Here is a 70,886-nt window from a genome sequence, read left to right as displayed (position 1 = left end):
TACAAAAGCTCACTAATACCTTAGTCACATAAATTATGATTTTTAACTCTCCATAAACCTGCAAAGCTGGTGACAAGTGATGAATGATTAGCCAGATAACTACTCCTAATGGATATGCATGTAAGCATTCTCTGTCGTAAACTGATTTATGATTTGAATTTATGTGTAAACTTGTGATGAGCATTTTACCATGTGATCATGTATTCTCAAAGATGTATAAGTATTGAGGACAAAGAGAAGAGAGCTCATTCTCTCCCCGACCCCTTCTTTTCTTTTCCTGCATTCTCCTTACTCCGCTGTTATAGATTCCGCTTATCCCCTTTTTTCTTAGACCCTTATCCCCCTTTTTCTTACAAGCCCTTTCGCCCTTTTGTTAGAGAGCTTTCATAGGAAATATTTTTAATTTTTTTTGTTTTTTGTTTTGTTGTTTGTTTTTGTTTTTGTTTTTCAAGACAGGGTTCCTCTGTATAGTCTGGGCTATCCTGGAACTCACTCTGTAAACCAGGCTGGCCTCGAACTCAGAAATCCGTCTGCCTCTGCCTCCCAAGTGCTGGGATTAAAGGTGTGCGCCACCACAGCCCGGCTCATAGGAAATTTTTTACAACTTAGAAATAATCACTAAAATCACTTTTCAAACTGTCCCTTTTTCTTCCTGCAACTTCAATTAGCAAGCTGAAAGTTAGAGCCTCACAATTCCTGCAGAGACACATCAAAGGCTCCTGCTGTTTTAGGATGAGGTGCTAAACAGCTTCTCCTGACAGAGGAACTGAGACAGGCAGGTTATATATGATAACCACAGCTAAACGACTGACTTAGATTTAAGATAGGAAACCGGTTTACTGTTATACAGCAATCCTAAATCTTACCCCTGCTGATGCTCTGCCCCCTCCGCTGCCTCAAGAAGAACCAAACAAGAAAAAAAAGACCCGCCAGGGCTGGCCCCCACCACAACTCCACTCTTCCGCACTCTTCATATACAATCTTTCAGTAAATACTTGATTCTAGGTTCAAAATCCACTATCACCACCACGGAATAAACAATTATTTTTTATGTGGACTATTACAAGTCTCCTCCTTCTTTACTGCCTCACCAATTGTCAGGTTGACCTAGCAGGCAAAAGAGGGGCAAAATAAAGAGGTTAGAGATGGACTTCTAGAGTGACAGCATGACCACAGCCTGGAAACTGATGAATCAGGTGTGGGGAAATAACACCTCTAAAAATACTTCTGAAGGCAAAAAGCAAACACAGAAACATCTAATGAAGAAAACTGAAAATTCAGTCAGAAAGGTGAGCAAGTCATTTTCACACAGAGATACACATATTATGAAGGCAAAACATAATTTTTTAAAAATTTAATCTATTAAAAATTTCTCTAATTTTTATTTCTCTACCTATTTATTTTGTGTGCATATAGAGGGTCATAGGAGAAGGTGCAGGAGTCCATTCTTTTCTTCTACCATGTGGGTCCTGGGTATAAAACTCAGGCAGTCAGGCTTGGTGGTAAGTGTCTTAATCCAATAAAACCATCTTTCCAGCCCTCAGATATTATCTTATATAATAAGGCACTCCACAGCCACACTATGTAACAGCATGCATAATCCTTTGTTAGCAACCGAAAATTTACTTCAGGACTCCAGATACCAAGCAAATCTGTGGATGTTTAACTTCCTTATATAAAATGGTTATCATTCCATATACATCCTCTTATATATGTCAAAAGATCTCCAGATTACTTATACTACCTAATATGGTATAAAAGTTATCAAGTAAGCAGTTGTATTATTTAGAGAATAAAAACAATTCTGGGCATATTCTATACAGATGGATGTATTTTGTCCTGAATATTTCCTGTGTACAGATAAGCAGATATGCAGCCCACAGACACAAACTGCCAGCCTCTTTGCTACCCCACCTCATGCACTGTATCCCTCAGTGCCCGTTCTTGGCACTGTTCATCTTCGAAGAACCTATTATTGTTACTATGGTAATAAGTATTATTCTTCCACTTTATAAAGCATACCTAAAGAAGTGCCTGGTTCATAGTAAGCACATGATATCTCTGATGATCACAACTAGGACAATAATAATGTTTCCATTCTGCTCACACAAAAATGAAAAGCAAGATAGCTCCAGTCAGAGACAGCAAGACCAACTAACATGGAAGATAACCAGATGGCGAGAAGCAAGTGCAAGAATGTTACCAACAGAAACCAAGGCTACTTGGCATCATCAGAACCCAGTTCTCCCACCACAGCAAGTCCTGGATACCCCAACACACCAGAAAAGTAAGATTCAGATTTAAAATCACATTTCATAATGACGATAAAGGACTTTAAGAAGGACATAAATAACGCTCTTAAAGAAATTCAGGAGAGGGGGCTGGAGAGATGGCTCAGCCGTTAAGAGCACTAACTGCTCTTCCAGAGGTCCTAAGTTCAATTCCCAGCAACCATATGGTGGCTCACAACCATCTGTAATGGAATCCGATGCCCTCTTCTGGTGTGTCTGAAGATAGTGACAGTGTACCCATATGAATATAATAAATAAATAAATAAATAAATAAATATTTTTAAAAAAGAAACAAATACAGAAGTACACAGGTAAACAGGTAGAAGCCCTTAAAGAGGAAATAAAAAAATCCCTTAAAGAATTACAGGAAAATAGAACCAAACAGATGAAGAAGCTGAACAAAACTATCCAGGATATAAAAATGGAAATAGAAACAATAAAGAAATCACAAAGGGAGAAAATTCTGGAGATAGAAAATCTAGGAAAGAAATCAGGAGTCATAGATGCAAGCATCACCAATAGGATACAAGAGATGAAAGAGAAAATTTCAAGTGCAGAAGATACCATACAAAACCACACAACAGTCAAAAAAAGTGCAAAACGCTCCTAACCCAAAACATCCAGGAAATCCAGGACTCAATGAGAAGACGAAACATAAGGATAATAGGTACAAAAGAGTGCTAAGATTCACAACTTAAAGGGCCAGTAAATATCTTCAACAAAATTATAGAAGAAAACTTCCCTAACCTAAAGAAAAAGATGCCCATGAACATACAGGAAGCCTACAGGACTCCAAATAGACTAGACCAGAAAAGAAATTCCTCCCATCACATAATAGTCAAAACACCAAATGCATAAAACAAAGAAAGAATATTAAAAGCAGTAAGGAAAAAAAGTCAAGTAACATATAAAGGCAGACCTATCAGAATTACACCAGACTTTTCACCAGAGACTATAAAAGCCAGAAGGTCCTGGGCAGATGTCATACAGACCCTAAGAGACACAAATGCCAGCTCAGGCTACTATACCCAGTAAAACTCTCAATTACCATTGATGAAGAAACCAAGATATTCCATGACAAACCCAAATTTACACATATCTTTCCATAAATCCAGCCCTACAAAGGATAATAAACAAAAAACTCCAACACAAGGAGGGAAACTACACTCTAGAAAAAGCAAGAAAATAATCTTCTTTTAACAATCCAAAAAGAAGATAGCCACATAAACATAATTCCACCTCTAACAACAAAAATAACAGGAAGCAACAATCACTTTTCCTTAATATCTCTTAGTATCAGTAGACTCAATTCCCTAATTAAAAGAAAAGACATAGACTAATAGGCTATATACATCAACAGGACCCAACATTTTGCTGCATACAGGAAACACACATCAGTGACAAAGACAGACACTACCTCAGACTAAAAGGCTGGAAAAAATTTTTCCAAACAAATGGTCCCATGAAACAAGCTGGAGTAGCCATTCTTATATCAAATAGAAATCAACTTTCAACCAAAAGTTATCAAAAAAGATAAAGACGGACACTTTATACTCATTGGAGAAAAAAATCCACCAAGATGAACTCTCATTTCTGAACATCTATGCTCCAAATGCAAGGACACCCACATTCATCAAAGAAACTTTACTAAAGCTCAAAGCACACATTGCACCTCACACAATAATAATGGGAGACTTCAACACCTGATTCTCAGCAATGGACAGATCATGGAAACAGAAACTAAACAGAGACACAGTGAAACTAACAGAAGTTATGAACTAAATAAATTTAACAGATATCTACAGAACATTTCATCCTAAAATAAAAGAATATACTTTCTTCTCAGCACCTCATGGTACCTTCTCCAAAATTGACTATATAACTGGTAACAAAACAGGCCTCAACAGATAAAAGAAGACTGAAATAATGCCATGCATCCTATCAGATCAGCATGGACTAAGGCTGGTCTTCAATAACAACAAAAACAATAGAAAGTACACATATACATGAAAGTTGAACAATATTCTACTCAATGATAACTTGGTCAAGGAAGAAATAAGAAAGAAATTAAAGACTTTTTAGAATTTAATGAAAATGAAGGCAAATCATAACAAATCTTATGGGACACAATGAAAGCAGTGCTCAGAGGAAAACTCATAGCTCTGAGTGGAGAAACTGGAGAGAGCATACACTAGCAACTTGACAGCACATCTGAAAGTTCTAGAACAAAAAAGAGCAAATACCAAGAGGAGTAGATGGCAGGAAATAATCAAACTCAGGGCTGAAATCAACCAAGTAGAAACAAAAAGAACTATATAGAGAATCAACAAAACTAGGAGCTGGTTCTTTGAGAAATTCAACAAGATAGATAAACCCTTAGCCAGTCTAACCAGAGGGCACAGAGACAGTATCCAAATTAACAAAATCAGAAATGAAAAGGGAGACATAACAGAAACCGAAGAAATTCAAAAAATCATCAGATCCTACTACAAAAACCTATACTCAACAAAAACTCTAAAATCTGTATAAAATAAACAATTTTCTAGACAGATACCAGGTACCAAAGTTAAATCAGGATCAGATAAACCATCTAAACAGTCCCATAACCCCTAAAGAAACAGCAGCAGTCATTGTCTCCCAACTAAAAAAGCCTACAACCAAATGGGTTTGGTGCAGAATTCTATCAGACCATCAAAGAAGACCTAATACCAATACTCTTCAAACTACTCCACAAAATAGAAACACTACCCAATTTGTTCTATGAAGCCATAATTATGCTTATACCTAAACCACACAAAGACACAACAAAAAAGAGAACTTCAGACCAATTCCCCTTATGAATATCAATGCAAAAATACTCAATAAAATTCTCACAAACCGGGCTGGAGAGATGGCTCAGTGGTTAAGAGCACCAACTGCTCCTCCAGAGGTCCTGAGTTCAATTCCCAGCACCACATGGTGGCTCACAACCATCTGTAATGGGATCCGATGCGCTCTTCTGGTGTGTCTGGGGATAGTGACAGTGTCCTCACATATATGAAATAAATAAATCTTTAAAAAAAAAAAAATTCTCACAAACCGAGTCCAAGAATATATCAAAATGATAATCAATCATGATCAAGTAGGCTTCATCCCAGGGATGCAGGAATGGTTCAATATATGAAAATCCATCAACTATATAAACAAACTCATAGAAAAAAAAAATCACATGATCATTTCATTAGATGCGAGAAAGCATTTGACAAAGTTTAACACCTCTTCATGATAAAAGTCTTGAAAAGATCAGGAATTCAAGGCCCATACCTAAACATAGTAAAAGCAATATACAGTAAACCAGTAGCAAACATCAAATTAAATGGAGAGAAACTTGAAGCAATCTCACTAAGATCAGGGACTAGACAAGGCTGCCCACTCTCTCCCTACCTATTCAATACAGTACTGAAGTCCTAGCCAGACCAATTAGACAACAAAAAGAGGTCAAAGGGATACAAATTGGAAAGGAAGAACTGAAAATATCACTATTTGCAGATGATATGATAGTATACTTAAGAGACCCCAAAAATTCCACCAGAAAATTCCTAAATCTGATAAACAACTTCAGCAAAGTGGCTGGATATAAAATTAACTCAAACAAATCAGTAGCCTTCCTCTACTCAAAGGATAAGCAGGCTGAGAAAGAAATTAGGGAAATGACACCCTTCACAATAGTCACAAATAATAAAAATACTTTGGTATGACTCTAAGTGAAAGATCTGTATGACAAGAACTTCACGTCTCTGAAGAAAGAAACTGAAGATCTCAGAAGATGAAAATATCTTTCATGCTCATGGAATGACAGAATTAATATAGTAAAAATGGCCACCTTGCCGAAAGCAATCTACAGTTTCAATGCAATAACCATCAAAATTCCAACTCAATTCTTCATAGAGTTAGAAAGACCAATTTGCAAATTCATCTGAAATAACAACAACAACAACAAAAACAGGATTGCAAAAACTATTCTCAACAATAAAGAACTTCTAGGGGAATCACCAATCTGACCTCAAGTTGTATTACAGAGCAATAATGATAAAAACTGCATGGTATTGGTACAGGGACAGGCAGATAGATCAATAGAACAGAATTGAAGACCCAGAAATGAACCCACACACCTATGGTCACTTGATCTTTGACAAAGGAGCTAAAACCATCCAGTGGAAAAAGGACTGCATTTTCAACAAATGGTGCTGGTTCAACTGGAGGTCAGCACACAGAAGAACACAAATCGATGCATTCTTATCTCCTTGTACAAAACTCAAATCCAAGTGGATCAAGGAGCTCCACATAAAACCAGATACACTGAAACTAATAGAAAAGAAAGTGGAAAAGAACCTAGAGCACATGGGCACTGGGGAAATTTTCCTGAACAGAATACCAATGGTTTATGCTCTAAGATCAAGAATTGGCAAATGGGACCTCATAAAATTACAAAGCTTCTGTAAGGCAAAGGACACTGTCAATAGGACAAAATGGCAACCAACAGATTGGTAAATGATCTTTACCAATCCTACATCCGACAGAGGGCTAATATCCAATATATATAAAGAACTCAAGAAGTTAGACTCCAGAGAACCCAATGACTCATTTAAAAAATGGGGTACAGAGCTAAACAAAGAATTCTCAACTGAGGAATACTGAATGGCTGAGAATCACCTAAAGAAATGTTCAACATCTTTAGTCATTAGGGAAATGTAAATCAAAACAAATCTGACATTCCACCTCACACCAGTCAGAATGGCTAAGATCAAAAACTCAGGTGACAGCAGATACTGGCGAGAATGTGGAGAAAGAGGGACATTTCTTCATTGTTGGTGGGATTGCAAGCTGGTACAACCACTCTGGAAATCAGTCTGGTGGGTCCTCAGAAAATTGGATACAGTATTACCTGAGGACCCAGCTATACCACTCCTGGGCATATACCTAGAAGATGCTCTAAGATATAACAAGGACATGTGCTCCACTATGTTCATAGCAGCCTTATTTATAATAGCCAGAAGCTGGAAAGAACTCCGATGTCCTTCAACAGAGGAATGGATACAGAAAATGTGGTACATTTACACGATGGAGTACAACTCAGCTATTAAAAACAATGACTTCATGAAATTCTTAGGCAAATGGATGAAACTAGGAAATATCATCTTGAGTGAGGTTACCCAAACACAAAAGAGCACAAATGGTATACAGTCATTGATAAGTAGATATTAGCCCAAAAGCTCAGAATACCCAAGATACAACAAGATACAATTCACATGAAGCTAAGAAGAAAGAAGACCAAAGTGTGGACACTTCAGTCTTTCTTAGAAAAGGAACAAAATACCCATGGGAGGAAATACAGAGACAAAGTGTGGAGTAGAGACTGAAGGAAAGGCCATCCAGAGACTGCCCCATCTGGGGATCCATCCTATATACAGTTACCAAACCCAGACACTATTGTGGATGCCAAGAAGTGCATGCTGAAAGGAGCCTGATATAGCTGTCTCCTGAGAGGCTCTGCCAGAGCCTGACAGATAAAAAGGTGGATGCTCGCAGCCAGCCATTGGACTGAGCACAGGGGTCCCCAGTGGAGGAGTTAGAGAAAGGACTGAAGGAGCTGAAGGGGTTCGCAGCCCCATAGGAAGAACAATAATATGAACTAACCAAACCCCCCTAGAGCTCCCAGGGACTAAACCACCAACCAAAGAGCACACATGGAGGGACCCATGGCTCCAGCAGCATATGTAGCAGAGGATGGCCTTGTGGGACATCAGTGGGAGGAGAGGCCCTTGGTCCTGTGAAGGCTAGATGCCCCAGTGTAGGGGAATGCCAGGATGGGGAAGCTGGAGTGGGTGGATGGGTGGGGAAGCTGGAGTGGGTGGATGATGGGGAAGCTGGAGTAGGTGGATGGGTGGGGAAGCACCCTCATAGAAGCAGGAGGAGGGGGGATGGGATAGGAGATTTTCAGAGGGGAAACCAGAAAAGGGGATGACATTTGAAATGTAAATAAAGAAAATACCTAATAAAAATTTCAAAAAAAAAAAAAAAAAAGCGAGAAAAAATAAAAGCAAAATGTCATCACAGAACTTGATTTCTGGAGGTTATATTTCCACCTATATTTTAAATCAACACCTGTGAAGCAGAAAACAGACAAGCCTACCAACACCCCCCCACACACAGCCCTACAGCACCTTTCACAGTCCTCTCAAATGTTGATGATAAAGATATATATATATATAAAACAGTTTTGTGTTATGTAACCTGAAACCTGAGCTCATGCTTTTGCTTGTCCTTATGAACAGAAGGAGTTCAATCAATTTCAATTTGGTTTCAATCATCAGTCAGCCATGATGGAATAGCAAGGGCTGGATTTATTTATTTATCTTAAGTAACTAGGAAACTAGACCAAAAGTACGCAACAAGTTCTCAACACTGGACAACAGACGACAAAGTAAAGTGATTCTGAAAGAAGGAAACAAAGGCCGTGAGCCCTTGATCACAAGCCACAGTAAAGGTAGAAGAGTCCACAGAAGAGATTACTTACCTGGCTGAGCTGAGGAGAAATGGTTCAGAGGCAGAGGAAGGAGGATCTCAGAGTTAGAGGCCAGCCTGGTTCATAAATCAAGTACCAGGACGTTGAGGACTACACAGAGAGATCTTGTCTCAACAAACAAACAAACAAATTTCGAAGAAAAGTAGAAAGTTCTGGTATAATTCCTAACTGAAACCTGAAAAGATGTATTGAGAAATGCTAGGACTTGAAGGCAGGCATTCTGGATTCATCTTTCCTGCCATCTCCATTATACTACCTGTTGACCCAAGGTTAAAGTACAAAGTCTTATTATGTGGCTATCATAAAATTGTGACATTACAAGGAAATCCTCTGTATACATTCACTGTAAATTGTTTTCAACTTTGAGGTCATTTTTGTGACTGCCTAAAAACATGTTAAACACTATTTGTAGATGTTTTGTTCATGATAATTCAACTTAGAAACCCAAGTTCAAAAAGAGAGAGAGAACTAAATGACAATCAAAAGGAGAACTGCACGGTACTTACCTACAACACTAACAGCCATGATGGCTGCTGCTGCCTATATGGATGCCCACAGGCACAAAGCTTCACCACAGTCACCACAAGAAAAAGAATGTAAGTGCCATGTGCATGAGCTTCAAGGACAGATAAAGCTAATCAGTGATGCTAGAAATCAGAGCACTAGCTGAGGGGCAGGATCACTGATCACACGAATACAACTGTCCCTAGCACTCGGGAGGAGAAATCAAGAGGATCAGAAGTCCTGTCTGGCTTCAAAGAAATCTTAAAACCAGCCTGGATTATGTGAGACCCTGGTTTTAAAAAGAATTATAGTACTGTGATTCAAAAACCAGGATGGGCCGGGCGGTGGTAGTGCACGCCTTTAATCCCAGCACTTGGGAGGCAGAGGCAGGCAGATTTCTGAGTTCGAGGACAGCCTGGTCTGCAGAGTGAGTTCCAGGATAGCCAGGACTACACAGAGAAACCCTGTCTCGGAGAAAAACAAAAAAACAAAAAAAAAAACCAAAACAACAACAACAACAACAAAAAAAACCCAGGATGGGCATTGAAGTTCCATAATGTACTAGTTTTATGCTTAAATTCTCTTACTACTGAAGTGGTAGAGGGAAAAGGCTACTTTAAATAGAGAAAAAGATCACACAGTTGTTCAAATAATGGTGTAATAGACTAAAAGGGTTAATAAAACAACTCATCAGGAAACAATTACAATTGACAAAGAGCTACAAACACGAACACTATTGTAAAACCCAAATGTATGATTTCACAATTTTCTCAAGCATCTCACTGTATTCTCAAATCTTATCATCAGTCTAGAAACAAACAAAGAAACAAACAAACAAACAACAGATGCCAGCACCCATACTCAAAGGCTCACAATCACCCATAATGCCAGCTCTACGGTGTCCAATCACTCCAAGGGCATCTTCACTTATGTGTGTACACCTACACAAGCAACACCGGCACCCACGCACACATATACACACACACATGTGCATGTGTGCTCACACGCACACCAATAATTAAAAACAATTTAAGAATGATAACTTATAGTATTAGGCAATATAAGAGGTGGCACTCATACACTGGAGGTGGGGGGATTAAATCAGTCTCCGGGATGAAAACAGATTAAGAATATATATGTGTGTGTGTGTGTGTGTGTGTGTGTGTGTATACACATATATGTATATATATGTGTGTGTGGCTACTCATAATCTGCACTTCTTTTTTCTGTTTTTCCCTCAGCCATCAGCCACAGTCTAAAAACAAGTAAATAGAAAATTCAGAATGCAACAATTTCTAAGTTATGTTTTTTGTTTTGTTTTTGTTTTTTTTTTTTCAAACAAAGTCTCAGTATAAAGGCTGGCCTCAAGCAGCCTTCTATTCTCAGAAGCATGATGAAGCCTCACACTACACAACTCTCTTTAGCCAGGTCCTTATACACACTATAAGTACTACTTTCCTAACAGTCTCAGCCTTTTGTTATCAGATCAAGTGGCTATATCACAAAGCTTGTGTTCATGTGTCTTTTGGATACTAACTCTGTCACACTGTCGACAGCATTTCTCTCAGCAGGTGGACACCGTAGCATCTCATAGGATAAAAGTAAAGACAGTACAATAAGGCACTATGTCAAAGACCACTTTCAAATAACTACTACAGTATATTACTATAACTTCCGTATTTTAGTATTAGCTAATCTTAGTATACTTAATTGACAAAGCAAAGTTATCTATAGGGTCCTGTACTAAGATACAATTCTGTTTTCAGGAATTCGTGAAGTCTTGGATGAAGAATGGGAACTATTGTACAGAGACCATTGCAATTCGCTTTAAAGTTCCCTCCTCTGAGGGTAAGGCCACCGAAGGGAACGCAAATCCCTTCCCTTCCAGAAAGTCAGAAATGTGTAATCAAACAGCAAGTGCAGAGCGCAAGGGCCGCCCTCGGGACACTAGAAGCCAGCAGGGAAACAGCAGGGTCCACGGCACAGAGAAGAGCGCGCGGGGGTAGGGCCGTGGCGGGGCGCCCGCGCTCCGTGAGGAGCTCAGGTTCCCACCGCGCGCGCCGCCACTGCCCTAAGAGGTGATGCCCCATAGCACCGGCATCTGCCAGCGGCGATGAGCTCACCAGGCAGGATCGTAACTTACATTTGGAGCCAGGGGCCATAGCGACCACGGTCCAGATCCGCTTAGTCCTCGACCCACGCAGGCCTCCCGCCAAGATGGCCGCAGATTTGAATTTGGCGCCGCCCACGTGCCACGCCTCCTGGGCGTGGTCGGGTGACGCCACGAGCACGGTGACGTCAAAAGTCGGCGCGGGCGACTGACACATTGAACTCTGCCAAGTCTGGGGAGTGCTATTGTTGGTCAGAACCACCATGAGCAAGCGGAACCAAGTGTCCTATGTACGGCCAGCAGAGCCCGCCTTCCTGTCCCGCTTCAAAGAGCGAGTCGGCTACAGGGAGGGGCCCACCGTAGAGACCAAGGTGAGCCCGCGGGAGTCGCCCCGTGTCAGACCCTCGGTCTACACGCCACTTCCGACTCCCTGGTGCCGGTGTAACTGGCAGGTCCGTCACTCGCGACCAGCCGGACCCCAGGTCTCGCCTCTCGCGCTCAGGGAGTTCTTACTCGCAGAGTGTTGTTCTTGAAAACGATTTGGGCTTTTTCTTCTCTCTCTTTTTCTCTCCCTGCCCACCTCTGCCCCTTTTTCCCATGGCAGCTGCACTGACCTCAACAAGGCCAGTGAACTCACCTGACCTGAGAGCAGTTTCCCAATAAACCTGCCTTTAATATAATCTAAAAAAAAGGAAAAGAAAGAGAGAGAGAGAGAGAGAGAGAGAGAGAGAGAGAGAGAGAGAAAAGAAAACGATTTGGCCCTTGGTAGCTAGTCAAGACAGCTTCTCTGTCCTTTCTCACTTGCGGATCTGACTTTACCCGAGGAAGGTGATTGACCGCGTCGTCCCCTTTTTAAAATAAGGAAATTGAAGCCCCTTGATTAAATGACTCGAATCTGGAGTCTGGGAAAATTATCCCGGACTAGTAGAATCTCTGCTGTTTTCCAGACTGTATGTCACAAGATAGGGAAATGAAACTGTACTTCTTAAAGGAGTTTGTCTAATAAAGATAACATTGAAAACAAAGTCGTTCTTGTTTCCTAGAAGCTATGCACATGTCACACAAGAGGACATGCAGTTATCTTCAAAAGCTAGTCTAGGGACTCTTTAGGTTTCAGGGCGAGCTTGAGTAAGAGATGGCCTGGCGCTTTCTAGGCACAGTTTGAGAAACAAGACAATGGAGTGGATAAGGTCGTAGTGGACTGTTAAGTACTCAAAGTTTAGGTAAGAGTCTAGACTCTAGAAGGTGTGAAAGTGATATGGGGTAAAATATAGCAGTGGGCAAAGGCCAAGTAATGCAGGGTATTTCACATATGACTGCCCAAAATTAAATATTAGACAGTAGCTTGAGAAATGAGGTAAGCTGGGTGGTGGTGGCACACGCCTTTAATCCCAGCACTTGGGGAGGCAGAGGCAGGTGGATTTCTGAGTTCGAGGCCAGCCTGGTCTACAGAGTAAGTTCCAGGACAGCCAGGACTACACAGAGAAACCCTATCTCGGAAAAAAAAAAAAAAAAAAAAAAAAAAAGGTAATTTTGTATTTATCTCAAAGTACTTATGCAAAACCCTTTTTTAGTTAAAAAGTAGGAATTTTTTTATTTAGCTGACAGAATATAATTGTTACATTTGTACAGTGAGTACAGGGTTTCTGTTTGATAAATTTCAAAAGTTAGACAATTATGTACAGTATTGTTTCTGTACAAAACCTTTTGCATAACTAGTTATGTGTCCTTGAAAAGCAGCTGATAAGGTATCTGCTGGGCAGTGGTGACACATGCCTTTGGATCCTAGAACTCAGGATGCAGAAGCAGGCAGATCTCTGGCTTCCAGACCAGCCTGGTCTACAGATGGAGTTGCAGGTCAGTCAAAGCTAAACAGAGAAACCCTGTCTTGAAAACAAAGATGTGTACAAAAGTACAGCTGTTAGTATATTAAATGAGCAGAGGTAGGGATATAATTTGTTAGTATATTAAATGAGCAGAGGTAGGGATATAATTTGTTAGTATATTAAATGAGCAGAGGTAGGGAATATAATTTGCCTGTTGTTTTCTGTAGTTTGGTGGCTTGAATAATGAGGTGGGGTTTTTGTTTGTTTGTTTTTTTTGTTTTGTTTTGTTTTGTTTTATCAAATCCAGACAAGACAGGAATGAAAAATATTGATTAGAAACAAGGAAGCAAGATGGTGTGGCACTGCCCTGAATAGGCTAGATAGAAATGAATCCCACTAGAGAAGTTTCCTGCAGTAATTGGCAGGTAGATCTGTTTTCTGTTGTAGTGAAAATAAGCTCTTTGGAGTTAATTTAAAATTGTATTTTCTATTCATTTCAAGGATAGTTACCCATTTTGCTTTTGTTCTTGTTTGTTTTGTTTTCAAGACAGGGTTTCTCTTTGCAGTCTTGGCTGGCCTGGAACTCACTCTGTAGACCAGGTTGACCTCAAGCTCACAGAGATCCACCTGCCTCTCCCAAGTGCTGGGATTAAAGGCCTGCACCACCACTGCCCTGCCCATTTCACTTTAATAATAACAGTTGCTCACAGTGGCAGTGTTTGGTTAAAGATTATTAACCTAAACATTTTCTGTAGAAAATCCAGCCTCAGCTCCCAGATGAAGATGGCAATCACAGTGACAAAGAAGATGAACAGCCTCAAGTAGTGGTTTTAAAAAAGGGAGACCTAACAGCCGAAGAGGTCATGAAAATTAAAGCAGAAATAAAGGCTGCCAAAGCAGGTGTGTCCTAAAATAATCTGACTTTTTTTTAATTGAGTAGAATGGTTTGAAGAAAGCCTTTGGTTCAAGCATTGGCTTTTGTACCAGATGTGTAACCTTGAGCAAGTGATTTCACCTCTGTGCCTCGTGTCCCTTCAGTGAAATAGAAGATAAGTAGACCAACCTTAGTGCACTGTATATATAAAGTATCCTATTACTAAAATAGGCTAAGCCGTCAACAGAGATCTGTGAATTAATTAGTGCCTGAAGTATACTGTTCTATGTATTGTACTTGTATTATTCCTGAATAATACATCTATTACATTGTTTTCTGCAGAGATACTGTGGTTCCAAACACAACTCATAAATACAGCCTGATGAGCTGGGAATACAGCCCAAGAGTAGAGCAGACATGAGGCCTAAGTTCAGGCCTCTCCATCTTCACTGTAATCAGATGGGGACTAACAGTGTTATGGAAACCTGTAGTGAGTTTTTATTGAGTGACTGTATGTGCTGGGTGGGATATAACTAGAAGCAATAGAGACAACCAGACTGAACTGATTCAAGGACATCATTAAGTGCAGACTAAGATTTTCTTGCCATTTGATTCTTTGTTAACAGCAAAATAGAGAGGAAAAAAATTGCTTCAATTTATCTTTTTTTGTCACAGATGAAGAACCACCTCCAGCTGATGGAAGAATCGTGTATCGAAAACCAGTTAAGCGATCTTCAGATGAAAAGTGTTCAGGTTTAACTGCAAGCTCCAAAAAGAAGAAAACAAATGAAGATGATATAAATAAGCAAAGTTCAGTTAGAAAGAACTCACAAAAACAAATAAAAAACAGCAGTCTCCTTTCTTTTGACAGTGAAGACGAAAATGAGTAACTATAAACACTGTGGACTTGGTTTCCATGGAAAGTAATACGGTGTTTTTAAAAATACTACTTTTTCTATATCTTCAAGTGATACTTTACACTAGTATTACAGATTCAATACAGAAAAATTCAGAACTACAGGAAACGATTTCATGGAATAAACCCATCCGTCACTGCCCTTTGTTTGGAAATGCCAGACATTCACTACTGTTAACATTTTATTATCGTTCACCTATGGGTATGTATATATGTATATTGGATTCTTAAACAAAACTGAGATTGTTATATATGTTCTTTGTCCTGCTTCTTACTTAGAATCATATTTGTAGAATTTTCTGATGTTGTTTATTTCAAAATCTCACATTAAAGGCTTACAGAGGATTTTATAAATAGATCTGTCTTAGCCACTGTTCTATTGCTGAGAAGAGACACCATGACACGCCAGCTCTTATTAAAAAGGCATTTAATTGGGGGCTTGCTCACAGTTTCAGCTTGGTCCATTGTCGTAAGGGCAGGAAGCATGGCAGCAAGACAGGCCTGGTGCTGAAGAAGGATATACCTCAGAGCTATATCCTGAGCCACAAGCAGGGGCGGGGTGTGCAGGGGGGAAGGAGGGGCATTGGAGGAAGGGAGGGAGAGAGAGACTGACTGGGCTTCTGAAACCTCAAAGCACACTCCCTGTAACACACTTCCTCCAATAAAGCCACATCTAATCCTTGTAATCTTTTCAATCAGTTCTACTTCCTTAGCCTCTGCTATATCTCCCTCATTAGCAAAACCCTACATTGGATGACACCAAAAAAAAAAAAAAAAAAAAAAAAAAAACCAACAACAACAACCAAAACAAAACATAGAACACAACAAAGATGGGAATTGCCCTGGTCAAGGAGCCTTACTTAGGAAGGAAAGGTTAAAATGCAAACTCTCATTTTTAGCTAGATGTGATGATGCAGGCCTGAAATTCAAGCACTTCAGTAGCTGAGCAGAGAGACTCATCAGAGGTAAGGCCCAGCCTAGACTAGTGATTACCAGGTCACCCTGAGCTACACAGGAATAGGCCATCTCAAAATAAACAAAGCCCACATCCATCATTGTCTTGAAATGCTGAGGGCAGAAATCTTGATGTTAAGAAGTTGAGTCTTTTTATCTAGGGATAAGGTATGAATAGAGCCCTAAGGGCTTAACTCCATAAAGAGAAAAGTAACAGTTATTTGGAACAGAGGTGAGAAGTGAATTACCAATGAAAACTGAAGACACTGTAGTTTGAATAGTAGATACTGCATATGTGGCCTATTGTGTACTTTTGAGGATCTAATGCCTCTGTCAACCGTATCCTTAAACTTCAGAGCAGGGAGAATAAACAAGACTTGTTAGCTATTACTCCAGATTAGGGAGCCATGCACTCAGGTAGTGGTTCCACTTTATTACTTTTAATTTTTTAATAAGTGATCTTCTGTTGGGCTGCCATTACTTTTTGGTACCTATCTTTTTTTTTTTTTTTTTTTTTTTTTTTGAGACAGGGTTTCTCTGTGTAGCCCTGGCTGTCCTGGAACTCACTCTGTAGACCAGGCTGTCCTCGAACTCAGAAATCTGCCTGCCTCTGCCTCCCAAGTGCTGGGATTAAAGGCGTGCGCCACCACCGCCCCTATCTTTTTATTTTATGGGTTGACATAGGTGTGACTCTGCAACAACATTTATTTTCATCTAATGTGAAACGTTCCCTAATTTTTTACAAACACCTTGGAGAAAGGTTGAAAATTCTTGCTTCTAGCAATACTTTACATAATCCACTATAGCTACTTTCTGGGGGCCTAAGTCACAATCTTCATGATAGCATGTCCGAATGCCTAATTAGGAGCCTGGAGAGATGGCTAAGATGATAAGCATACTGGCTGCTCTTCCAGAGGACTCTGGTTCAATTCCTAGCACCAACATGGTAGTGCACAACTGTGTGTAACTCGTGTTGCAAGGGGTCTGACACCCTCACACAGACATACATTCAGGCAAAACACCAATGCACATAAAATGAAATTATTTTTTTAAATGTCTAATTAAACATTTCAGTTCAGTTTAATAGATATTTGGGTACCTTTTAAGTGCCAGATACTATGGATACAATGATGAGTGTCAATATTCCTGCCTAAAGGAGCTGACAGGTAAGTATGTAACAATTTTGTTGAGGTACCATTTTTGTACCTTGTGTGAAAGCTGTCTTTGTATTATTCAGTTGTTGATTGCTATACCGCAGAGTACTGGCCAGATTTTGGTTTTGTTATTCTTATGGTTCACCATCTACCTCAGTATTTTTTAAACATATAACTTTCTAACTCACTGATAGGCTTAATAAAGATCTGACAGCCAATAGCTAGACAGGAAAGGGAAAGCAGGACTTCCAGGATGAGAGAGGGTCTCTAGGAAAAGAAGCTGACTTGGGAGGATTGGCCAGCATGAAACAAGAAGGAACAGATGCTGGGTCTGAAAAAGTGAGAGAGGTAAGGGGCCACGTGGAGGGACATAGGCCAGGAATAGCTGGGGTTAATTTGTATGATCTAACAGAGTCTGCCCAGATACAGTGCCTAAACTTTTGTAAATAATTGTGTGTCTTTATTCATCTGCTGGCAGGTCCAAGAAATCCCATTATATGGTTTTTAAACTCTCATGATATACCATAATTAGTGAAAAGCAACACTGGAGAAAAAAAATGTGAGCTTAGGGGAAACTTTAACGATATTGGCTGAACATTTTACCACGTGGTACAAGCGGGGAGCCTAGAAAAGAACCTGGGAACTTAGACAAAATTAACAGTTTGTGCAAATATACCAAAGTAGTTTGCAGTAGTGATATTGCAGAATCCTAAGAATCTACAGCTGGGCAGCCCAGGATGTGTGATACAGACGTGGGTCAGATGAAAGGACTTGCCCTTCTTTAGAAGGGTCGGGCATTACCACATTCATGGCACTTGCAGGGTGTTCATCAGTCGGTATCATAACTGAAGGTTGACAATTTGGCAAGTTGTGTATCAAGGTGATGCACCTAAAGGGAAATTCTGCTCTGAGGTTTACACGAATTAGGAAAGCTTTATCTGAAAACATAGACTGTCCTTTTTTTATCTCCTATCAACTCACATTCACGCAGAATAAGCTCTTTATTCTCCATTCCTGGGATACTTCCAGAGTATAGCACACCAGGCTCCTTCCCTACCATCCCTGTCCTTCCTACAACAGTCTTTCCCTAGTTATCTACTAGGGAAAGTGCCATGAACTAATGGTTAGGCTTAGTTGGCCATGTGTAGTTTCTCATGTCTAAAAAGGACTGAATGTGTCTTAAGAACTTCCCACATGCAACACATTCATAAGGCTTCTCACTCTCCTTGTGAATTCTGCAGTGATCACTAAGGAGTGCATATTACCAGGTTTTCTCATGTTCTCTACATGTACAGAGCTTCCCACCAGTGTGAGTCCTATGGTGTTCAGTAAGAGATAAGCTATGAGCAAAGGGCTTTCGCCATTCCTTACATTAATAAGGCTTTTCTCCAGTATGTATTCTCATATTCGTAGTGAGACAACTACCCTGTTTACAACCGTTACCACATGCATTGCATTTATACAGTTTTTCTCCAGTGTGATGTCTCTGATGTTGAGTAAGTGTGATGTCTCTGATGTTGAGTAAGTGTGATGTCTGATGTTGAGTAAGTGTGATGTCTCTGATGTTGGGTAAGTGTGATGTCTCTGATGTTGGGTAAGTGTGGTGTCTCTGATGTTGAGTAAGTGTGATGTCTCTGATATTGGGTAAGTGTGATGTCTCTGATGTTGAGTAAGTGTGGTATCTCTGATGTTGAGTAAGTGTGGTGTCTCTGATGTTGAGTAAGTGTGGTGTCTCTGATGTTGAGTAAGTGTGGTGTCTCTGATGTTGAGTAAGTGTGGTGTCTCTGATGTTGAGTAAGTGTGATGTCTCTGATGTTGAGTAAGTGTGGTACCTTCAGTAAGGGCTTTGTCACATTCTTGACATTTATACAGCTTTTCTCCAGAATGAATTCATTGATGTTTAATTAGAAATGGGTTCTGATAAAAGACTGTGCCACAGTCCTTACATCGATAGCATTTTTCTCCTTTATAAAGTCTCCAATGTTGTAAGATGTTTGTCGCTGCTTGGAAGGCTTTCCCACATTTATGAGGTTTGAATTCTCTGATCTTGTATGAGATTTGACTGTCGATGAAAAGTATGAATTCTCATACTCTCTCTGAGAGAGTCTTCCTTTATGTCTTCATATGTCTATTTATCGTCAAATATAAAATCCTGATTAATTTTCATGTCATTTCTTCACTGTTATTTCTGGTGAATCAATCTGAGGAATACCTCCTCTGGACTAGCATGTTTCTTCTACACTGAAACAGAAGTAATCAGTGAGTAGCTCGTATGCAGGGAAAACACTGGCACTGAAGCTGCAGGACACACTGTCATGGGGCTCCGTGTCCGAAACAGGTCTTCAAGGGAACACACTTACTATTCCTCAGTGAGCCACCTCCACTGAATGGGCAGAGTGGATTCCCAGGAAGTATGAGAATCATAGTTAATGGAGAGAAATGGTAAACTACCTCACAAGCTAAAATTGATGTAAAACAGTTCATGTGGATGGTTTGAATTGAAAGAATGGATAGTAAAAAAAAAAAAAGAAAAAGAAGAAAAAGAAAAAATAGAATGGAAAATGCCACAGATGAGAGGGAAAAAATGAGTTTGAGGTGAGGGTGGGGCCCGTCTCCAACATCCCAAAAGAAAGACTGCAATTACTCCCCAAGTTTCACTGAGTTGCTTTAAATTTTCCCCATAGCCTTCTTGTTAGCTTTTTTTTTTTTTTTTTTTTTACAGACTGTTCACTCACCTGGACAAGATTCCCTTCCATTCTCTTCCACCTTCGTTTCTTGCACCTGCACCATCACAAATCTCTTTGTTTTGATTAGAAAAAAACATCAGGTTTGGAAACCAGAGAGCCCTGCTTGTAAGAGGGAAAAAGTGGAAAATGGAATCAGAAAAAATAAGTAAGTGCTGCTGCCTGTAAAAAGCATGTAACAACTCTTACAATATGTCTCAAGACAACAGTAAAAAGCCGGGTTGGCATGTAGCCTTCTAAATTCATAAATTACATTACCCAACTATCTATAAGAGTAGTAGGGTCAAATAAATATTATGTTCAACAGTCATACAAATATTTGAAGGTGCAAGTCAGAGCAGTCCCTTTATTTATTTATTTATTTATTTATTTATTTATTTATTTATTTGCTTCATCCTGATAAAGATTAAGGGAAGTGGAGTGTTAAAATCAATGAGTGCACACCATGCAATAGTGTTCAAAACAATGTCAGTTAATATAATCAAAACCCTCACAAGACAACAGTCTCATGGTAAGGCTAGTGCATTTTCTTATTCACCCACATTCACAGTCTCCAAACTAGGGAATTCCACTTGATACAGTATGAATTCAATGTTATCATAGTTTTTCTATAGGCCCATCTTAACACAGCATAGGCTGCTGTTTAAAATTAAAAATCAGTGAAATAATGTTTAAACTGTTCTCTCCAAGAGATGGTGGAGCTTGTCTTTAATCCGAGCACTTGGGAGGCAAAGACAGGTGAATCTCTGAATTTGAGGCCAGCCTGGTCTACAGAACAAGTTCCAAGATGGCCAGGGTTTCATAAAGAAGCCTTGTCTCATAAAAACAAAAATAAATATATACTAAATAGAATTAAATAGCTGTTGTCATCATCGTCATCATGTGTGTATGCATCAATACCACAGCAGATGTGGAAGTCAAGGGGCAAGTACCTGGCACTGACCCTCTCCATTCACTGCTATGAGGGTACCAGTGATCAAATACAAGCGCCTCGATCCAACCGTCAACTTACAAAAAGTTGCAAAACTAATGCAAAATATTTTTGTATATAATACTGATCGAAATATTCATCAACAAAATATCTGCTTAACCATAAAGTGAGAAGCAGACACAGCAACAGTATTGTGAGGGAAAGATGAGACACAGGTAATTTATCAAAGTCAAGTGCTTTACTGACTGAAGAACATGATGAGCCTGCCACAATACATGGTCAACCAAGAGCTGTGTCTCACTGAGGTTTTTAAGATTAAGAAAAGTCTACCAGGGTCCTACAGATCCTCTCTCACAAGACCTAAAGAGGGACCTGCTATATGATCTTATACTCACGCAGCAGACTAACCTTTGAGTTCAACCAGTGGTAGATAATGAGGCAGAAGATATTCTGTGGGGATTAGTGTTGCAGGGTATTTGATCACAATGTGAAGTCCGAGATTGTAAACTGGAAAAACCTGTCTCGAGTTGTGGTGTCTCAGTCCTGGCACACATCTTTAATCCAAGAACTTTCTGTTTATTGTAACCAAGATGAAATAAAATCAACCATAAACCGAGAGGCAGAGCAAGCATCCAGTTGACAGGGAGTGATCATAGGAAAATACCACAGAGAGTGAGAGGAAGTCAGGAGGACAGATAAAGGGATGCACAGGAAGTAGAGATGAGAAACATTCAGTTTGAAAGGCATCTTAAGACATGTGGAGAAGGGTTTTGTTTTGTTTTTTCCTTCTGAGACATGGGTTGATGAGGATGCTTAGCTGGGTGCTTTCTTGACCTAAGCTAACAGGCTTTCACCACAGAAGCTTGCTCCTAAGTCTTCATTTTGTAAGTCAAACATTTGTGATTTTGTTTGAAAAAAAAAAACCAACAAAGCAGGTTTTTTTACATGTTACAACATGAAGCATGCTACAGGTATAACACGCAATCCTACAGGACAAGCAGGTATAGAAAGATCTAATCGTACTTTGAAAGTTATGATTAATAGACAAAAACGGGTAAGAAAGAATCCCAGAGATAGGTTATATAGTGCTTTCCTAACTTTAAGCCCTGCACTTTCCCATCACACAGAGACTGGACAACAAAACGATACAGCTAGCTCTCCCAGGACTTGGCCATCATCACAATTTTCTTAGAGCCCCCAAGATGCCATTGCCCCCAGAAAGTAGAAAGCAATTCTAAGAGAAGGACGACACTTCCTCACTTCCAAGAACTGGGATAGGTAATTATTTGGTCATTCAATGGGTGATGGATTTTAGGGGAGGGGAGAGGCTTGGTCACAAGTTGATAATGGTCTTGGTCAGGAAAACAAAGTAAAGGAGTTTATATTCACGGCCTCCCTCTCCTATCCTTTTCTGACTAGTGTTGAGGGAAAGGAGGAGAAGAGATAAAGTGAAAGGGGGGATACAGGAATAACAGGTTAAAAGGAAGATTATTGAAGCTACTGTTAAACTAAAGAGCAGCAACAAGCCAAATGTTTTATTTTAATCTTGGATTGTTGTATATTGATAGAAATTTAAGATTATATTTTGCTACAACTTACTGTATATATGTTTCAACTCACTTAAAAATATAATAAAAAGTTCTAGTTCTTGAAAGCTATTACAAGCTGGGCGGTGGTGGCACACGCCTTTAATCCCAGCACTTGGGAGACAGAGGCAGGCGGATTTCTGAATTCAAGGCCAGCCTGGTCTACAGAGTGAGTTCCAGGACAGCCAGGGCTACACAGAGAAACCCTGTCTCGAAAAACCAAGGAAAAAAAAAAAAAAAAAAGCTATTACAAACTGTTTAGGATAATTTGGAAATGCAAATTAGTGGTCAGTCAATCAAACTTGTAGTCTTGCTAGGTACTAGTTTAGCTTATTACAAAAATAAGCTTTATTTTGCTTCCTATAGATGTTTTCAAATTTAATCAGATAGTAAATAGCTAGAAACAAGCAACATTTGCCTATTCATATATACCTTAGATAGATATATGGTCTTTAAATACTTCAGAGATCTACAGAATGTGGCATTTAAGATGTTTTAATAATAAAAAGGTTTTTTGTGACTGTGAAACACATCAGCTCCTGGAAGCACCCCCACTCAACTTCAAAGATGATGGGCATTGAAGAACATCCATATGGAGTTTGATCAAAATGTAGCAAGCTAGCCTCTGGGCAAAAAAAACTGCCCCTGCCTCAACTGCTGACATCATGCTGGCTAAACCATGGATAAACAGGATATGAAGGAAGTCCAAATGCCAAATTTTACAACAAGGTAAGCAAGCGCTTCAATATTCCTGCTTCACAGATAAACCTGTCAGGGATTCTGGGCCAGTAGGCTGAAGATGCTCCAACAATGCAGAAGAATCTTGGGTGATTATCCAGGCAGCCAGCAGGTTCTGTCATTTCTATAGTTTTGGAAGCTGCTTGCTTCCTGTTTACTCAGGTTAATCTTTATCTTTTTCAGGGAAGGAGTCTAAGGTGTAGTCTGGAATCGGGGAGGATTCGTCTCCTCAAGGAATTAATATTAGTTTTAAATTACATTTATTTACTTTGTGGGAGGGCTGTTACTTGGGAAACTGAGGTTCCCTTTGGGAGTTTCAGTCACATTAATAAAAGAATTTGGAAACAGACTCAGAAAGAAACTTGAGAACAATGTTATGAGAGCATAGAAGAAAACAAAAACAATGGACCAGTAAACTATAAATCTCAACAGCTGCCCGGAGAAAGTAAATGAACAAGAGGAAATGAGAAAGCCATGCTGTTTGGAATGGAGGTCTACAGGCAGCCACACTGAAAAAAAAAAAAAAAAAAAAAAAAAAGTCCATCCCACAGGGAGCGCATGCTCAGGGCCTGGCCAACATCTGAAAGGAAAACAGATAAAAAGAAAAAAGGAAGCCTGGCATGGTGGTGCACACTTTGAATGCACACCTTTAATCCCAGCACTCTGAAAGAAGAAGCAGGCAGAACCCAGTGAGTTCAAGGCCAGAGATAAGGCTCTGTTGCATGGAGAAACCCTTTCTCATGGAGGAAAGGAAGGGAGTGGGGAGGAAGGGGAGCTGGAGGATGGCTTAGCAGTTAAGAGCACTGGTTGCTCTTCCAGAAGCCCTGGGTTCAATTCCCAGCACTCATGCAGCAGCTCACAACTGTCTGCAGCTCCAATTCCAGGGGATCTGACACCTTCACAGATACACACACAATGAACATAAATAAATAAATCTTAAAAAATACAAACAGGGGCTGGAGAGATGGCTCAGTGGTTAAGAGCACCGACTGCTCTTCCAGAGGTCCTGAGTTCAATTCTCAGCAGCCACATGGCAGCTCACAACCATCTGTAATGGGATCCAATGCCCTCTTCTGGTGTGGCTGAAGACAGCTACAGTATTCTCATGTACATAAAATACATCTTTAAAAAAAAAAAAAAGTTACACGTTTCCAATGGTCATATTTGGAAGGGGCCTCAGTCTATTTTTTAGATCTTAAAAAGCAAAGGAGAAATTAGAATTATTAACAGTATACAAACATTTTGCTTACAATTAGGAGGGGCACTGGGCAGTTTTTAAATCTGATTATAACGGGTAAGCCTGTGAATACTTACCTAGTGTGTCAGTGACTAATGCAAAGGCCTATAAAGCTGGACTAATTGCAGATCCCTTTTTAAAAGGTTAGGATTTTGTTACTAGTTTTCAATTTGCTCGTGCTTTCTTGCTAGGTGTTTAAGACTATGTAGGTGGTCAGAATTAACCATCTGTTGTTATTAAGGCCAGTTTCAAATACAGCCCTCAGATTCCTGGAGCTGGGACAGACACTGGCTTCCTTTAGCATTTTACCAGCTGTGCCACCTGCTGGGGTGAGTTGTGGTCTTTGCTGACCATGTGGCATCTTTTGGAAGTACTAAGAGCATTTCCTCCTGTTTTGTCTTTCTCCTTTGCGGTATGTACACTGATTAGACTTCAACCTTGGGCACTGGCTTCTCATGGCTTCTCTGACCAAGAGGACAGATAACTTACCAAAGCTGTAGGGACTTTTGAGTGTTCATAGTCCCTGGGACTGAGACGACCTGGGGGTAGTGGCCAAATACTGGTTCTCTGACCATTTGTCCATATCAGCATAGACTTCCAAGTATGGTTAGGAAAAACTAACACCCAGGTCAGTTTTAACTGCACTAACCATCTAACTGTGCATTAAAACGTAACTGCTGTATAACACTTGGATAAAGCCTGACACAGATTTATAAGTAAACTTTAAGTCAGGTTTCTTGTTTGTTTTGTTTTTCAAGACGGTCTCACTGTGTAGCTCTGGCTGTCTTGGGACTCACTATGTAGGCCAAGGTGGCCTCAATCCACCTGCCTCTGAGCCACCAGTGTTGGGATTAATAGTGCATGCCACTGCCGGGCGGTGGTGGCGCACGCCTTTAGTCCCAGCACTTGGGCGGCAGAGGCAGGCAGATTTCTGAGTTCAAGGCCAGCCTGGTCTACAGAGTGAGTTCCAGGACAGCCAGGACTATACAGAGAAACCCTGTCTCGAAATATCAAAAAAAAAAAAAAAAAAAAAAAATAGTGCGTGCCACCACATCCAGCTGATTCAGGTTTCTTAATCAGAAGTCTGACACTTGACTTAAGGAATGCTGAAAGCAAAGTTATTGTTCTTTCTTTATTTATTTTGGTTCTTGAGACAGGGTTTCTCTGTGTAGCCCTGGCTGTCCTGGAACTCACTCTGTAGACCAGGTTGGCCTTGAACTCAGAAATCTGCCCGCCTCTGCCTCCCAAGTGCTGAGATTAAAGGCATACACCACCACTGCTCAATTAGATTGTTCTAATCTTTAGATTTTAGGGATAGTAGAATGTAGAAGATTGTTTACCTCATGAGAGCAATTGTCTATGTCTTCAGAACTAGGGTTTTTGTTGTTGTTTATTTTTTGTTTTCCAAGCAATAGGAATATTCTTAGACCACTTACTGAATCAGAGCTGAGACGAGGACTAGCCAAACATCTTAGGAAGAGATGAAATGGCACCATTTGACAAGGGAGGCAATCTAAAGAAGCAAGATCTAAAGGTCATGTATCTGGGTCAGACTCCTAAGAGACTGAAAACTTGCCTCCACTATAAAAAAAAATGTCATGAGCACCAGCTGCTTTTCCAGGGGACCAGAGTTAAATTCCCAGCACTACATGGCAGCCTTAAGAAAATCAGATAAGGCCGGGCGTGGTGGCGCACGCCTTTAATCCCAGCATTTGGGAGGCAGAGACGGGATTTCTGAGTTCGAGGCCAGCCTGGTCTAGAGAGTGAGTTCCAGGACAGCCAGGGCTACACAGAGAAACCCTGTCTCGAAAAACCAAAAAAAAAAAAAAAAAAAAAAAAAAAAAAAAAAAAAAAAAAAAAGAAAGAAAGAAAGAAAGAAAGAAAGAAAAAGAAAATCAGATAGGGCTGGTGAGATGGCTCAGCAGTTAAGAGCGCTGACTGCTCTTCCGGAGGTCATGAGTTCCAATCCCAGCAACCGTGTAATGGCTCACAACCATCTGTAATAAGATCTGATGCCCTCTTATGGGGTGTCTGAAGACAGCTACAGTGTACCTACATATAATAAACAAATAAAAACCTTGGGGCCGGTGCGAGTGGGGCCGGAGCAAGGGGGGAAGGGAAGGGGGGGAAAATCAGATAGCTAGTATGACCTACCAATGAGCTACAATATGCAGTCCTCAGAAAGAACTTTCATAACTTCTAAGTTTCCCAAAGGAGTTACGATCACAGGAAGCTTAGAGAAGGGAGAAACTAGGGGCTAGTGGGATGGACAAGTCACCAAGGAAGGAACAAATGCCCAAGGATACCTCTTCCTTGGGAGTAAAATGGTGTGCTGCCAGAATATCTGTGTATGACTTCATGCTATTACCCTCATTTGAGAGTGGGATGATTTTTCTACTCTTTGTACACTTGAGTATGTGTAGGGCCAGAGGTCAACTTTAAGAGATTGCATTGATTGCTCTCTACCTCTCTGGAGACAGGGCTCACACTGAACCGGCTGACTGATTAGACTAGTCAGGCGGCTAATGATCTTCAGGGATCCAGCTATCTCTCCCACCCAATTCTCCACTCTCCCCACTCTGTGTTGGGGTTACAGATGTGTATCACTATGTCCACCTTTTTGTTTTAAGATTTTCTAGTTTTATTCTGTTTGGTCTGCATGTATGAATGAGTACCATGTCTGTGCCCAGAGCATGAGGAAGCAAGAAGAGGATGTCAGATCTGTTGAAACTGGAGTTAAAGTGGTTGAGCCAAATGTGGGTGCTGGGAGCTAAACCTGGGTCCTCCACAACAGCGTTGTGCTCTTAACAGCTGAGCTCTCCAGTCTCATACCATGTCTACCTTTTACTTGAATGCTAAGGTCTTCAGGCTTGTGCACATAGCACTTACCAACTAAGTCATTTCGGCAGCATCCTGGTTTTATTCTTAGTGCTTATCAACAGGCCTAGCAAAAAGTTCTTTCACATTCCAGCAACTCTGAAAGTGGGGCGTTGGCATTTTCAACCAGCTTTTGCAGGACCAGCCTAGGAAGAGGGGGCAGGAATACCTATGACAGCTTTGACAAGGGCAGGCCCTTCTCCCCTACTAAAAACGTTAGGAAAACAGTTACAGACCTGAGGGTTATAACTGAATTGGGAAGAGTTGTTATTAGCTGGGTAATAAACAGATGTATCAGTATAGAAATTCACTAGCTTGTGTGATTTGGATAGGATCAAAGGTCAATCAACTCATAATTTTAAAGAAGTAAATACTGAGCAAAAAACTTTCTCCAAATAAGCTCAATTCATACATGTATACGAATAAATAAATAAACTTATAGGACCCTTATTGTTTTATAGGAAACTTATTGTTTCCTATAAAAGTAACAATCCATCTGCTCCCACACCACTCACAATGCGTGGTTTCATCTGATCCTAGAAACTTAGCAGGATTAAGACCAGTACATATACGCATGGGAGGAAAAAACCCTCATTCTGTTTAGAAAACATGACTACTTAGGATACATAGTTAAAACAAAGTCCTTGATTCTTGGGTGTTTAAGTTTTATTTTCTTTAAATTAGCCTCTGAAATGTGTATTTAATTACCTTCCAGAAAACAACTTTACAGGGTACAGTCCTCACTTTGGCAAAGGAAGAATAAAGAACAGAGGTGCCTACTATTAGGAGCAGTGAGTTATGGCCATGAGCAGGGCATCGTCCTCTTCCTTGCTATTCAACAAGATGGGTTCTGTGATGTCGCATGAGGTGCGAGTTAGAAATAAAAGCTGCACCACACTTTGCACACTCATAGGGCTTCTCTCCTGTGTGGGTTCGCTGGTGGACAGTGAGGCTTGACCTCTGTCTGAAGGCCTTCCCACATTCATTACATGAATAAGGTTTTTCCCCATTATGGATTCTTTGATGAATGAGTAAGTATGAGCTACAAGTGAAGGCCTTCCCACACTCGTTACACACATAAGGGAGATCTCCACTATGAATTCTCTGGTGGACAATAAGGCAAGACAGCTGACTGAAGGCTTTTCCACATTCGCTGCAGTCGTAAGGTTTCTCTGCAGTGTGAATTCTCTGGTGCACAATAAGGTGAGAAAAACAACTGAAGGCTTTCCCACAGTCTTTACACTCATACGGCTTCTCACCAGTGTGGCTTCGCTGATGTACAATAAGATTTGCACTCTGGGTAAAGGCTTTGCCACAGTCACTGCAGGCGAAAGGCTTCTCCCCAGTGTGGATCCTCTGATGGACGATGAGGTTGGAGCTTCGAGTGAACGTTTTTCCACATTCATTGCATTCATAGCATTTCTCAGTTATGTGGACTTTCTGGTGCCGAGCAAGTTGCGAGCTGTAACTGAAGGCTTTCTCACATTCACCACACTTAAAGGTTTTTTCTAAGGAGTGGATTTTCTGATGAACAGTCAGATTTGAACTCTGAGTGAAAGCCTTCCCACATTTTGCACAGACATAGGGCTTCTGTCCAGTGTGGATCCTCTGATGCACAACGAGGTTGGCACTCTGAATGAAGGCCTTCCCACACTCGTGACAGGCAAAGGGCTTCTCCCCAGTGTGGATCCGCTGATGCACAACAAGGTTTGCACTCTGACTGAAGCCTTTCCCACACTCGCTGCATGTGAATGGCTTCTGCCCAGGCTGTGTCTTCTGGTTTTTATCAGGAGCAGAGCTAAGGCTGTATTTCCCCCTAGACTTCTTAGATTTCTCTTCTTCCTCGTCTCGGAAGCTTTCAGACAATGGACAGTCTTTCACTGTTATTTTTCTCAAATCTCCTTTTTCCCGCCTTATTCTCGGCCTTTTTAACACATTTCCCTTTTCACAAGATTCTCCTAACTCAGGTCCTTGAAGGTCACCTTTCTGGATTCGTCCTACAATCATGGGGGGCCTCTCCGAGTCATCACATCTCTCTGTTTTAGGAATCAGTAACTCTAGGTTCTTGGTTTTGGTACCTGTACCGAGAAACAGAAATATAAATGTTAGTTTCCTCTGGCCTATAAAAAGAACAGGCTTATCAAGGTCAGGAAAATAAAAGACTTCATCAAAGAGAGGAAAACCACAGAAGGGTCTGCGTTCTGCCACACACCTGCCCTCACCAGAATCTATCATGGTTCTGGCCTGAGCGTCACATTTTAAGGCCTAGTGCTGAATGTTACCCCTAGGGGGAAGTTCTGGAAACTTGAGATCCTGACCCTGTTTTTCCTGAAGTGAATAGCCTCATCTTCCACATAATCCTGCTATCATTTTATATGCAAAATATTCTGAACTAAAACTGCTGTTCCTGTAAACTAAAAGAGAAATTTCCCTGCTTATTTCTATCAGCAATACCAGACACTTAACCAGAGTAACAGAACAAAACTGTAGACGATACTCTGGTTACCTGAAGACAAGTCTCACAATTATGAAGGATACCAACCCCTTGCCTTTTTTCTTGAGCAGCTAGTATGGATAAAGCACATAACTGATCAGTTAATTATAGAAAATCCCTATCCATAAACAAAAGACCTTCCAACTTAGGCTTTTGTGTGTGTGAAAATGATAGCAAAAGAAGGATAAAATCTGGATATGGTCACACACACACACACACACACACACACACACACACACACACACACACACACACGTACGTGTGATCCCAGCACATGGTTAGCTGAGAAAGGAGGATGGCTCTGAGTCTGAGAACAGCCTGGTCTACGGCAAGTTCCAGGACAGCGAGGATTAGAGAGAGAGACTGTCTGAAAAACCAAGACAAACCAAACTAAAAAAGGAAAACCCATCAAGGCTCAGCAGTTAAGAACACTGGCTGCTCTTCCAAAGGACTTGGGACTTACAACGTCATACAAATATCCTATTACCAAACCACAGCCAGAGCATCAGTAAGTTCTCACGTTAGTATCTGACTTCCTTCCTTTTACTATTTTTTTCCTGGTGCAGAGGACTGAGCAAAAGGCAGCAAATATGTTAAATATGTATTCTGCAATTTGAACTATAAACTCACACCTTTCATTATTTTAAAAAAACATAGAATCTATATAATGCTTAGCCAGTACAAGTTCTTGCTACCCAACTCTGGGGCCATTTAAAAGTGAAAGGGCAAAACCAACTCCACAGAAGTGTCTCCTGACCTCTGTATGTGCACTGTGGTGTGGGTACACATACATACACTAAATAAATAAAGCTTAATCATAAAAGATATCAGGTGGGCATGGTTGTAAACATCTATGATCTCAACATCTGGGAAGTGTAGGCAGGACATTCAAAGCTTCAAAGTCGTCTAGACTACAGGAGACACTGGCATAAAAAAAAAAAAAAACAAAAAAAGATTCGAAATTTGCATGAAGTCAGCCCTCTTAGCTACTTTATGTCTTCTTTAGTTATGACGCATACCCCCCCCCAGAGACATTTCTGACCCATGTAAACACATTCTCTACCCTCATTCACAGGCAGAATTCTGCCACAGCCAATCAAGACTGATTTCATGGGCCATGTGTTGTGGTATAAACCTTTAATTCCAGCATTTGAAAGGCATTTGGCAGGTTGGTATCTGTGAGTTCAAGGCTAACCTGATCTTCTACATAATGAGTTCCAGGACAGCCAGAGCTATGGTAGAGAGACCTGTCTCAACACAAAAAACCAAGATGATAACAACAAAAACAACATTAATAAAGATTGATTTAATTAAGTGAGGCCATCTTACTGTTTTTAGTCTGTGTTGTCTTTTAATCTCTGCATATTTGAATAAACTGGTCATGCCACACCCCAACATTTGTGTTTTGTGTATGTGTGTACATGCCACAGTGCGCGTGTCAGAGGAGCTGATTCTCTCTACCATGTGGTCCCATGAAATTGACCTCAGGTCAAAAAGCGTGGCAACAACTGCCTTTATCACTAAACTATCTCATAGCCCTGAACTATTTTTTAATTTTTTAAGACAGGGTTTCTCTGTGTAGCCCTCGCTGCTCACTCTGAAGACCAGGCTGGCCTAGAACCCAGGGATCTAACTTGACTCTGCCTCCTAAGTGCTGCGATTAAAGGAGTGAGCCACCATAACCAGTGCCTGAATTAACTTTTAAAATCATTTTCGTGCTAATGGTTTGTAATAACTCTTTCCATGCTGAAGGTACTTTTTGTTTTATTATGAAGGTATTTTAGGTCTTACTATGTAGCCCTGGCTGATCTGGACCAGCTATGTAGACCAGGCTGGCTTCAAACTCAGAGAGATTCAACTGCCACTGTCTCCAGAGTGCTGGGATTAAAGGTGATGATACCAAGCTACAGGTATCTTCTCTCCCCACCCCCCCAGACAGGGTTTCTCTGTGTAGCCCTGGCTGTCCTGGAATTCACTCTTGTAGACCAGGATGGCCTAGAACTCAGAAATCTGCCTGCCTCTGCCTTCCAAGTGCTGGGATTAAAGGCATGCACCACCACTGCCTGGTTCTAAAGGTACCTTTTAAGAGTTTTAAAATTGTATTTATTAGAAGATGGAGGCAGCTTGTCAAAGTACATGTGTGGCTGTCAGAGATTGACTTTGAAGAGTCAATGTATTGCTTTTCTTCCACTACAAGGGTCTCAGGATCAAACTTATGTTGTCAGTTTTAAACACAGTACATGTGTTTAGCTGTCTCACTAGCCCTAAAATTACTAGCTTTTAAAAGATTAGTTATTTGCCAGGCAGTGATGGCACACGCCTTTAATCCCAGCACTTGGGAAGCAGAGGCAGGTGGAGTTCGAGGCCAGCCTGGTCTTCAGAGTGAGTTCCAGGACAGCCAGGGCTACACAGAGAAACACTGCCTCGAAAAACAAAAAACAAAACAACAACAACCAAAAATTTAGTTATTTCTTTTTATTTTATGTGCATTGGTGTTTTGTCTACATGTATGTCTGAGGGAGTCAGATCCACTGGAACTGGACTTATAGACAGGTGTGAACTGCCATGTGGGTGCTTAGAATTAAACCCAGGTCCTCCGAGAGAACACCCAGTGCTCTTACCAGCCGAGCCATCTCTCAAAATATTTAAGACTGAGGATATAACTTGAGTGGTGAATTGTGTATGAAGCCTCGGGTGTAATCCCCAGCACACATGGGGGCACTTGGGAGGTAAAGACCAAAAACTGGTCCAACACTCAAGGTCAGTCTTGGCTATTCAGTGAATTCCAGGCTAGTCTGGGCCATGAAACCATCTCAGGAAAGAAAATGAAAACAAATATACAGAGCACTATCCTTTGTCTGCAACTTATAAGTAGCCATAAAACACATGAAGACATGGGCTTACATGTGACACATGAAGACATGGGCTTACATGTGTGCAGACCTGAAAAGTGCTGAAAACTAAGCATGATGATAAAGTAAGTTTACAATTTCCCTCTGTGGTCTTTAGCCTGTATGAAATAAGCCACTTACTGTGGCAACCGTACATGCAGCTCTGAGGGGTTGACAGGGTCAACACCTTCACACCATGTGATTCAAAAAGAAACCAGACACCCACCCACATGTTTTTAATGCGACTGAGATCAGGGAGCTCAACTTTACCTAGTGGGGTTGGGTTCCCATGAGGCTCCAGGATTTCACTCTTGGCCAGAGTACCTGCCAATGAGTAGCTACCACGGGGTGAAGCAGCAGCAGCCTCCTGTGTTGCTTTTAGTACCACCGCCATGTCCCAGAACATTTTCTGACCCTAGAAAAAAGTGAGTATTGTTTGTTTACAAAGGGAATGAAGACCGGAGCACTGTGATTTCAGCTTTGAGGATAAAAACACATTTCTGGAGATCACAGATACTGGGTAGGAGCCTTCTCCAACTCCCCAAAAGACCTGGGTGGAGAAGCAAGGCTACCACTTTGATTTGTAACTCACTCAGCACTACAACACACACCTTATTCTGTTGGTGAGTCCTAGCTTGGACCAGCAGGGAGTGTGGCTTTAAGAAGCTCAGATGGCAGAGTGCTCACCTCACACTACAGAAATGAGGTGTGCTGGCACAGATCTGTATGCCCAGCACATGGGGAGTGGCTGCAGGTGGATCAGAGCTTTGAGGTCACCCCTGGTTAATGTTTTTCAGCAGGATTTTCTGCTCCCCAAAGATCAAATCAACCATGGTTCTGATCAGATACTCTCATAAAGAGCCCTGGGAAAACCTTTGAACGAACCTGGGGTGTGCTTGAAACCATTAAAGGCAAGCCAAAGTGTAGCAATGGATGCTCTTAATCCAAGTACATGATAGTGAAGGCAGGAATTCAAGCCAGGCTGAACTGAGCTATTCGGTTATAGATGAGCAGTATCTGTAGCAACATCCCCGACCTCCTAAACCCAAACTATACTTCAACAACACCTCAGGTGGCAGGCATTAACCATGATACAGAACTGGAGTCACTTGATGTATTTGTAAAATCACAGAAACCCAGGTCTTATTCCCAGAATCTGATTTGATTAGAACAGAGTGAAACGTGGGCAACAAGATACTGTAACCCTCAAGTTCTATGTAGCAATGGCTGGAAGCTGTAGACTTACAAAACACACCGGCACATCATTCAGAAAAAAAAAAAAATTCACTATATTCCAGAGGAATAAAGGTCAGAGCCCTAATCAGGAAAAAGGAGTCTGGATTTGGCAGCAGAGTGCCGGTGAAACATCTGAGGTCTGCGCTTCTCCTCCCGAGACCACCCTTTACCTTTTCCTCCTTTCCTGACACACCGATGCTGACATACGGACCCTCCCCTGGGGCCCAGGCCTTGACGGTCTCACAGTACACTTGTTGGCTGGATGTCTGACCTACGACACTTTCCTCATCTTCTTCCTTTTTCACCTTCACTGGGCCCCAAGAGGCTCTGCCCATGGTCTCTTTCAATTCTGCAGTCATCTTCTCCATTCAATGCAGGGTCCTCGAAAGCTGAGCGACACCCAACATCGGTCAAGCTCCATCTAACCTTCAAGTCTCCAGAGCCAAGATTCGATATTCACTGCATAACCAGAAAACAGAGTTAACAGCAAATATAGCACAGATAACACCCAGCCACTGGTTGATGTTACCAGTGGTAGTATACACCTTTAATCCCAGCACCTGGGAAGCCTACATACGCCAACCAGGGCTGGACATTGAGACTCAGAAAGGAAAAAAAAAAGAAAAGAAAGGAGGAAAAACTAACATTTTAACTGTAAAAACTTTTATATAGAAAAAGATTAAGGAAACATTCCAATCCAATGATAATTATTATTTTACTTATAGTTTGTTTTTATTATGGGGACACATATTTTCAGAATTCAACTGATTTTGTTTTGTTTTCTTGTTTCTCTGTGTAGCCTTGGCTTTCCTGGAACTCACTCTATAGACCAGGCTGGCCTTGAACTCAATAGATCTGCCAGCCTCTGCCTCCCAAGTGCTGAGGTGTGCTACCACTGCCCAGCTAGACTGATTTTTTTAAAAAAGGGATATTACAAAGATTCATTACCAAGGAGAAAAGAATGATTATCTCAGAATATAATTACAGGTATTTAGGTGGTTCTTTTTGTCTGTTTGATTTTTATAGTTCCCACATCTGCCAAATGTTTGATAAGACCAAATACTGGCGGTAAAACAAAATTATTCACGTTGACCTTGTTTATCCTTATTTTTAATTGTTACACAATATCCATAATTGTCAGTCTCACTGAAGAAGTTGAATAAACACATAAAAGTGACCTATACATACACTCGAATAAACATTTACATACACAGACTGGGTGATTCCCTAGTCCCCTGTGTGTGCATCTTCAGACTGCACTTGCACAGAGTTCACCACTCTTTACTGGTTGGTGGTTTTGCTTGTTGTTTCTGCCATGCTGGGAATCCATACAAAAGCCTAATGTATACTAGACAAATGCTCGACCACTGAGGTATAACCAGTTCTTGACCCAGTGTTTCACAAGTCTTAATAGCCTTTCAATATACAGAAGATACAGAACATGTGTGTGTGTGTGTGTGTGTGCACGTGTGCGTACACACACATCCCCACCTCATTCTGGCAGAGCATTCTAAATTTACTTAACCATACCCTGTTCACAATCTTTTCTTTAGTAAACGTGGGCTTCGCTGCTTAGTTTGGTAATAGTTTCCTGTACAAAGGCATTACTCCTTTAGAAGGAACAGAGAGGTCAGGTCACTAGCCTAAGGGTTTATATCTATTGTCAAAATGCTTTCTAAAACAGCATCTAAAGTCAGGCACACACAACTACTAATTAACAGGACCTCTTTAGCTCTGACAAGCAGACAGGGGTTTTGTTTTACTTTAAACAAAGCCAAATAATCCATTTTAGCTGTATATAAGGAGTTTGAAGTTTTCGCTTCTATCCCTCTTTGGTTCTTTTACTAGAAACCGGTGCTCATGTTTTACTAGATCGCTTTATTCTGCTGCTGCTTCAGGGGTAAATCACACTCATGTTCCAACATCAACTTTACTGTACACACTGAAATTCGTAAGTAATGCCACGCTTTTCACCACGGCCTCAAAGAGTAATTCTGGCGGGTCATTCTACTGTGACGGGGTTAAGGCTCCCTGGCTGGAGATCCTCTGAGACTCGTTCCACCATGTGCTTGGGTCTTCTGGCCAGACTCCCGCGGGCCCCTCGCCCCAGCAGACCGGAGCCATCTGCACAGGCCGCCCTCCTCCATCCCCACCAGCCGACCCGCCGTCCCGAGCTACCTCCCGGCCCCGCGACGCTCAATGATGGTCGGTGGAGGGCGGTCCCGCGCCTCTCGCCGTCCGCCGCGACCGGCTCGCCACAGAGGCCCAGCCCGGCCGGCGCCAGCTTCGTGGACTAAGACTTCTGAGTGTCTCGGCTGCAACCGGGCCGAGAACAATGACCGGACAGGAAGTGCCTCGCGCGGGCTTCCGGCTCCCCAGGCAGGCCGGCCTCTCTAGGAATCCACGGGGGTCGTCCGCCTCGGTGGCGAGGGCGGGCAGGGCATTAGCCAGGAGGCAGCCGCATTCTCCCAAGCCGAGCGTGTACCAGAGCTGACCATTGTAGAAAATTCCCTCAGCGTTTTCTTCTTCAAAATATTAAATGGTACAGAAAGGTTGACGGAATGGTACAGAGGATACCCCTATCCTTCATCTCGACAATATTTGCCTTCTCATGTATAATTAAGGTCACTTTTGGAAATTATAAACATTAAAACGCTTTATTCCAAGTACATACACCACCATTATTGCCAATAAGAAAAATTGACAACCATTCATATTCAGATGTATTCAACTGTCTTAAAAGATTTCAAAACCGTTAGGAGTGGTGGCGCACTCCAGCACACAAGAGGCAGAATCTAGTGGAGGCCAGCTTGATCTACATAGCGAGTCCCAGCGCAGCCAGGGCACATAGAGAGAGCGGGTCCCCAAACAAAAATCAAATCTAACAATAACAAAACTCACAAACATTTCAAAATTGCTCTCTGCCCCCAAATGAGTTCCGTAACACTCCAGTTATAGCTATTTAGTTTTGTGTGTTTGAAATGCTAAGTCTAGAGGAAGCCAGCACCCTTCCCTCAGGTCCCTCAGCGGGTAAATCTTAAATGATTACACGGCATCAAGCCAAGGACTAGTGGCTCACATCTGTGATCCCAGCTCTCTAGAGGCCGTGGATGGTCACCATAAGTTTGAGGCCATCAACGACATCACATAGTATAGGGGAAATCCAGACTCCAAACCCATGTCTTCTGATTTTAAATCTAGTGCTCTTCCCAGGTTGTTCTCAGACAGCAGACTCTTTCCTCTCACTTCTGTATCTCATAACTCTGGATTACACTTTTATATAGGTTTTCTGTAGCACCTACACCATCTTTAAAAAATGTATGATGTACATGTTTAGAAATAATGGCCAGTTTTTAAGTTAAAAACTTATTTTTTCTATCATTTACAACTTCACCATTAGCTTTTTATGAGACAAACTCAGTTTCTTCGGTCTTAAAGTGCTCCAAAGCCTCTTTCCAGAGTCACAATAAATGATTTGGTACAGACTATCTTCTAATTAGAATTGAGTTTTTTTTTTCCTAGACTTTGAAAATCTAGGTGAAGTTTCTTCAACTTCTCTGTAAGAGAGGTCATGAGTTTTTCCCCATTAAGACCTAGGGATGATAGTTCAACAGTTACTTCACTATGATTGTGTGCCATTTCATATATGACTGTATTTTTCTTTTTTTACGGTTCTGGGTTCATACCCAGTGTCTTAGGGTTTTACTGCTGTGAACAGACACTATGACCAAAGCAACTCTTATAAGGAAACATTTAACTGGGGCTGGCTTACAGGTTCAAAGGTTCAGTCCATTATCATCAATGTGGGAACATGGCAGCATCCAGGCAGGCATGGTAGAGGAGGAGCTGAGACTTCTACATCTTCTTCTGAAGGCTGCTAGCAGAATACTGGCTTCCAGGCAGCTAGGATGAGGGTCTTAAAGCCCACACCCACAGTGATGCACCTACTCCAACAGGGCCACACCTTCTAATAATAGTGCCAAGCATATATAACCATCACACCCAGGATCTTATGTATGCTGGTAAGCATTCTTATATTCATGCATATGTTTAGCCCTGCCTAGATTTTCTAATCTCTGAGACTCACTGGACTCATATTTGCAGCCAAAATAATTCTTCCACAGCATAAACTTTTGTTATTGGTGAAGTCTTGAAGTCTGTAAAAATTCCTTTGTGGACCTCACACGCTTAGAGATTTTCATCTGTGTCAACTTTCTGGTGTACAGTGAGGTTTTATTTTTATGCCTAAATCTTTATTAAAATCATTACACCCATAAGATTTCTCTCCTATGTGGATTCTCTGGTGGCCAATTAAATTTCTCTTAAAGGCAAAAGCTTTCCTGCATTTCTCACACTCAGGGTTTTCCTCTAGTGTTTATTCTCTGATGTACCATCAAGTTTTTCTTCTAACTAAAATCTTTTCCACACTCTCCACATTTACAAGTCTTTTTTCCCTCCAGTGTGAATTTTTTAATGGAACATAAGATTTCTACCAGAAGTAAGAATTTTTCTGCATATAGGACATTTATAAGATTTTTCCCCACTGTGAATTCTTTGGTGTTTGATAAGGTTTCTGTTGTGGGTAGAGCCTTTCCACGCTCATTACACTCATAGGGCTTCTCACTGTCATAGATTCTCTGACAGCCTATCAGGTTTGAGTGGTAACTGAAGACTTCCCCACAATCATTGCACTTAAAGGATTTCACCTTGTGTGAACCATCTGATGCCCAGTGAGGCTTTTCCTCCCAGACTGAAGCATGTTCCACATTCATTACATTAATAGGGGGCTGGAGGGATGGCTCAGTGGTTAAGAGCACTGACTGCTCTTCCAGAGGTTCTGAGTTCAATTTCCAGCAACCACATGGTGGCTCACAACCATCTGTAATGGGCTCTGATGCCCTCTTCTGTTGTGTCTGAAGACAGCTACAGTGTACTCATATACATTAAATAAATAATATAGTTTTTTAAAAAGCCTCACATTCATAGGGTTTCTTACCACTGTGGATTATTTTATGCTCAATGAGGTTCCTATTTGAACTGAAAGCTCTCCTACACTCACTACATTCAAAGGGCTTTTCTCCAGTACAAGCAGGCTTGAGTGACAACTGAACACCTTCCCACAGTCCTCACACTTGAATGCTTTCTCCTGGGTATGGAGCTTCTGATGGACCATGAAGCTTTTGGTCATAGCAAAGGCTTTCCCACACTCTCCATCTTTACATGGCTTCTCCCCGTTATGGAGTCTCTCATGGTCATAAAGGCTTCTGTTGAAAACACAGTGTTTGTGCTCATGGACAGTCTCCAGTGTGGAAGCTCTGACGTAAAGTGAGGCTCTCCCACAGTCCATAGGGTCTCTCTCTCTCTCTCTCTCTCTCTCTCTCTCTCTCTCTCTCTCTCTCTCTCTCATTTTTAGAGACCGGGTTTTTCTGTGTAGCCCTGGCTGTCCTGGAACTCACTCTGTAGACCAGGCTGGACTCGAACTCAGAAATCCGCCTGCCTCTGCCTCCCAAGTGCTGGGATTAAAGGTGTGCGCCACCACTTATATGAGTACACACTGCAACTATCTTCAGACACACATTAGAATCGTACATCAAATCACATTACTGATAGTTGTGAGCCACTATGTAGCTCCTGGGAATTGAACTCAGGACCTCTGGCAGAGCAGTCAGTGCTTTTAACCACTGAGTCATCCCTCCAGCCCCATTGTGGAGTCTCTAATGGTCACACAGATAAGCACTCTGGCTAAAGCTTCTCACACACACTGGGTGCATTAGTAGGGTTCCTCTCTGCTTTATGGTCAGTGAAGTTTGATTGGAACTAAAAATCTTCCTACTTTTTTACAGCCAAAGTTTTTCTTCTCTGTTTGGACTCACTGGTGTAAGAGGAGGCTTTTACTTTGAATGAGAACTTTTCCACGTTCTGCACTGTGAAGTCGGTGATGGTCAACAAGGTAGGTGACCTGAGCAAACGTCTTCCCACACTCAGCACATCCATAGGTGTTGAGGCTCACCTCCCTAGCAAAGCTGTGCCCCCAGCTATTCCATATTGTTGCTGTAACATGCCTGCCAGTCATCGGTACAGAAAAATAACCTGACTCAGAGCAGGGTCATGCTGACCACAAACCCTGTTGTGTTCTATATGTCATGAGATTTGTTAATCTTAAGAAATTCCACAACTATAAGCTTCATGTAGGACCCATCAAATTAAAGATGAACTGTTATATGTCTAAAATAGCATGAGTCAGGGCTGACCACTGGGCAGTACTTCCTGCAACTATGTATGAGCTCAGTGTGCTTTTTGCGGTTTTAGCCTTTATAAGCTGGCTCTGGGAAATGCTCAAGGTTGCAGCTCCCAGCTCCTGAGTCTGAAGCTGCAACCCTGATTGATCAGTCTTAGGGTGTACATTCAATAAACTATCCCTGTCTGACTGAGATTGGTGTTTGTGTGGTTTGTGGGATAACTCCTGAACCCCAACAACTTTCCCAGACTGGATTCTCTGCTGCAGGATAAGGGTCTTTTTCAGAATGAAAGCTTTGTGAGGCTTGTTGCTTTAATAAGGCTCATTTCTTTCCTCAAGAAGAATGCACTTTAAAAAACATGTTTGTAGATTTATTTGTCTATTTATTTATTTCATGTGAATGAGTGTTTTGCCTGCCTGCATGTCTGTGCACCGCATGCATGCCTGGTGCCCACAGAGGCTAGAAGAGGAGGGCATCCAATCCTCTGGAACTGGAGTTACAGACGGGTGTTAGCCACCATGTGGGTGCTGGGAATCAAACCCTGTTCCTCTGAAAGAGTCGTTACCACTGAGCCATCTCATCCCTCCCCTCCCTTAAAATAAATAAATGAATGTAATAATATTTGAAAAAACTTACTTATTTTTATTCTATGCATATTGCCTGCACGTATGTCTGTGTACCAGATGCTTGCTTGGTGCCTAGAGAGGACAAAAAAAAAAAAAAAAAAAAAAAAAAGGGAAGGCACTGGGTACCCTGCACCTGGAAGTATGAATGGTTATAAGTTGTCATATGGGTTCTGGGAGTGAAACCTGGGTCTGCCACCAAACAAACAAAAAAACCCACAAGTGCTCTTAACCACTGAGCCATCTCTCAAGCCTCAAATGTGCTAAATAATTTTCTAAGGCTTAAAAAAATTAACAATTCATAAACAACACTGAAAAGTGAACAGACAGACAAAACGTGGCATAACATTTTACAATGGAAAAGTATATCAAAGAAAAATGTAGGAGAGATATAGCTAGATATTTTACAATAAACTCAGTAATATGGGAGGAGTGAAGTAGAGGAAGAAGGAGAAAGAAGAGGAGGAGCTAGGAGGAGGGAGATGTAGGAGCCGTGGAGAACCACACATGTATGGAGAGCAGTCCTGGGTAACAACTTATATCTAGGTTAGTTATTTGGGTAACACCTCCAATTGTGTGGGCATCCTGTTAATTGAGCATTACCAAACATATAAAGCCTTTGGATAATCTAAGCATTAGAGTCTCATTTCTACCAGTTACCTCATGGATGGCAGGATGGACTGGGCTCAGCCAAGCATGGTGGAGAGAGCGTGGTAGATTGGCAGAGCCATCTCCCACGCTGGCGTCTTGTGGGTGGCAGGGCTGGTGCTTCCGACTGGCCTGAGTCACAGCAGCAGTGAGAACACATGGCCCTAGGCCTTGCCTAGTCGAGAACATGGTGGCCCCGTAACAACAAGACAGGTCGGGTGCTGTGGGTGCTGCAGCTTTAAATATTACCCTTAACAGAGAGACGTGAATAGGAATCAAATGGTTCATACACCTCTGAAGAGAAAGAAAATGAAAGCTTCCACTGTTAATTTACCTAATGAAGGCTGGGGAAGCACCAGTAACATCATAAGCATGTGCAGGAAGTAGACCTTCTTGTCCATTTGGGGGGGGGGGGAGAAGGTACCTTGGTAATATGCTTCAAAGTTTAAATTTTATAGATATTTGAGCTACCACTACTGCTGAGATGATGAAAAAACACAGTCTCATAAGTGTAAAACTCCATGGTGCAAATCGCTATAGACAATGAAACTATAAGGTTGCCAGAGTGTGGAGAACGCTGCCTGGAAGACCTCAGGCAAACATTCAAACTAGCATTGTCGTTTGCTTTCTGATGCTGTGATTAAACACGGCACCCAAAAGCAGCTCAGGGGAAGAAAGGGGTTACTTAGCTTATACTTCCAGTTACAATCCATTGTGGGGAGTCAGGACCAGAACTCATACAGAAACCACAGAAGAATGCTGCTTGCATGCTTGCTTACTCTCAGGCCCAGATACACCTGCCTAGGGATTGGTTTGCACCTCTGCCGAAGAATTATCAGTCAAGACACAATCTCTCCATAAGCCAATCTGATTAAGGTAATTAATTCTTCAGTTGAGGTCCCTCTTCCCAACTGACTCAAGACTGTATAGTGTTGAGGATAGATAAAAAGTATGACAGTTACCCTGGAGCAAAAGCCAGGACTTCTAGAGCCCAATCAGCTCCAGGAATAGACTCTTCCAGGGTGTAAGATTCTAGAGAGTGCCTCCTTTGTCAAAAGTCCCTTGCCATGCAGGACAGATATGTCTGAGACCAAATACATGGAATGGTTTTGGTCTATAAACCCAAACGTCCATCTACCTACTCACAATAAAGTGTAGCAAATGCTGACCGAGAGGCTTCCTGGCTGCTGCTGTGCCAGGGCAGGTTATCTCATGTCTAAGCTTGGTTTCTTAGCTTGTGACTGGGACCACAGTGGTGTGTACGGAGTTGTGAGACTGTGGTGTCTGAATACTTCAAGGCGTTTGTTTCGGTTTGTGTGCGGCACTGGGGGCACACATCAGGTGTCTGTTCTGCCACTGAGCTGCACATCCTTAACTCATCCAAGTTTCTGTACAGTGCTTGATCCTTGGGATTAGCGTTCCTTACCTGTAGGTCACTAACTTCCTTTTGAAGTTCAGCGAACATTAATGCTGACATGTATATAGAGTGATCAGTTAACAATGGGAGGCTGGATGAAGCTGTGTAGTTGGGTTGGACCTACAGGTTTTCTCTGAGAAGTATTCATTATGTTAACTGAAATATTTTGATAACCTTGAATAAGATCCTGGGCTGTGGCTCTCCAAAAATCATGTGATCATCAGAAACAGCATTGTTTGGATACAAAATGAAAAAAAAATTCTGTAAAACTAGTAAACACACACAAAACAGAACCTAATTGTTATTATTAAATGTTTAGTTATATCTCTTGTTCATTTCCCCAGGATATACTTCTAGAAGAAAAATGGATGGGCCAAAGGGTGCAAACATCTTATAAGTTTTAAGGTTTAGCAGTTACATTACTGAGTTATAAGCCTCCTCATCGATTTAATACAGTCAGACCCTTACAAGCTTGCTGATAACCAATCAGGGGTGGCAGAAACCCAAACAAGAGTTCAATGTGTGAACACACCTAACAGAACCCATAAGCACACAAGCACAGACGGCATTCGTGAGAGGTAACCCTGAATTGCAGTTAAAAGGACGAACATACAAAGCCCACTCAGGAAAGCTATTTCAGGAAGATGTATTTTCAAAGGAAGAGGGTGACAGCTGAGTCTTGTTAACTCATATGCTCCCAATATCAAAGGAATGTCAGTGCTTTGCTGACTGTAAGGAGCACGCCACCAGAGCCCAGCCTTCTCAAAAGCAATTCTCCCACTTTGCTCCCCCATTTTGTTAACAGGGTCAAATGGGATTCATATTTCCAGGCTCGGGGATCTGCTGTCACCCTGCCCCTCCAAATATTTTCTTAATTGCCTGATAAACTGGTAAAACTTGCTGTTACTTTAACAAAGGTTTCTGAATTATAATAATAATAACCAATTGCCTGCCAAGCCCTCATCAACTGCATGCAGCTATCCTGCTCCTTTGTTCCCTTGAGCTCCAGATCAAACACCTAGGAGGATGAGTTAAGGGCCTTAAAGCCCAGGTGTCCTGGAAAAGGCCCAGTCTCCAACAGATACTCCCTCACTTAACCCTTAATGTCAAAGCAAGATTGGGTGACCCTAAGCCCCTAAGCTCACCTAAGCCTCCTTCATTTTCCTCTAAATAAGTAATACAGCTTCCCCTCGGGGATAAGGTTCAGATCCCAAACTGACTGCCTCCCCAAGTGTTCAGAAAGTAAAGCCTCCATTTTTAAGCATCCGTCTTTGGAGTGAGTTTTCTTGGCTTCCATCCCAAACCCAACTCTGACAATTGGAACTACATGTCTTTCCCAGTTTATTTCTTTGAGACAGGGTCTGGAACTGGCTAGGTAGACCAGGCTAGCCTCGTACTCACAGAGATCCACTTCCTGAGAGCTTGGAGGAAGGCATGCACTGTGACAGCCAACCCCAGTTCGTAATGTATCTGTGACTTTGTGGTTATAATGGTTGGTGACATGTAATAGACCTTTCCTTCATGGCTTCTGGGTCTGGGGCATTGACTAGAAAGGGCTTTCAGACTCTGACTGAACATGATGGAAGTTTAATAGACACAGAAAAATAATGGAGTGGGAAGGACCAGATTATCAGGAAGGTCAGCTCAGGTTTTCCAAGGCTAATCAAATAATCATATTCTAAATAAAGAGGTGACGGGTAGAAGACAAATAAGACCCCTGGCATTCTTGGTAACCCATCTATGAGTGATGGAAAGGAATTATTTGTTTTATTTTTTGAGACAGTGTTTGTGTAGTCCTGACTGTCCCTTCTTCTGTAGATTATGTTGGCCTCAAAGTCAAGAGATGCACCTGCTTCTGCCTCCCCAGTGCTGTGCCACCACATCTGGCTTGATGGAATGATATTTTAATAAATTATTCAAAATAACCTTCTACAGCTGATAAGTTCCATAGTGTAAAAAAAAAATGTATTGTTATTTTATATGTGTAGCAGATGTGGGCCTGTGTGTGAGAGAGTGTGCAGGCACTCTCATGCCACGGCACACGTGTGGAGGTCGGAAGACGACTTTGTGGAGTCAGCTCTCTCCTTCCACCTTTATGTGGGTTCTGGGATGACACTCAGGTTCGTCAGGCAAGTGCCTTTGCACACTAGGCCATGTGACCTGCCCCCTTGAGTTTCATACTTTGCACACAAAACCAAATCTCATATTTTTCTTGCTTCTCACAAAAGGTTTGTGAAGCAGCAGTCAAAAGTAGACTCAGAAGCTGAGTGGCTCACACCTGAACCTCAGGGGCTACAGCATGGGAGCAAACTCTGAATCCAAGAACTCTAAGCTCCAACGTCCAAAACTCGCCGTCTAAGAGGAGGCTCCAGACACCAGACCAGCTGTTATAAGACAATGTGTCCAATCACTAGGTAGAGATAAAGCTTTAAGCTATTAGACTAAAAATACAGAAACAAGTAGTTATTGCCAGTTGGTCAAAGACTTTTTTTTTTCAGAGCACTGCATTTTTCTCGAGTTTACAGCCTTCTTACTTCAGTGATCCTTATTCTTCTGTAGAGACGATGGTTTGCTTTTTTCAGGTTATAGAACAATGACAATAGAGCCAACCCTAAACACAAAAACAAATCCATCTCGAGAAGACTGGAAACTATTGCCCTAGAGACATCTCAGATGATGTTTAGGGTATTTATTGTCAGCCTGCAAGAAAGCTAGAAAGGCAGAGAAAGTTGATGTGGAGAACCAGCCTACTGAGCTCCATCTAGAATGCGGTTTAAAAAACATCTCTAAGCACCGGGAGAATACCTTCTAGCTTTGTCTTACAGATTTCCCTTTAATCAAAGCCATATAAAATGATATTTTGGAGGCTGGAGAGATGGCTCAGGGGGTAAGAGCACTGGCTGTTCTTACAGAGGACCCAGGTTCAATTCCCAGCAACTGTATGACAGCTCACAACTGTCTGTAATTCTAGTTTCAGGAGATTTAACACCTCCACCTCCAACGCATATGCAGGAAAAACATGAATAAAATAAAAATAAATATATCATTAAAAAAATTAAAATGATAGTTCGTTACCCATTTTCCTCTCAACTCAGACAAGTTTTGTTTGTTTTTCAAGACAGGATTCCTGTGTAGTCCTGGCTGTCCTGGAGCCCACTGTATAGATCAGAGTGGGCTTGAACTCAAGAGATCTGCCTGCCTCTGATTCCCAAATGCTGGGATTAAAGGCCTGTGCTCTGTTCAGCCACGTGCCAGGTGTGGCATCATCACTAACATCATCTTACTTAATATTGCGACCACTCGACCAGCAAGGAAGACTGAACAACCAGATCCTTCTCAACAGCCTTTATTGTAGAAGCGCTTCATCATCTTGCAGGGAACCCCCGAGTGTCCAGGGCGAGCTGCTTGTATACCCTCAACCCTGGGCGGGGAAAGCGCGTGGAGGTGCGCAATTGGTCAGAATTGCAGTGCTTCATTAGCATACCCCGATCGGGAGGGGGCGATTGGTCAGGATTGCAGTGCCTCATTAGCATATCCTACTCGGGAGGGGTTGGCGCCAAAACTGAATTGGCCCAAAGATGATCGCATGCACAGTGCACTTGTTTACCAGTAGATCATACCATAAGCTGGCGTCATCTTGACCAGCCGAGTCGGGTCGGCGGCCTACAACTTAATCCGCCATACACATACCTCTGAGGTGAACAACCTTCCCCTCCTCACACAAGTCCAAGCAATGGCATCATTCATCCAGAGTAGTTAAGCTGGTGCTCAGCCAGTGGATCATCCTCTAACTACACAATAGGTACATCCTCCCATCCTAACTACACAATAGGTACATCCTCCCATCCTCTAACTACACAATAGGTACATCCTCCCATCCTAACTACATTCCACTCAACCACCTCACATAGCAAGTTGAAGGCAAAATTCTCCACTTCCTACTTTTTGAGTCTATAGTCTCATTAAGAGAAACACTTTCTCCTCTAACTGTCTAGACATCTCTGCCGGAAGGGTGGAGCTCAGGTGGTCATCCATCATAGCACGGTTACTGTGTGCTAACAGTAGTCCTGCTGTGCTAACAGCAGCCTAACAATGACCACAGAGTCTGACCCTGCAGAGAACAAAAGGCAGCGCTGTTGATCACAGAGTGACTCTGCAAAGAACAAAGAACAAAGGCAGAGCCAGTGATCACAGAGTCTGACACTGGAGGGAACAAAGGCAGTCCCGGTTTCAGTAGCAGGAAGTGGATTCTAAAAGAAATGGACTCACTCATAATTCCACTTCCGCCAGTGCCAGTATTTGGGTGAGACCCAAGATTTTAAAGACTACACAATAGGTACTTTCCTACCACTGAATAAAAACAAGCATGTGCTCGTATTTAAAATAGATTATACCTTTTCGTAACTATAAAAGTAACACTCTCATTGTAGAAAATCTAGAAAGCCTAGAAAAGTATACAGAAGAAAATAGACATCATCTACAACCTATCACCTGGAGGTAACCATGGCAATCATCTACAACCTCTCACCTAGAGATAACCAAGGTGAAAATTTAGGTTTGGTTTTCCTCCCTTTTCCCTCTTTTTCCTAGGCGAAAATATTTTATCTGGATATTTCATTCCTTCACTTTCCATGGTATCCAGAAATTTCTCCCATGGCATACATTAAAAGTTCTTTTAAAAACAAAATGGTTTCAGAAGCATAATATGAATAGACTATCATTCCTTTCGCCCTGCACATGTAAAACTCTACAGTCTGGGTGGTCTCTGGTTGGTTGGTTTGGTATTTTGATTCTTTGTTTGTTTTCCCTTTCCATTACATATAATGCTGGCACGACTGTCTCTTTTATTAGACTTTAGCTACTTACTATTTTCCGTGTATGGATTCACAGAAGCAGAATTGAGTTTAATGTTACTAAAAATCTAATTTTCAGAAAAGTAGTAATTAATATTACTGCCAATTTTGTTTTCCTAAGATAGGGTCTCATTTTGTGGCCTTGCCTAGTCTAGAATTCACTATGTAGACCAGACTGGCCTAAAAGTCACTTAGACCTCCCTGTCACTACCTTCTAAATACCAGGATTCATGGCGCGTGCCATCACACATTGCTGGTAAACAGTAAGGTTTCTTTCTCTTCATTATGCTTTCTTTGATGCTGAATGAGCTGTGAGCTGTAACGATAAGCTTTCCCACACTCGCTACACTTATAAGGTTTTTCTTTAGTATGAGTTCTCAAATGTAGGATAACCTGAGACGTCTGCCTAAAGGTTTTCCCACATTCATTACATTTATAAGGCTTCTCTCCAGTGTGGACTCTCTGATGATCTATAAGGTTCCGGTTAGAAGTAAAAGCTTTCCCACATTCGTTACATTTGTAAGGTTTCTCTCTGCGGTGGAGTCTCTGGTGTTCATTAAGAGCCTTCCTGAAGATGAAGGCTTTTCCACACTCATCACACTCGAAGGGCTTCTCCCCAGTGTGAATTCTCTGATGGTCCATAATCTTTGTATTAGAACGACATGTCTTCCCACACTCTTTACATTTGTAAATCTTTTTCCCTCTGTGCATTCTCTGATGTTGAGTGAGGTTTGAACTCCTGCTAAACGCTTTCCCACACTCAATACAAGTGTAGGGCTTCTCCCCAGTGTGAACTCTGTGATGAGAGATAAGTCCCGAGCTCCGGCTGAAGGCTTTCCCACACTCTTTACATTTGTATGCTTTCTCCCCAATGTGGACTTCCCGGTGCCGGATGAGGTGTGACTTACCACTGAATGACTTCCCACAGTCACTACAGGTGTACGGCTTCAGTCCAGTGTGAATTCTTCGATGAACCACAAGGTTGGAGCTGTGACTGAAGGCTTTCCCACATTCCTTGCATTTATAAGGCTTCTCTCCTGTGTGGATTCTCTCGTGCACAGTAAGGTTGGCACTCTGGCTGAAGGCTTTTCCACACTCAGTGCACACAAACTGTCTCCTTTCACCATGACCTCTCTTCCCTGTTGTGGAGGCACAGAATTGATGACCACTGTTTTCATGATTGTGGTCACTACCTTCGGTGGGCGACTTGTTATCTTCCAATGTCTTATGTTTGAACTTTCCTGTCTTTCTCCGAATCCTCTCCAGCTGGGGGCATCCCCGTGGCCCTTCTCGTCTTATCTTTTCCTTTTAAATCTTTTACCTCCTCTGCAACACTTATGTGGAATTCTCTTGGGAGTAAGACATGACTCTGATTTTCAGGAATGATGCCTTAGAATTAATAACCCCCTCAGTCTATTTCACACCTGACAGGAAAGAGAACGTGTGTATACCCCACCTTCTCTGGAGTAGGGTGAGAATTATTCAAGGAAGACAAGATGGAGTAGGTTGCAGAGTCTCACGTAGAAGGGCAAGTGTTCAAAAGCAGAGAACTGTTCAAAATAATGAGAAAAGTGAGGTCAGATAAAAGGTAGACAAAGAGAAGAGCCCAGCATGTCCAGTCTCAGGAAAAGCAACGCACAGTATAAAATCTATTCTGTTCTCGTCTTGTTCAACTGTCTAAAATGGGAGCAAAATAACTGAAAGGCAGGGTCAGGTATACTCTTGTACTGAGAGAAAGTATACCCAGAGGTCCTTAGTACCTGAAATGCCTAATGTTCAGACTGGTCTGGCTTTTACTTCTTGCCGAAGTATTTCCTTAAGCAACAGTGATGCAGCGGGCGGCATTGAGCAAACAGAACTACAGAGTAGCAACTAAGACTGTATTAAGGTACAGCCAAGGTTTTATGTTTTTCTCGAGGTCTGGGCACCAGGCCCCAGCCTGCACCTCTGTGTGTAAGCTGCCTGGTGGCTGTTCACACTGTCCCTCTAACACTGACGTGAGTCCAGCAAAGCACAGCTTGCAGGGCTTATCTGAGGCTAGAGTCAGCTTTCTGTGCTAGTTTTAGGTGTCTGTTTTGCAATTGGAGGGACTTGAGGATCAGGGTCTACCAGGACTGTGTACAGTGTAACAGTAATGTGGGCAGAGGGAGCAGGGGACAGCACCACAAGAGGGGCTCTGACATAAAAGCATGTATCAGGAACAAACAGGGATTTCCTGACCAAGTGGATGCAAAACTCTGCATGTATGTAACCTCTGCCACCCTCAAACCCGGAAGTGCTGAAGTCACTGACAGTCAGGTGACTGTGCAGTCAGGTGACTGCACCACACCAGTGCGCACGTCCTCACACTGTGCTTCCTTCAGACAATGAACATACTATTAAATAGTTAAACATACAGAAGATACAATCCTGCACCCTACAACCTGACCCTTTTTAGCAAACATTGTACTGCATAAGCTTCTGCCTCAAAAAAAAAAAAAGCTAAAAATAAAAATTCTGTGTATTCATAGTGTGTTCGCTGATGGTTAAGTGAAGCTACTATAACCATTTAATTGTTTGTATGTAGTGAGAGGAACTTAAGGATACAACATGCTGTTAATAACTGTGATCAATACATTTCCTGAACTTATTCTTCTGTAGAAATGAAATTTGCCCTCCTCTCACTAACATCTCTTTAACACTTGGTAAGTCATTGTGATGAAGCTCACAGTATTTGTATAGAACTCAAGGAGGAAGATGGGTATCAGATCACATCTGATGAAGGAGGGCTACTTTGGAACTGGAGAATGGTTCATCAGTCTCTCCCTGCTGTTCTTACAGAGGACCTGGGTTCAATTCCTAGCACGCCCATAGCAGATCATATCTGTCTGTAACTTAGTTCTACAGACTTAGACACCCTCTTTTGAACTTCACGGGCATCAGGCATGTACATGATGCACACATGTACATGGAGGTAAAACACCCACAAACATATATATATGTAATGCAGCTCTGGCTTTCTGTTAAGTAGATCTGGCTGGCTTTGAACTCACAGAGATCTGCCTGCCTCTGCCTCCCAAGTGCTAGTATCAAAGGCATGTACCACCATGCCAGGCTGCAATAATTATTTTAAAAAGACTCCATATTCTAAGTAAATATGACAATGTATTTGTAGTCCTAGCAACTATATCTCAGTATAAACCATCCGAGAGTCTACATTCACTAGGAAACTGGTCAAACTTTTCAGAGACTGTCAGGATTTTGGAAGCTAGAATGGACATATCAGCATACTAGACTTTTTTGGTTTTTATTTTTCAGACAAGGTCTCACTAGGTAGCCCAGGCTGACCTGGAACTCACAGCAGCTTGAGTGATGGAAACTGGGTCATCATATTTCATGTAATGACCCAGCTCTAAGTCTTACATCCAATGGATTGATAGGGAGACTAGACTTTATAGGATTCAAATTTAAGTCTCATGACACCCAAGTCTGAGTTCCTTCATGTCACTCTTTCCCATCACCCCAACCTCTCTCCTCAAGGTCCAGAGGTTTCCCACCTCTCATCTCTGTGTTCTCTATTACTTGATAATATCCTCAAGAAATTCTGCCTTTCTGCCAGACATAGTGGTGTAGGTATATAATCTTGGAAGGTGGAGACAGGAGGATCAGGAGTTCAAGGCCAGTCTTTGACTATATACCATAGCAGTTTAGAGGGTGGCATAGGGTACTGAGGCCTTATCTCAAGACAGAGAGAGAGAGAGAGAGAGAGAGAGAGAGAGAGAGAGAGAGAGAGAATGGAGGGGAACTGCAGGGAGGAGAAAGGATCATTTTCACTCCTGATCCCATTCCCTTTAATAGGCAAGATTCCCATCTCCAGACTAACTTCACAGGCAGACTGGCTGTCGCTCACTCAGGAGAGAAGAGAACAACTCACCCTCATTCTCAGGCATAATAAATGCTTTGCTCCAAAGGATCTGTCCAGCAGACTTTGCCTGATCGCATTCTTGAGTTAAGTGCGGAAGTTCCTAATGGGTTCTTGAATAGCTGTAAACAGATACACATAAGAGATTTACACCCGGGGCAGTGTTGCGTCTTCTGTTAACGTCCTGACCTGCAGAACTGTGAACCATCCTCCTCCTCTTAAAGATGAAGATATAAGGTTTCCAGATAGCGGGTGAGTTGCTCTAGATCATGTAACTAGGGACAAGCCTTGTGTCGGAAAGAAATCCTCATTCTAACATGGCAAGCCCATTCCTGCCCAGCACTTGTTTGTATAGCTAAGATTCTCCATATTCTTTTCTTGCAAAATACACTCCAACTGAGAATTCCCCTGAAGTCTTGCATTTGCACCGGAAGAGCAAGTACCTTGGCTGTAAAGTGTCTTTAAGAAGACTAGGATAGAGGCCTAGAGAAGTGGCCCAGTGGTTAAGAGTTTATCCCGTTTTCCCAGAAGACCCAAGTTCAGTTTCCAACACCCATTTCAGGTGAACTCCAACCCTCTTCTAGACTCTACTTCTAGACTTACATGCAAATGCCACTCCCACATGATGTATACACATAAATAGAACTTTAAAAAGGGGCGGGGGAAGACAAGGATACAGGGTTTGGCAAGATGGCCCAGTGTGTAAAAGTGCTTGCCAAGCAAGCCTGAAAATCTTCACAAAGTTGTCCTCTAAATTCTACATGTGCACACACACACACACCACACAGTAATCAATTAATTTTTTTTCCAAAAAGACTAGTATGTGGCCGAATATATTTTTAATCCCAGCACTCCAGAAGCAGAGGCAGGCGGAGTTGAAGGCCAACCTGGTCTACAGAGCAAGTTTTAAGTCAGCCAGGGTTACACAATGAGACCCTATCTCAAATTACAACAATAGTAATAATAACAGTAACAAGAATAATAAGTATTAAACATAAAGCCTTTGATGGAAACTAAATGTTTTCCTGATTACTGATTTCTTAAAATTGTTCGGCCTCGGAATATGCTGTCTCCCCTTTTGATAAGCAGGGTCAGCCTATAAGCTTTTTCCATATCTTTTCTTTCAGCGAAGGGTGGTGTTGGTTGAGGGCATAAATGAGTAACTATTCCTGAGCAAGCCTACCCCCTCCTCCAGACCCCAGTGCCTTCGCTGGCGACACAGCTGGGCTTCGACACAGCTCCGCGGTTGGGTCGTCCTGGGAGAGCCTGGTCCCCGACAGCCTTGGCAGGTCCTGTCATTCCCTCACACGCACAGGAGATGCTGGACAAAGGCAGGCACCCCTGAGACCCAGGGCAGCACCATCCGCGGGAGCTCCGCGCTACTGGAGCCCAGAGCACTGCTTTGTACCCCTCACTGAACCACACCCATCCTCAGAACAAAGCCGGCTAGTGGCAGCAGAGACTTGCACGCCTTCCTTGTGCCTGCGGACCTTCTAGGCACCGGGAGGTCTCCGCATCTCTGTACCCTTGACTGAGTCGTCCAGCTGACCCGCCCCTCAATCCCTCAGGCCTTTCTAGGCAGCCGGAGGTCTTGGCATCTCTGTGCCCCAGAGCTGAGCTGTCCAGGTTTTTTAGAAGCTCCGAAAATCTGCAGATGCCCTGGCCTCCAGACATCACTATTATTAAATGGGTGGGCAGTCTTGGAGAGTTCCGCCAAGGCCTCAGGTAGCACGGGAAGAGAAACCAATTACCTGGTCAGTCTGGTCTCTTCCTGATACTGAGGCTCTCAGAGACAACCCCAAGCCTCACAGTTAGGGTTATTTGGTTGTCTGGAGTATGATTTCTTGAGTTATTTGTATATCTTGGAAATTAGCCCTCTATCGGATGTAGGATTGGTAAAGATCTTTTCCCAATCTGTTGATGGCCGTTTTGTCTTATTGACAGTGTCCTTTGCCTTACAGAAGCTTTGCAATTTTATGAGGTCCCATTTGTCAATTCTTGATATTAGAGCATAAGCCATTGGTGTTCTGTTCAGGAACTTTTCCCCTGTGCCTAGGTATTCGAGTGTTTTCCCACCTTTCTCTTCTATTAGTTTCAGTGTATCTGGTTTTATATGAAGATCTTTTATCCACTTGGATTTGAGCTTTGTACAAGGAGATAAGAATTGATTGATTTGCATCCTTCTACATGCTGACATCCAGTTGAACCAGCACCATTTGCTGAAAATGCTGTCCTTTTTCCACTGGATGGTTTTAGCTCCTTTGTCAAAGATCAAGTGATCATAGGTGTGTGGGTTCATTTCTGGATCTTCAATTCTATTCTATTGATCTTCCTGCATGTCACTGTACCAATACCATGCAGGTTTTTATTACTATTGCCCTGTAGTACAGTTTGAGGTCAGGGTCGGTGATTCCCCCAGAAGTTCTTTTATTGTTGAGAATAGTTCTCGATATCCTGTTTTTTTTGTTTTTTTGTTTTTTGTTATTCCAAATGAATTTGCAAATTGGTCTTTCTATCTCTATGAAGAATTGATTTGAATTTTTGATGGGGATTGCATTGAATCTATAGATTGCTTTTGGCAAGATGGCCATTTTTACTAGATTAATCCTGCCGATCCAGACGCATGGGAGATCCTTCCATCTTCTGAGATCTTAAGCCTCACAGTTAGAACTGGCTATTTATTGCATCAGGTGAAAATACATAATGGTGGGTTACGTCTCTGCCACTGTTTGAAGAACTGCACACACAGTGGTAAAGAAAATGAGGGCCAGGCAGTGGTGGCGCACGCCTTTAATCCCAGCACTTGGAAAGCAGAGGCAGGTGGATTTCTGAGTTTGAGGCCAGCCTGGTCTACAGAGTGAGTTCCAGGACAGCCAAGGGCTACACAGATAAACCTTGTCTTGAAGAAAAACAACCACAACCACAACCACAACCACAACCACAACCACAACAACAACAACAACAAAAACAAAGAAAGAAAGAAAGAAAGAAAGAAAGAAAAGAAAGAAAGAAAGAAAGAAAGAAAGAAAGAAAGAAAGAAAGAAAGCGAGGCTACCTGCTTCGTAGGCTGGATTAAAGTAAAGGGAGGTGAAAAGAAGTACCTGGTAGCTATTAGGTAGCGAATCAAAAGAGGGAGGGGTGGCAGACTGTTTGCATACGGAGCGTATTCAGGAAGTTATGGAAATGTAGACATCTGGGAAAAGTGTGTTCCTGATGGATGGAACATTAGGAGCAAAACTCTTGGGTCAGGAATTATGTGAGGCAGGTAAGGATATTGGAGGCAGTGGTAAGAGCTTTGGATCTCTCTGGATGCTGCAGGAAGCAAGCTGTTAAGAACGTGGAACCAAGGAGAGACAGAAGCTTTGTTGTTGTTGTTGTTGTTGTTAGTTTTGGTTTTTGTCACACATCCCAGTGTGTGTTGCCCATGTGATATGAAATGAGGCAAGAAACCAGTTTCTGTAAATTCTGTGAATTCTCTGCTCTGTGTTTGGAGGTATTCTAAAATGACCTTGTGTGAAAGCTTAGCCATTTGTCTTAGCCTTTTAAAGTTAGTAGTGCCTACTACCCTTTGGAGAACAGACTGACAGACAGAAAGGGCAAACACAAATTTATAAAGAAAGTATTGCGTTTTGTGCAGTGGGAAATGACTTTGACTAGAAACAAAGTAGCTGGTAAAAATGGGGACTACACATATTTTGAAAGGGTGTCAGAGTGATTTACTAATGAATTATATGTTGGTCACTCTTGTTCAAATCTGAAATGTCTCTCAGAGACTCCTGTGTTAAAAACTTATTGCATCTTTGTTTCCTTGAATTCCTGTTCTTGTGTCAGCTGTGTTGTGTAATGTTTCCAGGGGATATGTAAACAATTTCTCTTTCCTCCAGATAGGACACCACCAACAGACCAAAGAATTACAGGAACATACATGAGACATTGCTTATAAGAACATGGATGGGTCAGGGGCAGCTCCACCACAGGAACCCACATATACATGGGTGGGTATTGTCAAATATCTAAATATTTCTCCCCTAGAGTTCTGCACAACTTATATCCCCTAGAGTTCTGTTGTATCTTGACTGGTCTCTTTTCTCTTGTGGTTTTTTGTTTTTGATGCTTGTTTTTTGATGAGACACAGTTTTTCTGTGTAGTCCTGGCTCCCCTGGAACTAACTCAGTCTGGAACCAGACTGGCCTCAACTTCAGAGATCCACCTGCCTCTGCCTCCCACGTACTAGGATTGCATGCAAGTACCACCACTTCTTGGCTTACTACTTGTATAAACTTGGGGAGGAGCCTTATGAAAATTTCCAGGTTTCAGGATCTTCCTGAGCCTTGTAAGATTAAAAAAAAAGTGGTGTGTGTGTGTGTGTGTGTGTGTGTGTGTGTGTGTGTGTGTGTCTGTGTGTGAACATACAGACATACATACATGCTGGTGCCCACAGAGGCCCAAAGAGGTCATCAGATCTCTGGAACTGGAGTTATAAATCCATGTGAACCTCTGAACATGAATGCTAGGAGCCTAACTTGGGTCCCCTGTAAGGGCTTGTATCTGCTAACTACCTCTCCAGCAATACCTTTTAAGTTGTGTTTACTTCCTGAGCCTTATGAGTTTTACTTCCCTACTGTTAGTAGCTTCCTACTTCCTCTAGGTGGACATGTATCAATTCAGAGGAAGTAGCTACACAACTTGAGAACACCCACTGTGTGGCTCTCAAAAGTAATTGGGCAGCATTGTTTTGTTTTGTTTTGTTTTGCCCATTGTTGGGTCAACCTAAAGCTGACTGGAAAAGTTTCACTGTGGCTTCTCGCTGATGTCGTGAAATGCTCTGAATTTTTCCAAGGCTGCCACAGGTATGCTGTTACTTGAAATAGTTCTGGCAGCCTCTGCTTTGGAGGACAGCATGTACACCCTCAAGGAACATAGCATGTTCCAGTCTCTAAAAGTGGAACTGGAATTAGTGCATCTAGTCTTGTGGCTGGATATGCAGGAATATGTCCCACAGCCCAAATGCATACCCTTCAGCTATGGTCACCACCCTTTACTAAGCCTAGGATAAATGCGTTTTTTCCTTGGGGTTACTTTGTCTGCTTACCTGTTTTTTTTTTTTTTTTTTTTCACCTAATCCTTGAGTGACTGATGGTCCTTAGAAAACTGAATCCATCATCCTTATACATGTTGGGAAGCTGAACATTTAACATATGCAATGTCTATACAGAAGACAATAAAACTAGAGGAATTTGGGGAAGAACTTTATTGTCTGTTATCGTGTGATGCCAGCTATACACTCATTCCTAAAAAGTTTTTTAAGTGTGTGGAATTGGTTAACAAGGAGGGAAATGGTATAGTTTTTGTCAACTAGCAATTCCAATCAGGCAGTTTTTCAGGAATACCTACTACCAAGAAAAAGGAATGGACAATTATACATGTGTCTTCTACTGTGTTTTGGAGCAAAACATTTGTATGCCTTAAAAGATAATCTGCCCCTCCCTCTGCTGGGTATCCTGCACAGTAGCTCAGTGCTCTACTAGTGGGAGGACTGGTTTGGTCCAGTGAAGAATAAATGGACAATGCCTTTTCACGAGCAGAGTACTACTACCAACAAAAAACTAATACCTTGGACTAAAAGGCTGCTTAGCAATCATGGGTACTGGCTGGTCTTCTATAAGACTTGGGTTCAATCCCAAGCACCCACATGGTGTCTCATGACCATCTCTCCTGTTCTAAGGATCTTGTGCCCTCTTCTGGCCTCTCCAGGTTCCAAACACACATGACATGCACAGACAAACATGTAGGCAAAATATCTATACAAATAAGTTATAACTGCATGACTTTCTCTCCTAGTTACAGAATATAGCTGTGGCGTGTGTTGTTTTCATGTGTCAGAGGCGAATGGTTCAGTGTCTACCTCTTAGCCCCTTTACCATCATGTTTATTAACAGAACTATTTTCTGTTTGAAGCATATGGTTCAGTGTCTACTTCTTAGCCCCTTTAACACCATGTTTGGCCATCAGAACTATTTTTGATGTTTGAATTCTGATTTAAAGTAAGTTGGATCTCCTCTAGTGCCCTGACCTGTGGGGTGGTGTGAACTGGGACTGGGGATCACCTGAAAGAGAGAATGGGGGACAAGGGTATGCAAAGGATGGACAACAAGAAGTCTGATCAAGCTGTCAAATTTTTATTGTTCCCACACCACGTTATATACACATAGAAGCAGGATATGGGGTAGGGGGTGACGTAGGGTCTCTTTGTTTCTGGGGAGCGTGGGTGTTCTGGGGGGGGGGGGAGTGCAGGTGTTCTCAAGAGCAGGATGTTGGCTGGGTGAAAAGTTTAGCAGAAGGAACAAAACAGAACAGGTTGCTAGGTACCTGTCCATAAGATCTATAACTATTTGTTCTTAACTAAGCTAGTACTTTCCCACGGAGGCTACCCGTCCACAAGATCTATAGCTACTTGTTCTCAACTGGGTTAGTACTTTCCCACAGAGGCCAAGACTTTGTGCCAGTAGGCACGTATGGCCAACAAAGCAATTGTTTGAGCAAAGTCACTCCAGACACTCTAGGGTCTATAACCTCTCCAGCCATGAGCAGTCAGGCATGAATTCACACATACTGAGAAGCCATAAAGGCCAACTAGACAATAGCTACCAATCATCAAGAAAAAAGTACAACTATTGCTCCATTGGGATACCTTGTCAGAGCTCACATTGGTATGGTTTGTAAGTTTTGGACTATTGTTTGTCTCCCTTGGCATTCTGCATCATACCTTCAAATCCTATGAAAGCTAGACTCTCATAGGAGGAGGCTTCTGGCCAATTCCAGCTCAATTTCTCCAAAGTTTGTGTTCCACATGTGTGGTGTTCTCAGAAATAGGGTCTTAACTTCAAGTTCTTAGAAGCAACCAAGGACAACAGGTATAGCCATACTGTTTAGGGAATTATTGGACCCCCATAACCAACAGCTCAAACGGATTGTTTCCCATCTGGCACTGAGGTTTTTGTTAGTTTTTGGCTCTAGTAGTGAACTTTATCACCCAATAAGATGTTACTGCATCTGAATTTTCTATGTGCATATATGTATGTATGTATGTATGCATGTTTAAACATAAAATAATGTTCGCTGTGGCAACAGTGCTTTTTTTTCCCCCTTACACTTTTTTGAGACAGGGTTTGTGTAGCTCTGGTTGTCCTAGAACCAGCCCTCTGTAGACCTGGCTAGCATCAAACTTGGAGCTCTGCCTCCTGAATCCTAGAGTTAAAGTCATGCACCTGGTTGCCTGCCTCTATTCATGCCTTCCCTGTTATGATAAGATTGTTATCTCTTTTGAACTGTAAACCGAAATAAACCATTTTCTCCTCTCAGTTGCTTTTGGTCATGGAATTTTATCACAGCAACCAAAAAGCAACACATACAGGCGCTAATGAGATGGCTCAGCGATGCTTTCTGAGCAAGCCCAGTGACCTGAGTCCAATCTCCATAAAGATGGAAGGAGAAGACCAACTCCACAAACAAAGTTGTTATCTGGTCTCCACATACATGCTGTCACACACACACATGAAAGGGGGCTAGATTTTTAAAAAACTTTTTATTGATTTGTTGTTTCACATCATGCACTCCAGTCCTGTTCATTTCCATCCCCATATCCACCTTTCACCCTTGCAACCTCCCCTCCTGCCCGAATAAAAAAACAACAAAGCATAGAACACATCCCATCATGGAAGCTGTAGTGTGTCACAGTGTGTCCCACAGTGTGTCCCTGTGTGAGTGGGTAGTTTTTAAAAATTAAACTGAGGACAAGTGAAATGGTTCAGTAGGTGAAGGCACTTGTTGCCAAGCCTGACAACCCAACTTCAGACTTTGATCTGTGGGATCTACTTGGTTGAGAGAACCAACTCCCACAAGCTGTCCTGTAATCTCCATGGGTATGTGCACATGTACGTAAAATGTAACTTTAAAAAATACCTAAGTAGCCGGGCAGTGGTGGCGCACGCCTTTAATCCCAGCACTTGGGAGGTAGAGGCACGTGGATTTCTGAGTTTGAGGCCAGCCTGGTCTACAGAGTGAGTTCCAGGACAGCCAGGGATACACAGAGAAACCCTGTCTGGAGAAACCAAAAAAAAAAAAAAAAAAAAAAAAAACCTAAGTAAAGTCATACCTTTCCACCTCCTTTGAAGATAGTGATTTTAGTCAGCTCCCTTATAAAAAAATCAAAGACCTGCTTCCATCTCAGTGAAAGCCTGTCTCAAACAAAGGCTCCTCTATACCACCTGTCCTGAACCAGGTGGACAACTGATTCAGGGTTTTCTCTTGCCTAAACTCCACTTAATAAAGTTCTGAAAGAAAAAAAAAAACAAAACAAAACAAAGAAAAAAAAGAAGATAGTGATTCAACATGGCTGGCCTGGGACTTGCTGTATAGTCCAAGCTGACCTTGAACTCACAAAGATCTGCCTCTGCTTCCCAAATGCTAGGATTACAGACATGCGCCTCCACACCCAAATGAAGACCACTTTTCTACATCATAGGTACCTTGAGGAGCCAACAGCTGTAGATCAGAATAGAAAGTTTCTCTACATTTTCTTTCACATTATTTCAGGACACTGGGCCTGGAAAGATGGCTCAGTAGGCAGGTTACTTGCCATCTGGCAGGAGGACCTGAATGCACACCTCCAGAATACATATAGAGATTCACGGGGGTTTATGTCACAATCTCTGTGCAGCCATGATGTCAACAAGCCTTTGTAGAAATTCTGACTGTGGTCTCATTTGCTCACTCAAGAGCCAGAATACGTTTAGCAAGTCAGTGTACAGCACAACACATATCTAAGAGGGGCAGGATTGTACAACTGGATATAAAAATACACTCTGTCTCTGTTACACACACACACACACACACACACACACACACACACACACAAATTAGCTTGGTCAAGGCTAATAAACCAATAGTTACAGTAGGTATATATGACATTAATGGGTTTAGGATATGTGACACTGCAGATGCACCTCTAATCTTAAAAGCTTGAGAGAGAGGGGAGTGTGTCCCTAATTTAAGGATTATTTGGGTGAAGATTTAAAACTTATTTAACAATCAATATAACTATCTATATATGGAAAACATATACTCACAATGAGCCTACATGATGGTGTTAAAGTATATAAAGTTTTTTAAATGGACAGATCTCCAAGGTTAAGAAGAAACATTAACAAGTAAAAGGGAATTTTTTTTTCTGGGGAGGGGACTTAAGTGATAGGCTGTACACTGGACTAACTTAAAAAAAAAAAAAAACAACTGCGAAGGCTGGAGAGATGGCTCTGTGGCTCAGAGCACTGGCTGCTCTGCCAGAGACTCAGGTTGGTCCCTACTGTCACACGGGGCTGACAGCTGTTTGTACGTCCAGTTCCAGGGGGTCTGATGACCTCTTCTGTAGATACCAGGCACCTAAGTGGTACTCATTCATACATGTAGGCAAAACACCCACCCACAAAAAAGTATGAGGGGGCAAAGCAAACGCGGAGAGCTATAGCCAGAAGCAAGAGTGATGAGAGTCTTACAGTAAGTCCTTAAATAAATGGTGAGATGCAGAGGTTAGAATGAAGTAGAGGAAGTAACATCTCTGTGCTTGAAAATCACAAATTGTGGAACGCAGAATTTTAAAATGAGATGCTTTAAGGTAGTTTTTTTTTTTTTTAAAGCTAGAAGTAAATTAAAATACGTGGCTTTTATTTTTCCAGTCGTAAGGAAGGAGAGACTTTACTAAGTCATTATTATTATCCTGCCTCCATGACCGAATAGAAAGCACTCATTTGAAAGAGAGTAAATATCCTTTTTGTTTGGCTTTTTTTTTTTTTTTTTTTTTTTGGTTTTCCGAGACAGGGTTTCTCTGTATAGCCTTGGCTGTCCTGGAACTCACTCTGTAGACCAGGCTGGCCTCGAACTCAGAAATCCGCCTGCCTCTGCCTCCCAAGTGCTGGGATGTAAGACATGCACCACCACTGCCCGGCTTCCTTCTTTTAAACAAACTAACTCAGAATTCTTTATTCTCCGTCTCAGGAAACCTTAAGATACTTAAGATGCCTTAAGATACTGCCTGAAGCAGACGTGAGGGCTTCTCCACATTGTGAGTTCGCTGATGGTGATTAAAGGTGGAGCGCTGACTAAAGGCTTTTCCACACTCAGTACACCCATAAGGCTTCTCACCAGTGTGAACTCTCTGGTGCACAATCAGCTGAGAACTGTCACCAAAGGCTTTCATGCAGTCTTTACATTTATAGGGCTTTTCACCAGTATGGGTTCTCTGATGAACCATGAGGCTAGAACTGTAACTGAAGACTTTCCCACACTCAGTACACCCATAAGGCTTCTCACCAGTGTGAATTCTCTGGTGTATAATGAGGTGAGAGTTTTGATTGAAGGATTTTCCACACTCATTACATTTATAGGGCTTTTCTCCAGTGTGAAGTCTCTGGTGCCGAATAAGGCATTTACTTAAACTGAATTTCTTACCACATTCACTACATTCAAACGGCTTTTCACCAGTATGAGTTCGTTCATGGTCAATGAGCTGAGAGTTCTGATTGAAGGCTTTCCCACATTCACTACATTTGTATGGTTTTTCCCCAGTGTGGAGACTCTGATGCCGGGTAAGACACTTACTCCGACTAAAGGCCTTGCCACACTCAATACATTCATAAGGCTTCTCCCCAGTGTGGATTCTCTGGTGGTCAATGAGATTCCTGTTGGAACAGAAGGCTTTCCCACACTCGTTACACTCATAGGGCTTCTTACTAGCATGAAGGACCTGATGCTGGACAAGACTTTTCCTCCCAATGAATGCTTCCCCAGACTCATTAGGTTTCTCTCCCGTGTATGCTCTCTTGTGGTCCATGAGCTGGGAACTCTGAATGGAAGCTTTTCCACATTCATTACCTTTATAAGGTTTTTCCCCATTATGGAGACTCTGGTGTTGAATGAGATGGGAACTGTGACAATAAGTCTTCCCACACTCAGGACACTCATAAGGTCTTTCCTGAGTGTGTCTTCTGAGGTGAACAATTAGCTGAGATGTCTGTTGGAAGGTCTTCCCACACTCATTACATTCAAAGCGTCTCTCTCTAGTGTGGATTCTCTGATGTCCAAGGAGGTGTAAGCTCTGGTTAAAAACTTTGCCACATTCATCACACTGATAGGACTTCTGCCTCTTTGCTTCTCCCTGATGCTCAACAGGACTGGAGGGCATATCTGGATGTTCCCCTACGTCATTACATTCCTCATTTCTGTCTTTTGTGGAATTTTTCTTATCTTTCTTTTCCAAGAAATCACTTTCTAGTCCGCCGCCTTCATCTGAAGGATGACCTTCCATCTGTGCTAAAGGATCATCACAGATATCTCCAGACTCTGGTTCTACCAGGGCCACTCTAAAGAGTCCCCCTGAAGATGTGTCAAGTGAATGTGATCCTTTAGAAATGTCTTGCTTTGGACTGTACTCAGAACTTCCCATCCTGTTCTTACCTATTGCCAAAAGAAATAAGAATTTTTTTTTTTTACTATTTATTTATTGCTTTGTAGCTGAAAAAAGTCATACTATATGGCTAAGGAATGAGACAACATTTGAGAAACATAGAAAAAATAGTTTCTTTTTTTCTTCAGGAATATTAAAACACAGAGGGACAATGGTCTATAGAGGAGAATGGGGAGGAAAGGAAGGATAGAGGAAGCTGAGCTAATGCAGTCTAGGTAGGAGACAGACTGGAAAGTCAGAGGTGGATTGTGTAGCACAGTGTTGTAGCATCATCCAGAGCCATTGTAAAACTGTCTTCTTAGTGAATGGCTAAATTAAGTTCCTCTCCACCATGACATCGTACAGTTCCATGTTTCCAAAAAGATGTTGGGCCATGTGTGGTGGTGCTTTGAATCTCAGTTCTTGAGAGGAGAGGCAGGTAGATCTCTGTGAGATCAAGATCGGCCTTATCTACACAGAGCTCCAGGCCAGACATAGCTAAGTCGATAGAGGGAGGAAAGGTTGGCAAGAAATAAAGGAGGCAAAAATGGCCGTGAGCTGGTGAGACTTTCCACTGTGATGGTGTGAGGTGAGCAGACAGATCTGTGTGACATGAGAATGGGGGCATGGACACTGGCTCAGAACAGTGTTGAAGTGGGCAGCAGAGTTAGGACATGGGACTGGGCAAAGGCAGTTCTATATACCTATAAAAATTAAAAGAAGCATCAGTGATTTGAGATACAAATTCAAGCATGCCCTTGGGAGCTTGTCTTTTAAATAATAATTTAGTTGAATAATTAAAAAATAATTTAATAAAGAAATTAAGTAGTTAAACACTGGTCTGCAGTTTTGAAGATTCAAATGCAAAATCCGAGAAAGGGTGCAGTAGTTACTCGTGGTTATCAACAAATACCAAAATGTTGGTTTCTTTAAACCATGTTGCAATGCGGCCAAGACCAGCATATCTTTAACAAATCAAACTATAAAATACTTAGGTTAGTAACTTTCATGTCCACCCTCTGCCAAGTTGGCTACTGTCCTGAGTTTGCCGATCACAGGATGGGTCTCAGGTTTTGTAAAGGGAATCTCATACAATTGAACATGCCTCAAGGATGACAGGTGATTAGACCTGGGCCAGGTACCAGAAAGACTCAAGTCCAGCTTATCTGTTGTGGCCTGGCCCAGTGACTTCTAAAACACAGAAGAGACTAATCACTGTCTTGGTCAGAGTTCTTTCTAGGGAGATCCTGACCCCAAGACAGGGCATGATTACAAGTAAGATGGAAAGCTGAATGAATGTGGAGCCAGGTGAACAGAGCTGAGAAGAAGCTATGATAGGGATAGAATTTCAGAGCTCAAAAGAGTATTGGTGGAAGGAAAGGCAGAGAACAATCATGCTGAGTGCAGCTGCGGTAGTCACATGGTCAGGCCAGCCACATTTGTCCTGCTGTAAAACTCATGTGCTGGGACTGCTGGGTCTCCTGGACCACCAGTTCCCAGCACCCAATCTGACTGTTCTGAGTCCCCCATTCTTGTAATTCCTCAAACACAAAGACCTTTACTTCCAAAATCTAAGGGACTCTTTCTTATGGCTGAGAAAACCCAAGTTAGCTCCCTACCGTTGATCAGTCATTAAATTAAAAAAATGATGATGACTTTTAAACTGGGTAACAGGCCCATGGGTGTTCATTATACACATCTACGTCATGTTTGCAAAAGTTAAAACAAATCAAACCGAAAGAATACAGGGTATGTGATGTAGAAGACAGACTGCTAGTTACTAGGAGCCATTACCCAGAGAGGCCAGGCCGTGTTCATCTCTCACTACCTCCGTCTCACGCAGGACACTCCACTTTTCCTGCGTGCAGTCCTTGTTCACTGTAGTCCCCTGGAATGACAAGCTTCTATTGTTCAGAAACAACCTCAGCCAGAGGAGCCAAGTTCTCAGGTGTAAAAAGTCACATAGAGCAAAAGGGTGGTGGACACATCACAGAGGACAAAGCTGGGCTAAATGAAACCCATTAAACCCAGGGGCAGGGGCCTAGCTCCAAGGGAAGCACGAGGTAGGAGAGCCAAAGGAGCTACCTCAGGAGGGCAGGGTCTGCAGGCGAGTCCCAGCCATCCCTCCCAACATATGGGCCACACACCCAGACACAGACTCAAGAAAGACAGAGCCACACTCACCTGAGGCCTGGCCGTCCTAAGCACACTAGCCACTGCCTGGGCTCTGGAGTTCCCCACTTTGGGAAAAGCAGGATCTGGGAGTGAAAGGTGAACTCAGTGGGTCAAGCCCCGCTCTCAGCTCCCTAAGACCCATGTGCCTAAGGTGGGATCTGCAAGCATCCAGGGAACTCCACATACACTGACTCTTAGCTTTTTACTAGAGACCGTATCCTAAGTGTGCTGAGAATGCTCTTTAGAGGGCACAACAGGCAATATTTGTCAAACTGAAAAATGGGGGTTCCTTCCAGGACCCTCTCCAGCCTGTCTGAAGCTCTACTTCTGACTATATTCTCTCTGCCTTAATCTCCTTACCACTTCCAAGACTGATTTACACTCCTGCCTTTAAAAAAAAAATCTTATCTGTTGTAATGGGCATGGGTGTTTTGTCTTCACATCTGCCTGTGTATCACCTGTGTGCCTGGCAGAGACCAGAAGGTGGCATTGAATCCCATGGAACTGGAATTATAGATGGTGATGAAGCACTATGTAGGTGCTGGAAATTGAGCCTGGAAGAGCAGCCAGTGCTTTTAACTCCTCAGCCATCTCTTCAGGCAGCCTCCTGCCATCTGGAACACTGTTGGAGCCCAGCCCTCTGCTTCCTCGTCTCCTCCATCAGTGGCCCTTCTGACCTTCATGGCTTTATTCACACCTCCCCATCCTCACTACTCTCTCAGACCTGCCACATACCTGCATCCCACACAGCAAACTCATCTTCTGTCTTCCTTCCCTTTCTTTTCTCTTCTTTCTTTCTTTCTTTCTCTCTCTCTCTCTCTCTCTCTCTCTTTCTTCTTTCTAAAACTGGGTCTTACTATGTATCCCTGGTTGGCCTAGAGCTTGTTATATAAACCAAGCTGGCCTCAAATTCACAGAGATCTGTCTGCTTCTGCCTCCTAAGTGCTAGAATTAAAGGCATATAACACTGCATCCAGCCTCCATTCTTTACTTTTTAGCAATTAAATCTCTTGCTGGTTCCTCCAGTGCCCCATCCCTACTCTGCCTCATGGTACACTTTATCTAACAATCCCCTTTGACAGTGCCAGTATTATGTCTGAGGACAGATACCATTCATATGTATCTTTTGTTTGTGGTAGCTGGTTTTGTGTGTGTGTTTTGTTTGATACAGGGTATTAATCTGAAGCACAGGCTAGCCCAAAACTTATGAAATAGTCCAGACTCCGAAAAACCATGCCCAGCTTCACCCAAACATATCTTATGAGGTGGCATATATATCTATATCTATATCTATATCTATATCTATATCTATATCTATATCTCTATCTATCTATCTATCTATCTATCTATCTATATATCTGACTGACTCCCTGCCACCTACACTCTTAAAGACAATCATAGTATAGTATACAGCATGTCTCCATTCCCCAGTGGCACATGCTTGAGGTAGGAGACTGCTCTGGCTTGAGGGAAACTTGGTAAGTACATGCATGACTAGAGAAGAGACAAAAGGGTCACTAAGAACGGGACCAGCTGTAAGGCTACACGGGATTTCAGTGAGGTTCAAGTTGGGTTGATGGAAGAAAGCGACTCTAGGGGCGGAACTGAGAAGATGAGTACCGAAGTGTCCACTGAGGAAGTGGTGTGCTCCTGGGTCACAGGGAGGATCCAAGAGGGTGTCAGGGGCCGAGCCCTGACTGGAGGTTGAGGTAGGCGACTGCTCTGTTGCACTCAGAGCTACCATCTTCTTTAAATGCACATCCTGTTCTTGTACTGGAGGCAAAACCTAGAGATTAGGAAACAGAACTGGGTTCAAAGTGCATTCTTGAAGGCAGAAAATCCAGACCTCCAAGACAGTCCATACAGGAAAAAGGCCAAGGAAATGAAGGACGGGTCTATCTTTCCACTAATCTCAAAGCTTGCAATCTTTCCTGCCATCCCTCCCTTAACTCTCCTTGTAGGAGTAGAAGAACAGATATCCAGCTCCACCGTGTCAGGTCTTTGGGGGTACGTTAGCTTAAGAAACACGTGAAGCTATTAAGATAGCTCAGATTGTAAATACTGCTAAGCCTGAGGACCTTAGTTCCCAAGTTGTTTACTGAATAGTTCATTGTGTGTATAAATTGCAAAGGCTGCCTTCTAAGAACCACAGGGCTAAGTGGCCTGCTTGGCCTTACTTAGGTCTATGTCAATCCCCTGAGGGTCACAGGCCAGAAACCTTGCCTAACCTTCCCTGGTTAAAGAAATCCTGTCTCAAAAAAACAACGTAGCTATGCATATCCATGTTCAAGCAGGAAAGCAGGAACAGTTGGAGATGTGTGTCTAATGAGGTTTATTGCCTGTAAATGGCTCATGTGGCCTAAGGGAAGGAAACCCATGTGCCTGAGTCCTGGGTAAAAGACTAGAACTTTAGCAGGATTTAACTGCTGATTGATCAGAAGATTAGGTTACTACAGTGCATTAAATTCTATCTTTTGCCTGTATCTACAGCGACTACACTAAAGAGCTTTTATCTGCATGTATTATAAGAACCAACCAGGACTGGGGAGTTGGTTCAGTCAATACAGTGCTTTACATGCAATCATGACAACCTACGCTGGGATTCCCAGAACTAATGTTAAAAAGTCAGGAGTGATAGCACATGTTTGTAATTCCAGCCCTGGAGACAGGCATAACAGTCAGACTCACTAAGGTTCATAGGCCAGGAACCTGCCTAACCACTGATTCAGGTCAGGGAGGTTCTTTTCTGCGCCAAAGGAACATCACCTAAGGTTGTTCTCTAGCACGCGCGCTCACACACACACACACACACACACACACACACACACACACACAAAGTGGTTTGAATGATCCCCACAGGCTCATAGATCTGAATGCTTAGTCAACAGGGAGTGGCACTATTGAAAAGGTTAGAAGGTGTGGCCTTGTTAGATAACGCGCCACTGGGGTGGGCTTTGATGTTTCTCAGTCTGTCCCTCTCTCTGGATCAGGATCTGGAGCTCACAGCTACTTCTCCAGCGCCATGTAAACCTATGTGCTACCAAGCTCCCTGCCATAAGGGACTAATGTCTAAAAACTGGAAGCTATTCCACAATTAAATACTTTTATAAGAGATGCTTTGGTCATGGTATATCTTTGCAGCAATAAAACAGTGACCAAGAAAGCCGAGATTTGTATTTTTGCTTATGCCTTGCAGCAGAAAACTATTTTCCGTCTATCAGTGGAGCAAGTTCAGGAATCCTAAAGGCAAACCAGCCTAAAGTGTGGGGAATAGAGAAGACTTGTTCCCAGGCTAGCCCAAGTCTAGAGAGTGGTTCTAGAAGTTCCTATAGGCTGACTGCTTACCTCCCCTGACTCACTAAGGTGTCTCTGGAAATCCTCTACCACAGCCACAGCCTCCTCGCCAGTCTTGGGGTGATGGAGCTGTACCCAGGACTGAAGCTCCCTGGGCAGGATGCTCAGGAACTGCTCCAGCACCAGCAGCTCCAGGATCTGCTCCTTGGTGTGGACCTCTGGCATCAACCACCAGTGGCAGAGCTCTCTGAGCCGGCTCAGGGCCTGCTGAGGCCCAGACATCTCATGGTAGCACAGCTGCCTAAAGTGCAGTCGGAATATTTCACACACGGGAGGGTAGTTCTTCTGTCCCCAGGTCTGGCTTCCTGGTTCCTGCTTCACAGTCAAGCTCCCCACCTGCTTCTGATACACAGCAGTCCTGGGGCTGATATCTAATGTCCCCCTGCCTTCCATGGTCAATTGTGATCCCAGAGAAGCTGGTCCCAGCTACAGCAGGCAACACTGAAAAGGAGTCTCTGCTTCAAACTGCAGGAGCTGTTCTTTTCAGAGTCAAGAAAGGAAGTGAGGAAAGTGTCACCTACAGAAACACAAAGAGAAACAATCAGAGTCCTGGAGCACCTAACTCTTATCTTAGCTGGTGACAGATTCTTCAGCTGAAAGCAAAGCTTCGGGGAAAAGATGAGCACAGACAACTCGCTCCAAGTGACTTCCCTTCTCAAAATTTTAGCGGCTCACCTGCAGGATAAAAGCTAACTAAATATCTAGGCTTAGCTTTCATAGCCTTTCACACAAACCTCCAACCATTCTCTTCAAGTACCCAGATTAAAAGGACGTCAATGGTCTCTAAAGCAGGGTATGCAAGAAAACGGTTGTTAAAGAAAATAAATAATTTAACTCCTACTCAATATGACCTCTAGTAAGCTCTGAGATTCAAATAGGATTTATCTTTAATTTTTTAATAAACTCGTGCTGGGAGTGGAGGTTCAAAACTCTTCAACTGGTAAAGATGTACAGAAGTTTGGAGCTAACACTCTACAAATAAGGGGGTGGGTAGGGAACACCACACTTTGTCGGTCTGCACCTTCCCTGTTCTTTTTCTTCATTTCTGACAAACTCTTACTCAAGTGTCAAGAACTAGAATATCACTTCTCTTGAAAGATATTTTCCTGCTTTTTTCAGATATAAAACAATGGCTCATTTCCCTTGCTGTAACTGGTTTATGCAATTCACCAGTCATGGCCTCTAAATTACTGAAGAGCCACCCAAAGGGAGGAACTAGTATAAAAACTTTTGGAAGTTTTTTCCTACGTAACTTGGAGCCTTTCTGGTCTTTCTGGGCACATCTTTCTTATAGCTTCAGTAATCCCACTGACTACACTCCACCCATACCTCTTCTGGATCACCTCTCTTAATGCAAATGTTTGCAGTTTCCACAGTGCAGGACTGGCTTCCCAGTCGTGCAAGCGTGCATATGTGTTATACAAGGACAGAGATATGTTAAACGAATGTGGTTAGTTTAGCGGACAAAATTTGGAGAAAACATTTTCCCGTTTATGCATGCCGTTTGAAAACCAGTTCCTCTGGGGCAACTAGGATGTGTGCCGTGGTTTGAGATAACAGGCACAGGAGACTCCGGGCTAGACATTTTCCTCTGAGTTTTTTTCTTTTTTTTTTTTAAAGACAGAGTAATCTGTGAACTCTCCGAGAGTATACAAGATCACAGGACACTTTCCTGCTGTCCTTACTGTCCCGAGTGCTAAGCGGCAGATCTCGCTGCACATCTGAACTGCGAGCTCGCGTGGGGCTCACCCCAGAGTCACCGGTCCTGCCTCGGTGGCCGCTCACCTGGCCGCGTCTGACCCGTGCAGCGCTGACGCACAGGCGCCAACAACTCGAGCCGACCCCAAGCCAAGTGACCCCAGAAGGAGGACAAGGCGGCTCCGCCTCGGGCAAGCACGCCGGCACTGCTGGCGTCGCAGCCCGAGTGCGGGTCGCACTTTCCACCACGTCGACACAGGCATGCGTGATGGGTCACCGACCACACACACCTCCAGGATACTAAGACACGGCAACAATGGCGGGACGGGAAGCATGAGAGCGTCACTTCCGGTATCTCCTGGATTCCGGAAGTCTTGGTTGCCAAGGTGAGTAATAATCTTGGAGGCTAAGATCTTACCCAGGGCTCACCTGAGGCACAAGCAGGTGTCGTGGTGAACTTCTAGCCATTCAGATTCCAGGGACCTCACTATTGACACAAAAAGGCAAAAAAAAAAAAAAAAAAAAAAAAAAAAAAAAAAAAAGAAAAAAA

At 42.4% G+C, this 70,886-nt stretch overlaps 4 protein-coding genes and 1 pseudogene across 7 annotated transcripts in view; 1 reads left to right on the top strand and 4 right to left on the bottom strand.

Moving 5' to 3' along the window:
• The window catches only part of Kif15 (kinesin family member 15), a 73,724-nt gene extending 62,134 nt beyond the window's left edge, over positions 1 to 11,590 (bottom strand). For both annotated transcript variants that reach the window (XM_076917840.1, XM_076917841.1), the window contains exon 1: positions 11,504 to 11,590. In XM_076917840.1, coding sequence (XP_076773955.1) covers positions 11,504 to 11,522 — 19 coding nt within the window. In that variant the 5' untranslated portion in view covers positions 11,523 to 11,590. The remainder of the gene's footprint in view (positions 1 to 11,503) is intronic.
• Positions 11,591 to 11,667: 77 nt separating this feature from the next.
• Kiaa1143 (KIAA1143 ortholog) lies at positions 11,668 to 20,094 on the top strand. 2 transcript variants are annotated; one of them, XR_013105582.1, is made up of 4 exons: positions 11,668 to 11,841; positions 14,052 to 14,196; positions 14,846 to 15,288; positions 19,917 to 20,094. XR_013105582.1 is itself a non-coding variant. In XM_034484110.2 (3 exons), exons 1-3 carry the CDS (start codon positions 11,734 to 11,736, stop codon positions 15,058 to 15,060), a joined length of 468 nt encoding a protein of 155 aa, XP_034340001.1. In that variant the 5' UTR covers positions 11,668 to 11,733; the 3' UTR covers positions 15,061 to 15,444. The 2 variants fall into 2 exon arrangements, 1 of the variants encoding a protein (XP_034340001.1); XM_034484110.2 differs by lacking the exon at positions 19,917 to 20,094 and having other exon boundaries at positions 14,846 to 15,444.
• A 7,314-nt stretch (positions 20,095 to 27,408) lies between these two features.
• Positions 27,409 to 36,297, bottom strand: Znf35 (zinc finger protein 35). Of its 2 annotated transcripts, none has more exons than XM_076917430.1 (4): positions 36,107 to 36,281; positions 34,200 to 34,387; positions 32,963 to 33,107; positions 27,409 to 29,385 (listed from the first exon to the last, which is right to left on the bottom strand). In XM_076917430.1, exons 3-4 carry the CDS (start codon positions 33,096 to 33,098, stop codon positions 28,139 to 28,141), a joined length of 1,383 nt encoding a protein of 460 aa, XP_076773545.1. In that variant the 5' UTR covers positions 33,099 to 33,107; positions 34,200 to 34,387; positions 36,107 to 36,281; the 3' UTR covers positions 27,409 to 28,138. The 2 variants fall into 2 exon arrangements, with proteins under 2 accessions (XP_076773545.1, XP_076773544.1); XM_076917429.1 differs by having other exon boundaries at positions 27,410 to 29,385; positions 34,099 to 34,387; positions 36,107 to 36,297.
• Positions 36,298 to 38,116: 1,819 nt separating this feature from the next.
• Positions 38,117 to 42,915, bottom strand: LOC143435367 (uncharacterized; annotated as a pseudogene).
• Positions 42,916 to 46,185: 3,270 nt separating this feature from the next.
• Positions 46,186 to 70,644, bottom strand: Zkscan7 (zinc finger with KRAB and SCAN domains 7). Its single transcript, XM_076917431.1, has 7 exons — positions 70,424 to 70,644; positions 68,630 to 69,155; positions 66,905 to 67,070; positions 65,294 to 65,367; positions 64,904 to 64,997; positions 61,719 to 63,120; positions 46,186 to 48,822 (listed from the first exon to the last, which is right to left on the bottom strand). Exons 2-7 carry the CDS (start codon positions 69,029 to 69,031, stop codon positions 47,952 to 47,954), a joined length of 3,009 nt encoding a protein of 1,002 aa, XP_076773546.1. The 5' UTR covers positions 69,032 to 69,155; positions 70,424 to 70,644; the 3' UTR covers positions 46,186 to 47,951.
• Between the last annotated feature and the right edge of the window lie 242 nt (positions 70,645 to 70,886).

This window comes from Arvicanthis niloticus, chromosome 21 (assembly GCF_011762505.2).
Source record: "Arvicanthis niloticus isolate mArvNil1 chromosome 21, mArvNil1.pat.X, whole genome shotgun sequence".
Classification (NCBI taxonomy): Eukaryota; Metazoa; Chordata; class Mammalia; order Rodentia; family Muridae; genus Arvicanthis; species Arvicanthis niloticus.
The sequence above is the reverse complement of the archived record's forward strand: the minus strand, read 5'-3'. Positions and strand labels throughout refer to the sequence as shown.

Excerpts from the sequence above, each read along its gene's own strand:
- Kiaa1143 (XM_034484110.2), top strand. The coding sequence starts at position 11,734 with ATGAGCAAGCGGAACCAAGTGTCCTATGTACGGCCAGCAGAGCCCGCC. Across the intron at positions 11,842-14,051 it reads GGCCCACCGTAGAGACCAAG|AAAATCCAGCCTCAGCTCCC; the intron begins GTGAGCCCGCGG and ends CATTTTCTGTAG. Across the intron at positions 14,197-14,845 it reads AATAAAGGCTGCCAAAGCAG|ATGAAGAACCACCTCCAGCT; the intron begins GTGTGTCCTAAA and ends TTTTTGTCACAG.
- Znf35 (XM_076917429.1), bottom strand. The coding sequence starts at position 34,296 with ATGGAGAAGATGACTGCAGAATTGAAAGAGACCATGGGCAGAGCCTCT. Across the intron at positions 33,108-34,098 it reads TGTCAGGAAAGGAGGAAAAG|GGTCAGAAAATGTTCTGGGA; the intron begins GTAAAGGGTGGT and ends ACTTTTTTCTAG. Across the intron at positions 29,386-32,962 it reads TGGGAACCCAACCCCACTAG|GTACCAAAACCAAGAACCTA; the intron begins GTAAAGTTGAGC and ends TTCTCGGTACAG.
- Zkscan7 (XM_076917431.1), bottom strand. The coding sequence starts at position 69,031 with ATGGAAGGCAGGGGGACATTAGATATCAGCCCCAGGACTGCTGTGTAT. Across the intron at positions 65,368-66,904 it reads CTTCCTCAGTGGACACTTCG|ATCCTGCTTTTCCCAAAGTG; the intron begins GTACTCATCTTC and ends TTTCACTCCCAG. Across the intron at positions 63,121-64,903 it reads ACACGGCCTGGCCTCTCTGG|GTAAGAACAGGATGGGAAGT; the intron begins GTAATGGCTCCT and ends TTTTGGCAATAG.